Genomic DNA, 72,089 nt, shown 5'->3' on the forward strand with positions numbered 1-72,089 from the left:
GTCTTATGTAAGCATGATAAACTTGATTCTGTAATATTTGACTCCAAGATCTTAAAAGAAAAGGTGGTTATAAAGGAAATTAGTGGGTGCATATTTAATCAATAAAACACCAAGAAAAACTGCTGAACAGGAAGGAGAGGCAATATGTATCTGTTACAATAATAACAGTTTTAAGAAGGATTGCAAATAAAGCAAAGAGAAAGGCTAGAATGAACCTCATCTAGTTGAATTTATAGTAAGAAATCATGGGTGTTTAACAGACAATAGATGATATGGTAGATAGAAAGAAATGTGTGTATACATGGATTAGTATACATACATTTAATTCCTTTGTCTGCTGAAAGGACCTAGAATCAATGGCATCTCCAGAGCAATGAACACATCTAGTGACAGATCTTGGTTTCTAAATACCACTCTGAATAGAACAAACCAAGAGACACCAAAGAGGTGGTTGGTTCCAGGGCTGGGACAGGAAAAATACAATAAAATGTGCTGGAGCATCTTGCATGCAAAAAAGTAAGGAAGTGCTTGAAATAAGATGGGGTTTATTTAAAAGAACACCAGAGCTACTTCAGGGACCAACCAATACCAAAACTGAAACAATTTGAGCAATGAAAAAATAACAAAAGTACTGGATTATAACCCACAGAATAAAGCTGATACCTATGAATCTATACAGGCAAATACATAATTGAAGGGCTAAATATTAGCAAGAGAAGAGATAGGTCCTCCCTACAGAAGAATTCCAATTCAGTAAATGTAGAAAGAATGAGGAAGTAGGAAAAGCGCCATTTGAACATTATAGTCATTGTCACAGCCAGGAGCCACTAAAGGATGCTAATGTTATAAGAGGGATATTTGCATTGCCTCTAAGTATCTCCCCGAAGATATTATTAATTACAAAGGGAAAGAAAGAAACTTTAAAATGGAGCAACCCAGCAAACACCACTTTAACCAAGTGAACAAAATTAATACCAATAATAAGTCATAGTGACATAATGTGCCCTTGATGTGAAGCATGAGGGGACCGTAGCACATCTGACGTCTTCCCCCACACTGTATCACATCAGACAAACCCAATTTGGGTGGGCAACCTACAAAAATAACTAACTAGTGTTCTTCAAAACTGCCAAGATCGTGAAAGACATGAGGAACCCAGAAGTTGGAAGAGACTGAACAGACCAGGAGAGTGCAAGGTGGGATCTTGGATTGGAGTCTGGCATTTCTTGGAAAAGTGGGGAAGTAGTAATATAGAATGTAGTTTTACATTATATTCTATCAATGCTCATTCCTCAATCAGAGTTCTGATTACTGAATTCTGGTAACAGAGATGTTAACATGAAAGAAATTGCGTGAAAGATGTATGGAGATGTTCTGAGCTATTTTTGAAACTTTTCTGAGTCTTAAATTACTTCAGACCAGAATGTTTCTTTAAGGGGAGGTAGTTTTGTTGTAAAGAAATTTCTAGTAGGCAAAAGCTAATCACTGGGGTTTAGACTGCTGCTTAGAGCATGAATTTTGAATTTTTCCCTTCTTGCAGCTAGCCTGATAAGCTAAAGGACAGCTCCTTCTTGGAACTGGGGAACGACAGTGAGAAGTTATTACAACGAAAACTCACTGATATGGAATGAGTGAGAAAGCTATGGAACTGACAAAAGTCTCTCATTGTGGGTGTTCAAACTGAATATGAAAACGTGTGATGAAGTTTCTGGAAGTCCCACAACCTCAAATAGGCCTGGCAGTGAGTGGGAGGGAAGAATAAAGGAGGAAGAAAGGCTGAAGGATGTGATGGAAGATAGGAGACAGGAAGAGAAAAGAAAGAAAGAAGGAAGGAAGGAAGGAAGGAAGGAAGGGAGGGAGGGAGGGAGGGAGGGAAGGAGGGAGGGAGGGAGGGAGGGAGGAAGGGACAGAGAGAAAAGGGAAAGGAAAAGAAATAAGGGAGAGTAGTTTATTCAGGGGAGAGGAAGCCTACATCATTTTGAAAAAATAAAAAGGAGCTCTTCAAGTCTGGACATAAGGTAGGTGGGTAAAAGGATATGATGAGAAAATATGATTAAAGGAATCTGTTATTACTCAATTATAGGTGACAATGTGGGGTATTTTCAGGTTGCTGTTTATGTTTTAGTGTCCAAATCTTTTAAAGTACAACTCTAAATTGAAAATTACATTTTTACTTGACAGCATAAAATATTTGTTTATTGTCTTAAAGTTTTTCTTTTCAGTTGGTTTAAAAAAAATGAAGATTGATTCAAAAGTGTTCTAAGCTTAGCTAACTATATATTTGCTTTTGTGATGAGGTACCCTAGCCAATGTCTTCTCATCATCCATCAGATGGTGACTTACCCTAAAAGCAAGTGAAATTGCAGAAGCTGAGCAATTTCATACATATTGGTTTTGCAAACCTGCAACTATGACAAGAAGACGACAAATAATATAGAGCTGATGACTGAATGGAAAGAAGGAGGTTCTGCTTCACAAACTTACGTAATTTTGTTGGCTACTGTTGAAGGTCACAGAATCATGAGAAATGAAAGCAATGGGAAGTGCAGTCTCCTTTCGTCAGCATAGCAGCCTGGGAGGATAGAGCCTGGGAGGATAGAACTTTCCTACTTCATAGAGAACCTTTTGGACCAGGCTTTTCAAAACCCTGAAATCCTAGATAGCTAGTCCTTCTCTTAACTGCAGCCAGGAATGGACCCTCGTCATCTAGTGGAGAGGGCATTCCAAGAAAGAACAATCAAAGAACTCAAACCAAGACCACTGATTTGCAGAAATGACTTGTCTGTAACCTCTGGAATAAAATTGGTTATTCCATGAGTCCATGGGATACTGACAGGCTGCTGAAGGCTTTGGAAGAAATGTATCTGAGTTAGCTTTTTGTTGATGTGATAAAAGCACCCAACAAGAACAACTCTTAGAGAAAGGAAAGTTTATTTGGGGCTCACAGTTTCAAAAGTTCAGTCCATGGTCAGCTGACTCCATAGCTTTGACATTGTGGGAGGACATGGCAGAGGAAAGAAGCTCAGCTCATGGCACTGGGATGCAGAGAGTGAGTGAGTAAGAAGCCAGGGACAAAATATAATCCCTAAGAGCATGCCCCCAGTGACTTACTTCCTCCAGCTATGTCATACATACCTATAGTTACTCCCCAGTGATCAACTCAAATGATTAACTCCTCAAAGGCATTAAACCATTAATTAGGTTACTACTCTCTTAATCTAATCATTTCACTCTGAACATTCTGCATTAACTAACATATGAGCTTTTGGGGGGGAGATGCTTCATATCCAAACCATAATAGAATCTTATCTATAAAATCTTCTGTTGCCAGTATCTAAGCAATGCCTACAGCATGTCCACCACTAACGTAACAGCTATTCAAGAAGATAACTAGATGGTTAGTTTTTTCCACCAGAAATATTGAATAAGAATTACTTGGAGGAAAGTTTCCATTGCTAGGGAAGGCCTGCACAGCTCAGGGAGCTTCCATGATACAGCCAGCAGCCAAATCCAAAAGGTCCCCTCCCATAGGGGTGAGCCAGATGGTAAGACGGAAGAAAGTGGTGAGTGAACAGGGAAAGCATCACAGCAGTGAAAAATCATGGGATGTGAAAAGAGAGAGGCATAGTGATTGCCCTATTGTGGAACTTTGGAGGGAATAATGTGCAGAGAATATGCTGAGAAACTTTCTCTATGTACACTGTGCAATATTTTGTGGGGAGAGGGAGTAATCATTAAAAAAAAAAAAAACCTATAGCTTATTTCTCTATTCCTCAGGACTGATGTTCCTTTGGATTCCACTTCATGCAGATACTGAACCGGAAGGATCCTAGCAGTTTACAAGGGTTACAAGTGAAATGTTGTAAGGGTTCTTCCATGCTATAGTTTGAATCTGAAATGTCCTCCAAGGGCCCATGTGTTAAAGGCTTGGTTCCCCAGCACCTGGTGCTATCAGAAGATGGTAGAAGCTCCAAGAGGCGGGGCCAAGCTGTAGAAAGTTATATGATTGGGGATGTACCTATGAAGGGGATATTGGAATACTGGTCCTTTTTTCTGTCTTCATTTCTTGGCCATGCTGAGGCAAACAGGCCTCTTCCACCATGTGCAAACACCATGTTGTACTATGTCACCACAGTCTCAAAAACCATGGGACCAATTGACCATGAACTACAACCATGGGCTAAAATAAAATGTTCCTCCTTTTAAGTTGATTATGTCAAGTATTTTATCAATATAATGGAAAACTAACTAACACATTGCAGATCTAATATTCTATGATCATAGGCTTTCTCAACAGCAAACCTAGGACCATATGAGTAGATAAAATAAAGAATATTTATCTGAATATTTATCCCCCACATTCTGTTCTGGAAAGTAATGTCAAAAGGCAAGTTGAGCAAATTGAATATGAGAACAAAGAGTTTATTTGGGCCAAAGTTAGGATGGTTACCTGGGAAAACATGTATTTTAATTGTCAGAATAAGTGCTCCAAAATGGCATCCAAAGGTTCTGGTTTTACAGATAAAAAACAAAAGTGGTGTCATGGCAAACTGGGTATTATAATTGCATTGATGGATAAGAATAGCACATGCTCACAGAGCTATTCATTCCAGGCAATAATTATGATAAGCAGGAGTTGAGCATTCTCCAAGTTATTTGTTATTCTAATAGCATCAGTATGTTGATAAAGAACTAAGTTAGAGTGGTTAAAGATTAAAATTAACCATGTCACAAGATTCTGGAATCCAGAAAGGTATTACTCCTCTTCTACAACCCATGTCCACAGGCCCTGTAGGAATTTGAAGACCCCTTTCTCTTACTTATGTCTTCATGCCTGGTCTGAATTATACCAGCTGCCCATCACTGCACCATGACATCATCAATCTCCCACTTCATTGTTGTCTATTTCCATGAATAAACATTAATTTTCCTTTTGACTTGGACATTAGCAGGAATCAATGGAAACCTAAGAAATGAATCTTGAAGTCCTCCATCAATGTCTCCTAGAGAACCTAGATTTCTTCCCCCTCAGAGTCTCCCCACTCCACTGAATGTCTCAGTAGGTAACTAGGACCTCTATGCTGGGTCACCCATTCCTCTAGCATCTTCCTTCCCAGCCTTCATAAGACTCATGTTGCAAAGGAGCTTCTGTGAAGCCAGAGCAGGTCTCCATTACTTTACAAACCTCCTCAGTAATGTTTACCTAGCAATTCCAGAGATGAAATGTGATAAACCCTAAAAACATTTAAGTCCACAGAGCATTTAAGGTTTTCTCCAGGGTAGCCTCAATATACACTTTTAGGATTTGATTTCCCTCACTACTTATTCATTCTGTGAAGATATATTAAGCAAGTATGTGCTAGGCATTGAGTTACATACAGTGGAATAAACCCCATGCCTTCAAAAAGCTTATAGTCTATTGGAGAAATAAAAAATTAAATGTTAATTATGCAATCAATTTTGTTTGTGAAAAGTGCTATAAGAACTGTGATATAATAAAAATACGTACAATCTTTATCCCCAGTTCCTGGCAGAGTGCTTCAAAAACTCATTTTCCTAAGTGATATAAAGGTCTTTTTTATGTTAATGAAGTGACTACTGGGTCTCCCAGGTGTCCGAGGAGTGGAGGCTGGTCACCAGAAAGACCAAGCCATGATTATGGGATTGGAAGTTTTAGCTGCCCAAACTCCATGGAATGGATGGGTCTTGGACATTCAGTCACATGATCACTGGGTTATTATCAGGGTATCCGGTTGGGGTCCAAGGTCTGAGTCCTTGGTGTCCTCAACAAAGACAAGACACACACAAGTACCAGGCAAACTACAGACCTGTTGAAGGTGAACACAGCAGCTGTCCTCAAGTAGAGCAGAGTGGACCTAGTCAGAGAGGCTCAAGGGCTAATGTCTGGAAATGAGTGTCTCATATGCTAAGCTATGAGGTGTTCTCTTTCCCATACAGACCTGATTGAAGACCTTACCCCATTTGCCCCCATTGGTTACATTATGATACCTGATCAGAATATTGTCCAATTTTCCCCCATTGGTTACTTTAGAAAACCTAATTAGAATACTGTCTGTTTTATCCACATTGGTCATTTTAGAATACCAAAACTGTGGCGTGAGTTGTCATGGTTATAAGTCCTCAGTGGTGGGAGTTGTCATGAACTCCTACCTAACAAATGATTCAATCATGCCTGTGTGTGAAATCCCAATAAAAACTCTGGATACCAAGACTCAGTGGAACTTCCAGTTGTGAACATACGGACATTCTGGGAGGACAAAACACCCCAGTGTTCCAGAAAAGACTGTTCCATGGTGTGGGAACTGGCTGCAAGCTTTCAAATGACCAAAGAAAGAGGAAGACAGATCTAGCATTGCACAGAGTGCAATTTATTTGGGACTTACATACAGAAGAAGCATGTCTCAGATGGCAGCAAGAACAGTAGATTCCTGCAATCTGAGTCAGAGGAAGGGTGTTTATGTAGTAGTGAGGAAAAAGTGACTTCCTCCAGTTGGAATGTACCTGGCTTATCTCAACTGATATCAGAAATATCATGAACGTGCCTGACATCAACAGCACAAGGGTCCAGTGGTAAAGTGCCACATACTATTCTAAAGGCTCTGTTTATTTATCGTATGCTGGGAAACTTTGTGGGGAAAACTGACCCGGGTTACTCAGAAGCAGTTATGATGGTTACCACTCAAGATGGCTGTGGTCAGGTGGAGCTGAATCCCTACACCCAGACTCCCACAGGAGAGGGCTTGGAAGCTCTGCCTTCACTCAGCCCATCCATGGCCTATGTGTCTCTTCATTTGGGTGTTTCTCATCTGTATCTTTTATGATAAAATTGTCATTCTAAGTACAGTACTTTTCTGAATTCTGTGAATCATTCTAGAAAATTATCAAGTTGGAAAGTGTTGTAGGAACCCCTGAATTTGTAGCCAAGTCAGTCAGAAATGTGAGTGATCTGTGATCCCCAAAGTGCAGCTTGCATCTGAATTGGGGGCAGTTTTGTTGGAACTGTTCCCCTTAATTTGTGGGGTCTGTACTCACTTCGAGTAGACACAATCAGAATTGAATTGTAGAATACCCACTTGGTGGCAGAGAATAAGTGTCAGAGTATAACAGCACATAAAAAGGGGAATTGGCCTGACTGAGGGGCCAGGGGAGGCCTTGAGAGGTGACATTTAAGCTGAGACTCGTAGTTGAGTTGGTGGGGTGGGGGGACACACACACCTTTTATGCTTGCCATACCTCTTCATTCCTGGACTTGCACTTGAAATTGCTCTTGCCCCCAACCAGCTAACTCCTACCTATCCCTCCAGACCCAGCTTACACTCACACGTGCCTCTCTTGGCCTCCTCGAGCCCCAGGTTCCCAGCCTCACCTCTGCTACCATTTCCTGCCTGTGGGTTGTTCTTTTGCTCCTGTTTTTTTTTTTTTTTTTTTTTTAAAGGGTAATCAACTTGAATTCAAAGGGCGTTCCCCCCACACGGTAATAATAATTATATGTACAGTTAAACATATAGCTGATATGGACTGAGTGCTTAATTTGCACTGAGTCCTAGCCTGATAGTTTTCCATGGGTCACCTACTTTAATCCACACAATAAATCTGAGTAGACACGATATTCCCACTTCAGAGGCAAGGGAACTGAGGCCAGGAGATGCTAAATAACAGGACCAGGTTTCCAAGACTTCCTGATAGTGGTCTATTTGTCTTTGCTGAGAGATCTGTTCCAGTGCTCTGCATCTGAAAGCTGCAATAACTTATTTTTATCATCCCTGTGGCATTTTTTCTGGACGATGAAGGTTGCATGAAAGCAATCTACAAAACTCTAAAACTTTTCCAAAGTCCCTGTCCCAATACCAGAATCCTACTGGGTGCATCCCTGGGTGTGAGTCAGTGTTCACTGTGCCCCAGGGTCAGGGTGAGGCACCGCCAGCTAGGTGCTAAAGGCTTCCTCCCTCAAGCACTCCTCATTCCACAAATACGCAGAAAGTACCTTCTGGATGCTCCAGACTAGAAACAAGCTGAACAAACATCAGGGTCTCTCCCCTTAAGAAGCCAATAGTCTGAGGGGAAAAGGAGGCATGTTAAAAAAAAATGATCAAAACTTCAGAGACAATGTGGTAAAGACAGGGTGCTAATGCTGGAGGCCCTTTGGGAAGACCCAGAGCTTGACAAGCAGGACTTGAAGAATAAACAGGCAGTGACCCACGGCTGCAGAGGCAGGGCTGGCTCAGCCCTGCTGGGCCCTCAACTGCATGCCTTGGAGCAGGGCACTGGTCCAGCAGGAGCAGACCAACCAAAATAGGGCCCGGGAATCAGAGCTGTGCTCAAGTTCAGATGCTGCAACTTGGTGACCTTGAAGAATGCAAATTCACTAGTGAGTTCATTGTCCTCATCTAAATAAAAAAGAAATGGGTGATTGATGATGTCGAAGTTGTCCAATTCATAGGGTTACTTTGAGGATTAAATGAGAAAATGTTTGTAAAGCCCTTGACCCAGCGCACACTCTTCATAAACCCTAGTTCTTCTTGGTTCTAATAAGCTGAGATCTGAAGGACTGACTACACATGACGGATATCCAGAAGTGCAGAGCCAGAGTGAAAGGGGAGTCTGAATAGCTCAGCCAGGGGTCCTTCCTGTCCTGAGGGGTCAGCTGTCCACTCCTTGAACCTTGGTCCATGCTCTCCACGCGGTTCCTCCAGGAAGGGAGGGCCAGCCCGCTGTCTTGTCTCTCAAGGGCTGCTGTGAGCTGGGTTCATCTCCCTCCCAAGTCTCAGCATGGGGACCTTCCATGCGTTCCTACGGGCTGCCAAGACAGGGATTGAGCTCAGCTGAACTCCACTGGCAGGGACCAAAAAACAACCAGGCAGAGAGAACCCACTCCGACCCCCATTCGTCCTAGCATCCAAACGAGGAGTCATTACTTAATGGGCACAGAGTTTCAGTTTCCTCCAGCCTTGGGCCAGTAAGAACACCCTCCAGGCTCTGGCTGATGAGATATTTTCCTGAATTACAAGGACAGTGGGAAATTCCAATAATGTGTCTGCTGTGTGTGTGTGTGTGTGAGTGTGTGTGTGTGTGCGTGCACATGCATGAGCTCATGTGTGAGTATATGGGTATATTTTGGTGGGTTTTTTTTTTTGTGTGTGTGCATATCTGTGTGTCTGAGTATATGTGTGTGTCTATGGGTGCATATCTATGTGTGTAAGAGTCTGTACTTCTGGGTGTGTCTGACATTTGTGTGCAGTTCCTAGAGTCGGCAGACTTACAAAGAAAGTGGAATGGTGTTTGCCAGGGGTGGGGGCAGGGAAATGAGGAGTCATTATTGAATGGGCACAGAGTTTCAGTTTGGGAAGATGAAGATGGTTCGATAGATGGATGGGGATGTTTGCTGCACAACAATGTGAATGTACTTAGTGCCACTGAATTGTACACTTAAATATGGTTAAAACAGTAAATTTTATGTATCTGCGTATCCATAGGTGTAGATACACAGATGCATATTAACTTAGGAGGGGGTTACATCCTTCCCCAAAAACCCATTTTAAGTTGAAAATATCAGAAGAAAAAATGCATTTCCTGCACTTAACCTGCTGAGCATCTAGCATAACAACACAGTCACTCTAGATGGTCAGTTATTTTCCCTTCTGATCACAAGGCTGACTGGGCGCTGCTGCTGTTGTCCAGTGTGGCAAGGGGGACGTGCCTGCCTAGGAACACATGCAAATTCCAAGTCTGGTTCTACTGAGTTTATATCACCTTTGCTTCAAAAATATCCTCGGATGAACCATTGTATAAGGGTGGGGGAAGAATAGGAGTTTAATGGAGTAGACAAAGGGGAATGAAGGGAAGGGAGGGTGGATGGGAATAGGAAAGGCAATGGAATGAATCCGACATGACTTTCCTGTGTGCATATATGAATACACCACAGTGAATCTCACCATCATGTACATCCACAGGCTGGGGTCCTAATTAGAATAAGATATAGTGCATGCTTGTATAATTATATTAAAATTGATTCTACGGTCATGTATAACTAAAAGAGCTAATAAAAGAAGAAAAGATATATATTTTAATATGCATGTATTATGTATACATATTATATATGTATCTATGTATTTTTATAAAATACATTTATTGATATATTTTATACATTGTACACAGTTTATGTATATATATATATTTTATATTTAACATTATTTACATTTATGTATATGAATGTGTATATATATGTAAACATATTCGATTGCCGTTAGAATCAGTATGAAAGTGAGCTAGAAAGAACAAGAGATTGCTGCTAAAGGGTGGCATATTTCATTGAATTATTTTGGAGATCTCAGAGTTTCCAATGGGAGTCCAAGACCTGGCTTAGGAGTGGGTGTCTGAGGGCTAAAGACAACATCACTAGAGACAAGAGAGCAAGGAACTAAGATGACGGCGTTAGCATGCCTATGAATGAGGCAGGACATGGGGGTGATGGGGATACTGAGGGCCCTGGTGGACCACCAGGATGCTCTGTGGAGGAGAGCGAGCCTCAGAGATACTGGCATTTACACAGGAGAGAGCTTGTGACTGCACATGCTGTGCTCATGGTCTGCTGTAGGAAACAAGAAGCCTTCCTTGAAAGGGGTGCAAGGACTGTGGGGTCCTGGGAGTGAACCAGGAGGGGCATTGAGCAAGGGAAGGGCACAGAGGTGCCAGAGAAGCTGCTTGAAGCTGGGCTCCCTCTCCCTGACTCTGCCAATTTTCTGTTTCATGCACTCCACGCTGAGATGAGAATTTGTGCCAAAGTTATTCTTCATGACTACTAATGAGCACATTTCACCACAATGATCAAGAGGCAAAAACGGAAGAGATCTTGGCAGAGCTATCGTCAACGAAGTCAACACAGTCTGATCCCGAAGCCATATCCTGGGGACAGGGCCTGGCAATGTTTCTCCTCCTGGTCCGGAAAGTTTTATCAAAGTCGCTCTTGATACCTACCAAGAGTGCAGCTCTGGAGGCCAAGCACAGGTCAGGGCTGAATGAACCCCCCTACCCGGGCACACAGTGGGTCATTGAGAAGACAACAGGTCCTGCCTCTTGTGCCACAGGCTGTTCACACGGGCTCGTGTTTCACTGGTAAACCCACCGAGTGCACATGGTAATCCATCCGCTTGAATAATTAATCCAGCCCATGTGAATAATTAAGGCTCAGCTGAGACCTTTAGCTGAGAAATCCCATAGTTGTTAGGCTTTTTCCTGCTGTGCAAAGGAAGGCACCAATCATTCTTTGACAAGGATAGGTGACAGGGCGTAGAAAGTGCTCATCCAACCTAGTGGGTTCACCAGAAGCTTGCGGAGGCAATAGCTCTTACTGTGTGCTAATGGCAGGATCACATGTCCTCGTCATTTCCCAGACAGTGCTGGAGCTGACGATGCTTCCTGCTGGGAGGGGCTTCTGGCTGCCGAATCATCTAGATTTGAGAGCATTCACAAACCTTGTGAGGGGAGCAAAAAATGTGCTAGGGCCTTGCTAATAAGAATCAATAACGGATAGATTCAAACTAAAAAGCTTTCTCTCAGCAAAGGAAACTATCAGCAATGCGAAGAAAGAGCCTACAGAGTGGGAGAAAATCTTTGCCAATCATACTTCAGATAGAGCACTCATCTCCAGAATCTATAAAGAACTCAAAAAACTCTACACCAAGAATACAAATAATCCAATCGACAAATGGGCTAAGGAATTGAACAGACACTTCACAGAAGATGTATAAGCAATCAACAAACATATGGAAAAATGTTCAACATCTCTAGTAATAAGATAAATGCAAATCAAAACCACCCTAAAAGTCCATCTCACCCCAATTAGAATGGCAATTATCAAGAATACAAGCAACAACAGGTGTTGGCGAGGATGTGGGGAGAAAGGTACACTCATACATTGCTGGTGGGGCTGCAAATTAGTGCAGCCACTCTGGAAAGCAGTGTGGAGATTCCTTAGAAAACTTGGAATGGACCCACCATTTGACCCAGCTATCCCACTCCTTGGCCTATACCCAAAGGACTTAAAATCAGCATACTACAGAGATACAGCCACATCAATGTTCATAGCTGCTCAATTCACAATAGCCAGATTGTGGAACCAACCTAGATGTCCTTCAATTGATGAATGGATAAAGAAACTGTGGTGTATATATACAATGGAATATTATTCAACCATAAAGAATGATAAAATTATGGCATTTGCAGGCAAATGGATGAAAATGGAGAATATCATTGGCTAAGTGAGATAAGCCAATCTCAAAAAACCAAAGGACGAATGATATCGCTAATAAGTGGATGATGACGACACATAATGGGGGGAGGGAGGGGTTAGTGTTAGGGTTAGAGTTAGGGTTAGGGAGAATGGCAAGAATGAAGGAAGGAAGGACTGTATAGAGGGAAAAGAGGGGTGGGAGGGGTGGGGGGAAGGGGAAAAAACAGAATGAATCAAACAACATTACCCTATGTAAATTTATGATTACACAAATGGTATGCCTTTACGCCATGTACAAACAGAGAAACAACATATATCCCATTTGTTTACAATAAAAAAAGAAAAGAAGGTTTGTGTTTATAATCCTTGGAAAGAGAAGAGACCTACTATGTGCCCACACTGGACAAGGAATTCCACGCCATTTGCTTCCTTTACTTGTCCTTCTTGAACCAGCTTGGGAAGATGGTAGTAAACCAACATGTGCCCACTTAGAGTCAAGCTCTTTCTTGCCTTTTTTCATGCTATTCTTGCTCGAGGGCTGCTCTTCCCTACCACCCACCCCATCCCTTATCCTCTCCCCATACTTCAGTATAACGTTCACTCAGGAGAGCCCAGCCAGGCCCCCAACTGCACTGGCTTCCCCTCTTTCACATGCTCCTCCATGGACACATAGGTCAGTTTCCATTGGACACTGCATGGCATGTCACTCCAGCTAGAACCTAAGAGATGGTTCTTTATGCCACAAGTAGGTTTTAGCACCTTAGGGTAAAAGAAATGGTGTATTTGCAACTTTCACAGAGGCAAAAATAAGCTGAGCGGTCTTGATGGGAGAGTGCTTCCGTGTGCCAGGACGTAGGCGTGGGAGGACCTTGGACCAGACCACCGCTCAGGACTGGATTCCCAGGAAAACCCAGGGGACAGACAGAGGGGTGATGCCAGTGCTCCACAAGTTCCCACGTGGCAAAGGGCTTTCTTCCCGCGCTTTGAACAGAAACGAACAAAGGCCGGGTAAACCCAAACCAACTAGCCTTGCCTGCTGTCTTCACCGTTTCTCTCTGTCCTGTGCCTTGAGTGTATCCCTCTGGTACCTGCTGAGTGTTCTCATCTGAATTATCCAGGCAGATATAAAAAGCCTCACTCAGTCTGACCGACCATCCACCCAGCTCACTGTCACCAACATTGGGCACAGGGTGCCCAGGGAAGGATGCAGTTCGTTCTGACCTCAGAAATGAATTGTCCCTTGGGTGTACTCAGTTTCTCTTTGAAGACAGTCAAAGATGTGCACATGCTGAGTTGTTCTCACGCTCCTCACACTCATTTAGAAATATTAGTTTGTATTTTTAAATGTGAACCACTTTTTCTTTATCCACTCATCTGTTGAAGGAAGCCTAGGTTGGTTCCATAGCTTGGCTATTGTGAATTGAGCTGCTATGAACATTGATGTGGCTGTGTCACTGTAGTATGCTGATTTTAAGTCCTTTGGGTATAGGCCAAGGAGTGGGATAGCTGGGTCAAACGGTGGGTTCATTCCAAGTTTTCTGAGGAATCTCCATACTGTTTTCCATAATGGTTGCACCAATTTGCAGTCCCACCAGCAATTTATGACTGTACCTTTTTCCTCACATTGCTCGCCAACATTTATTGTTACTCGTAATCTTTTCTTTTTTAATTTTTTTTTAATTTTTATAGACTGCATTTTGGTTCATTGTACACAAATGGGGTACATTTTTCATTTCTATGGTTGTGCACGATGTAGATTCATACCATTCGTGTAATCATACATGTACATAGGGTAATGGTGTCTGTTTCATTCCACTGTTTTTCATACCCCTGCCCCATCCTCCCTCTCATTTCCCTCTGTAATCTAAAGTTCCTCCATTCTTCTCTCACCCTCCATCCCCCCACCCCCATTATATATCATCATCCACTTATCAGGGAAAACATTTGACCTTTGGTTTTTTGGGTTTGGCTTATTTAACTTAGCATGATATTCTCCAATTTGATTCATTTATCTGCAAATGCCATAATATTATTCTTCTTTATGGCTGAATAATATTCCGTTGTGTATATATACCACAGTTTCTTTATCCATTCATCTGTTGAAGGGCATCTAGGTTGGTTCCACAATCTAGCTATTGTGAATTGAGTTGCTATAAACATTGATGTGGCTGCATCACTATAGTATGCTCATGTTAAGTCCTTTGGGTATAAACCGAGGAGTGGGATAGCTGGGTCAAATGGTGGGTTCATTCCAAATTTTCTGAGGAATCTCCATACTGCTTTCCATAGGGATTGCACAAATTTGCAGTCCCACCAGCAATGTATGAGTTTACCTTTTCCCCCACATCCACACCAACATTTATTATTGTTTGTGCTCTTGATAATAGCTATTCTAATTGGAGTAAGATGAAATCTTAGAGTTGTTTTAATTTGCATTTCTCTAATTACAAGTCTTTATAATTGCATTCTGACTGGAGTGAGATGAAATATCAGTGTAGTTTTGATTTGCATTTTCTCTAATTGATGTTGAGCATTTTTTCATATATTTTTTGACCATATTTCTTCTTCTGTGAAGTGATTCTTCAGTTTCTTTGCCAATTTATCAACTGGGTTATGTAGTATTTTGGTGTTAAGCTTTTTGAGTTCTTTGACAATGGAATGTTTCTCAACCATAAAGAAGAATGAAATTATGGAATTTGTTGGTAAATGGTTGGAATTGGTGAATATCATGCTAAGTGAAACAAACTCAGAAATCCAAAGGCCAGATGATCTCTCTGATATGTGGATGCTAACCCACAAAAAGGTAGGGGCTGAGGGGAAGAATAGAAGTCCATTGGATTCGACAAAGGGGAAAGAATAAAGGGAAGGAAGGAGGGAGGGGTATAGGAAAGACAGTAGAATTTATCAGACATAACTTCCTAGCCTTGTACAAGAACACACAACCAAGGTAACTCCATATCATGTACAACCACAAGAACGGGATCCTAATTACAATAAGTTATACCCCATGCATGTATAAGATGCCAAAATACACTCTACTGCCATGTGTATCTAAAAAGAACAAATAATTTTTAAAAATATGAAGCACTTGCTTCATTTTTAAGGAAACAAAAATAAGTTGTTCCAGACCAAACTCTGACACAAATTGCTGAAAATAGAAGCCTAGTAACAGAATCTATCATTTATCAACCACACTTTCTAGACATTGTGCTGAGTTTCCACCCCTTATTTAAGTGTCACAACCACACTGATTGGAGGTTATGGATACCAGTTTTCAGTTGAGTAAACCGAGACCATGTGACTGGCTCAGAGAGGTCATATGACTGACTCAGAGAAATCATGTGAATGACTCAGAGAGCTTCTTAGTGGTATAGTCAGGATTTGAACCCAGGTCATTTGAATTCCAAAGACTATTTAACCTCTGTGCTCTACGGCTCCCTAGGAGATTTACAACAGTGACTGTGAGATTTACAACAGCAAATGTGAAATTTATTTAATTTATAAAAATTACAGTAATAATTATTTCACTACTAAGTGTATAATAATAATCAAGAATAGTAAGTAGCAATTAAATAGCACCTGAACCTATGCTGGTTAAGATAATCAGAAATGAAAGTAAAAATAAATCATTTCCAAGGGTGGTCTTCAAAACTCTATGTATGAGAAGGGGAAAAGCCAGACTCAAGAAAATGGCGGACATCCCTGGACCCACTCCACTGGACCAACAAGTCCTAAGTCCTGGGCAATGTCAGTGTTCCCAACTGATTACTACTGTAGTGAAGTACATGACGCAGTCTAATCAAGCCTGTTAGATGTTCATAAAAGATTTGTGAACTAGAACGTCTTGGTGATGCTCCCGTCACTTCGTCTCCAGAACTGGCGTCTACTTGGCAGTGAGAGAGTTGGCCACACTGACTGGCTCAGGTGGGCTCGGAGCTGTGTGTTTAAGAGGAGCAGACAGATAGACATGGGGGAGGTACAGTAAACAAAACACACAAAGCAGTAGATCTACTGCAGACCGGGAGCCCCTCGCAGCCAGGCAGTGTGCTGAGTTGGTGGATGACAGAGCCATGGCTGTGCAGGCCCTGGGGTTGGACACAGCCAAGAGCCTCAGCAGGGGTGATGGGCCCTGGGTGCCTGGCAGGTGAAAGGTGGGGCTCCACACAGAACAAGGTGTATTCAGGAAAGGCCCTTCCCATCAGACTCCTGGATGCCCCAGCAAACCCACCCTGAAGTCTGCCTCCCCACGGAGCCCATGTGACAGGAGTTAGAGAAAAGCCAGCCAGGTCCATGTGGCTCCTGGCACCCCAGTCACCTGACCTGCCGGGGACTGGGGAGGAGCTCCTTTCATGGGAGTGCCACCTTCTGGCCAAGCTGGGACCTTCCCACCCTCAAGGGCTCCCATGATACTGAGGTGGCATCCCTAATGGCGTTCCTTTAAACAGCTAAGCCAGACCTGGAGAACAGGCCACAGACACGTCCCCATTCTTCTGTTTGATTATCTTTCTGGGGAGTGAGAAGAGAAATTCTTTCTGTCAAGGGAAAGGCCCAAACTTCCCCCAGGGACTACTAAAGATCAAGTTGAACCTGATTTCCAGAAATAAAAATGAAGAGTCCCTGGGGACAGCTCTGGCACTTGGGAAGAGGAATTGACCTGTTCCGGCCCCATGGCTGGCTGGCTCAGTGATTGTCTAGCGCCTCCCACACACGAGGCATCTTCCCAGAGGCTGTAATGAGACTGGCGGGCGAGACACACTAAGTCTCTGATTTCACTTAATCCAATCCAAGGGACCCTGGAGGAGTTCTGGGACTGTCAAACTGCTCAGTTCTTGTGTGGGTGCCCATCACACACCAGAGGAGTTTGGGTCTACTGAAAGGAGCTTATGCCTCACTGGACACCCAAGTCCGAGCTGGGAGTGCAGGCTAGGTGCAAGGTGAAGTCCACACAGGCTGGAGAACGTTGCCCCTACTATAAGATCACCCCCCACTTAGGTGCCAACATGGTGCTGGCCAAGCTTCTCTTCCTAATTTTACTCCTCATAACTTCTTGCGGTGGCGTGAACTCGCACCCAATTGGCGCTTGACACCCTACCCAGACTCCTAGCAACAAGGCTCACCCAATCACTGACCTTCTCCCGCAGCACCCAATCAGTGCTTGACACCTCGCCCAGCAACAAGGCTCACCCAATCAACTCTCACCCCATTTCGTGCCCCAACCAATCAGCCTCTTCCTGGCCCTATATAAGTGTGTGCATTTTTAAAATAAAACGGAACTTCTCCAGTGATTAGCTTTGTACTATGGCTCCCTGCACTTCTCTCACCTACAATCAGGAATGCACTAAAGGCTCAAGCTCTCTACCAGCTGACGGCTCTCTTGAGGCTGATCGGAGACTGAAATAGTCCAGGACTTTTCCCTGCGATGATTAAAGAGAACCTTCAAATGCTCCACCAGGGAGCTGTCCTTAGCACACCTTCTCCCTTCTCACTGTCCTTATTTTATTCTGATTACTTTATTTCTTCTCCTTGGCCCTCTTCCCTGTGTCCTCTGCCCTCATCTCTCCCTCCTTCATACTACGTTTGAGTGGGTTTTTTTGGTTTTTGTTTTTTTTTTTTTTTCATGGTAACCGATGTCCGTTCAGGACTGAAACAGCATCTCACATATCTCTGTACCTTCAGTATCTTTCACAGTGCTTGGGATACTGTAGGTGCTTAATAAAAGTCCCCTCTCTTTCTCCCCCTCTTTCTGCTCCCTGTCAAGGACCTTCCTTGGTTTCCAGGCTTGGATATGGATGACAATTGTCACGTCACAGCACCAGTAATGCCTCAGGGGCTCCGAGGTCATTGTTACTATCTGCCTAAATAATAATTTCATGGACTGTATATTATACAGCAGACTCAAGGGCTGACTCAGTCAAGTCAACTCTGCTCAAGAAATAAAAATCACACATTGGATGAGGGAGAAAAGTAAAGAAGACTGTTTTTAATGAGTCAAAATTTCAAGTCACTGGGGAAGTTTTCAGTCCAGTCACCCAACTGTTCCAGTGCATTTTCAAAAACCTTGTCTTGATGTTCTCTGTTTCCACCAAGATACATTAGCAGCCTAAATCAGCAAAGATCAAACCTGCCCTTGCTGGGCTGTGTGGAATGCCAAAGGGATACCTGGTCATTAGGTTCCTTTTGAACGGAGAAAAGTAAACTGCTTTAGAATATAAAAATCTACTTTCCAAACTATGAATGTCAAGTATATCCCTTATTTTGCTGTAGTCCTGCCCCTGGTTCTCCCAGACTGTCAGTATCACGAGGGCTGTCTATCTTTACAAGAAAAAAAGCTTCATAGACAGAGACTCACATTCTAGAACTGAAACTCAGTTGCTTGGAGGATCTTTGCCAATCCTAGCACAATGCCTAGCTTTATTAATAAAGGGGTTGAGAATAATAACTCAAAATACGTGAAACAGTGGGTTAAGATTGAGATTTTATGGGCTGTTTTGGATTGATTGATTCCAACAATGACTCCAACTCCCTCATGCCGCCTGAGTTCATGCTCCTGGGTAAGTCAAAATACACTGACTCTGGACATGGTCATGTGACTTGCTCAAGCAAAATGGTTACAAGTGGGTTGCAAACAGACTTGGAAAGCACTTGCATATTGAAGTTTGCCTTCTAACTGCTCTTGGAACCATGAGTTACCACGTGGGAAAAAAACAAAAAAACAAAAAACTAGCCTAACCGGATGGTGAATGCGAGATTACATGGAGCAGAAAGGATAAGTCATTCCAATGGAGTTCTCGTATGCTAGCTGATCTCCATGGACCCCACCAAGATCAGCCAAGCCTGGCCCCAAATAGCAGAACCACCGGTTAAGTTCAATCCACATTATGGGCTCACAAAGTGGAGAGCTAAAGAAGTAGCTAATTAGCCACCATGTTTGGAGCTTCATATGCCACAAAAGCTGACTAATACAAGGTATCATTTCCTTACTATACAAAGAACTCCTACTTATCTTTCTCATGCAAAAACTCTCTAAAAGTCAATAAAGAACTTTATTCTACAAATGCATTCTTGTTCCTGGGAAAGTTTGTATATCCAAGTGCTTTGCTTCATACTTTGCAATAGAAAAATATATGAAACGATCTCACTTTCAGTCAATGGAGGCCTAACAATATTCACATACATTGCATACATTCATATGCAAACTAGAATGACCCCCTATGGATGGAATTTTGTCAAGATTCCCAAATTATAAATTAATCTACCCTCTGACACAGAAATTCACGTTGGGGGAAATTGTCCTATAGATATACCTACATGTGTGCTGTGAAAGGCAATTCACTGAAGTACTGTTTGAGCAATCAAATACTAATTACATAACATTGGGGTGTTGCACACATGTCCGTCAACAGGGTACCAGTCATAAGATAATGACAATGAAGCATTGTGCAGAAAAACAGAGAATGAGGAAACTTTTAAGATAAGGATCCTCAGGTTATCCTAGAGAAAAACATCAGGGTATAGAGGAGTGTGTACAGTATGCGTAGATGTTAAAAAATGAAGAATAAGAATGCATATTTTCATGTAGCAATATCTGCATAAAATTCTTGATCTATGGATAATAAATAAATAAAATTGCTTATTTAGGTGGGGGTAGAGGGTTCTCAGAAAATGGGAAGATGGTTTACAGGAGTGGGAAGAATTTTTATTGTATACTTTCTATCCAATCATGTCTTTGTCCTCATCATTGCACTAAAACTGTCCTGGTTAAGGTTGACGGCAACTTCCACTGTGCTCAGATCCAGTGATCTTTCCTCCATCTTCACTATATGTGATTATCAGCAGCAACTGACCCGCTAACTTCTCTGCTCTTTCAAACTCCTTCATTGGCTTCCAGGCTGCTATTTCCCTTCGTCTTCACTATATGTGACTATCAGCAGCAACTGACCCACTGATTTCTCTGCTCTTTCAAACTCTTTCATTGGCTTCCAGGTTGCTATTTCCCTTGGCTTTGCTTTTACTCCCTGCCTGTCTCAAGCTACGTTGTGAGAATCAGTAAAGGAATCCATAAAGTTCCTTGTGAATTCATAGTGGTTCTCTGTAGGAGTTCTTTGTGTACGAGTCAGCTTCTGCTGTGTAACATAAGTCCACAAGCTTCTCGCCCTCCATTGCAGGTATCTGCTGCCATTGGAGAGCCCCAGGGCTCAGACCTCAACTTTTTTCTATCTCAACCCTCTGTCTTGGTGTTCAAGTCCAGTCTCACGGTTTACATATCTTGTATTTATTATGACACCTTCCAAATCTCTACCTCTACATCTATTCTCCTGTCTGAACTCCAAACTCCAAATTACTAGTCACCTCAAATTTAAAATATCTAAAACAGAATTTCTGATCTTCCTTTCAAAAACTTCTCTGCCATTGCAGTTGGGGTAAACTGAATGATCTTGGGCTCATACCCTACATCTTGTTGTCACCCTGAGGCCACCCGTTTCATGCCCATGGCAATCCTACAACTTACTATTCACAAAGGTACCACCACGGTCTGCTTTCTTCTCCTACCTGGACAACAGTCTCCTAACTAGTTGCTGTGGTCTAAGTGTTGGTGTTTCCCCCAAAATTCTCATGTTGAAACCCTAGTGCAATGAAGAGGTGGGGGCTTTCGGAGGTAGTTAGGTCACATGGGTGGAGCCCCCATGAACAAGATTAGCTCCCTTATAAAACAGGTCAGAGAGAGCCTGTGTGTGCCTTCTGCCTTGTGAAGGCACATAAAAGGTGCCATTTATCAGAAAAGGGACTCTCACTAGACATCAAATGTATCAGTGCCTTGATCTTGGGCTTCCTGGCCTTTAAAACTCAGAGAAAAGCTTCTGTTGTTCATAACTTACCCAGTTTGAGTCATTCTGTTATAGTAGCCCCAAACAAATTAAGGCACTAGTCTCCCTGTTTCCACTCTTGCCTCTCCAATCTGCTGTCCACTCAGCAACCAGAATAATCCTTAACTGTGGCCTATTCCATCTCTCTTCTGCCCATACCCTCCAGTGGTTGCCTTCTCACTCAAGTAAAGCCAGAAGCTTACAGTGGCTTCAAGGTCTCTGAGGCCACTCCAGATACCCATGTGACTTGCTCCCTCACCCCCTCTCAGTTCTTATTCAAAATTCACCTTCTCAGATGAACCAGTCTCATCACCTTATCTAAAATTATAGTCACTGCCTCAAACTCTTCATTCCTGCTTGTTTTCCTTCAGAGCCTCAAGTTTACCTTCAAAGCTCTACATATATAATTTCCTTGTTTGTTTATTATTGCTTCCCCTTTCTAGATATAAGTCATTGCTCATTGCTATGTCCCTAGCACATGGATCATCATCTGGCATGCTGTGGGGACTCAAAGTATTTTATAAGTGAATAGTGAGTCAATGGGCCAAAAGTTTGAAATATTTGCATGGTCTACCTATTTCAAAAATTAAATTAAAATAGTAAAAGAAACAGAGAAGGTCTATGGGGAAACTAAAATAAAAAATTTTAAAAAATGTAAAAGTAGCTTAGATTAAAAAAATGTACATAAGTAAAAAGAATGAGATAGCTTTATGAATAATCCCCAACTAAATCATTAAGTGAGAAATCCAGGTGCATGAAAGTGTCTTCTACCTTTAAAAAAAAAAAAAACAAAACTGTATGCTTATGAAGTGTTACCCAGGAAACTGATAGTAATGGCTGTCCCTTAATACAGGAATTGGGTGACTGGGGACAGGGATGGGCAGAAACAAGTTTTTCAATGAGCAACTCTTTTTACTTTTAAATTTTGTATCATGTGCAAATAATATCTAATCAGAAAATAAAATAAAACCATAATAAAAGATTACATTTGTAGGTTATACTCTAAAATTAACACTCCATTGGAAAAGAGCTGTGCAAATTCTCTTTGAATTGGAAGAATGAATCCCAAAACATTAATGTAAAACCTGTATGAATGTATTAAGCATCTAGGAAAGAATGTGCTGAAGAAGGGCAGTCAGCCATAGCAGCTTTGCAGAGGCAAGTCTGTTCAATACCTATCAAGCATCAGCTAATAGAGACGAGATCTTGACCAAGCCAACCACCTTTTAGTGTCTGATCCTGCAGTTGGCCCCAGTGACTCCATCTAAGATGACATGGGTAAAGCCCCAAGACAGAAGTTCCCATTCTCCCACCAACACGCTCCTGGAAAGGCATTTCCCTGGAGAGCAACAAGAAGCGCATCCTCCCTCCCCATTCTCATCTGGACAATTCAGTCACAGCTGCCTATAAGTAAAGCCACCCTGATTCAGGAGATGATAAAGTTTGATTTCCATTGGCGAAGTCATCCCTATTGTCTCTCTGTTCAACTCAGGAATTTCCAATAAATCCATTCCCTGTGTCAAATTTTCATTTGCCCACAGAAAAATAAGAAAAGCACAGTTCTGAGATGTGAAAATCCCTTCCATGAAAACTCTAAAACCTTGATATCAGTGATATTTCCAGTGGTGTTAATCTAATTAATGTCCTCTGTTTCAATTTCTATATTGATGAAGCCAGCTTCAGATCATTGTTTGACTTCCCAGTTGTAGGGAATAGTGAATGCACTGGCCAGCCATAATTTCTACATATTCTGATTTCTGAGTGAGTTGTTCCTATTGTAAAATAAATAAATGGGCAGCCATTATGGCATTTGGACATCTGCCTCAAGATCATTTAAGGTGTGTGTGTCCACAGGAGAGGGATTTGCTCTTAAGTTTACTACCTCCAGGACCCTAAACTGTAGCAAACTCCCAACCTCTCCCACATTCTCTCCTCCACCCCCAAAAGATGGGAGCAAATAACAGAAAATCTAGCTTCATCTAGAACCCTAGCAAAATTAAGCATATCTGATATGTTATGCTCCACATTAGTCAAGCCCTTAAACCTTTCACATTTTTTGATTAGAAGCAAAATTCCTCAAATCTGAACAGGTTACTTATTTCTGAAGTGCATGTAGAGAACTTCAAGACATATGGTTATTGACCACAGATGCTGAATTACATAGACTCCAGAGGAATTCATTCAGTTATTGTTTGAAAAGCATTTGGTCATGCTTATTTGGTGTTTGCATGTATACAAAAATATAAAAATATTAGAAACACATCAGTGTTGGTGTTGGTGGGAGCTACCATGGGACAGAAATGGGAGTGGTACTTGCTGTTGAGAATCTTTTACTTCATCCTATTTATTTGGACCATGGGAATATCACTCATTCAAATAAGGAAAAGCAGAGTTTAGGTATCTATATGGAACTTTGTTTCCTGTTGGAAAATTTTATTGCATGAAGTACTCAGACATGCCACATTTGGGGTGTTCTCTGTGCTCCCAGAAGGGGATAAAATCAGATCTCTTCATAGGCCAGGGGTCCATCATGTAAGCATGTGTAATAATGACAATGCTTTCTGGTTTCTGTATTTGATGCTTTGGCATGCTGATCCTGGTCTTCCCTTCCCAGAGTTATCTAATTCTTTTTTTAAATTTTTTTAAATTTGTTCTAATTACTTGTACATGACAGTAGAATGCATTCATACATTTTGATAGATCATCCATAATGGAGTATAATTTCTCATTTTTCTGATCATATATATTGTAGGATCACATCAGTCATGCAGTCATATATGTACATGAGGTAATAATGTCTGTTTCTCTCTAGTATCCTTCCTACCCCCATACCCCTTCCCCTCCTTTCATTCCCTTTACCTAATATAAGGTAACTCTGTTCTTTCCTATCCTCCCCCCAACCGTCCCACTTATTGTGATTTAGCAACTGCATATCAGAGAAAACATTCAACTTTTGTTTTTTTGGGTTTGGCTTATTTCGCTTAGAATGATATTTTCCAACTCCATCCATTTACCAGCAAATGCCATCATTTCATTCTTCTTTAAAGCTGAGTAGTATTCCATTGTGTGTGTGTGTGTGTGTGTGTGTGTATACACATACATTTTATATGTATGTGTATATATACATTTTCCTTATATATGTGTGTGTATATATAAATGTGTGTATACATATATACATATATATACACATATATATATGTGTGTGTGTGTATATATATATATATATATACACACACATTTTCCTTATTCATTCATCTGTTGAAGGACATCTAGGTTGGTTCCATATTTTAACTATTGTGAATTGAGCTGCTGTAAACATTGATGTGGCTATGTCACTGTAGTATGCTGATTTTAAGTCCTTTGAGTATACACTGAGGAGTGGAATAATTGGGTCAAATGGTGGTTCCATTCCAAGTTTTCTCCACACTGTTTTCTATAATGGTTGCACCATTTTGCATTCCCACCAGCAATGTATTGTGTACCTTTTCCCCCAAATCCTTGCCAACATTTATTGTTGCTTGTATTCTTGATTGCCTTTCTGATTGGAGCGAGATGAAATCTTAGAAGTTTTGATTTGCATTTTTCTAATTGCTAGAGATGTTGAACATTTTTTTCATATATTTGTTGATCAATTGTATATCTTCTTCTGTGAAGTATCTCTTCAATTCCTTAACCTATTTATTGATTGGGTTATTTTTTTTTTGTATATGTGTTAAGTTTTTTGAGTTCTTTATATATGGTAGAGATTAATGCTTTATCTGAGGTGTATGTGGTAAAGATTTTCTCCCAATCTGTAGGCTCTCTCTTCACATTCTTGATTGTTTCTTTTGCTGAAAAGAAGCTTTTTAGTTTAAATCCATCCCATTTATTGATTCTTGATTTAACTTCTTGAATTAGGGTTCTTATTAAGGAGGTCAGATCCTAGGCCAACATGGTGAAGATTTGGGCTGACTTTTTCTTCTATTAGTTGCAGGGTCTCTGTTCTATGCCTAAATCTTTGATCGACTTTGAGTTGAGTTTCGTGCAGGGTGAGAGATAAAGGTTTAATTTCATTTTGTTATATGTGGCTTTCTGTATTTCCCAGCACCATTTGTTCAATAAGCTACCTTTTCTCCAGTGAATGTTTTTGGCACCTTTGTCTAATATGAGATACCTGTATTTATGTGGGTTTGTCTCTGTGTCTTCTATTCTGTACCATTGGTCTACATGTCTGTTTTGGTGCCAATACCATGCAGTTTTTGTTACTATAGTTCTGTAGTATAGTTTGAAGTCTAGTATTGTGATGCCTCCTGCTTCACATTTCTTGCTAAGGATTGCTTTGGCTATTCTGGGTCTCTTATTTTCCAAAAGAATTTCATGATTGCGTTTTCTAGTTCTATGAAGAATGTCAATAGGATTTTAATAGGAATTGCATTAAATTTGTATAACACTTTTGATAGTATGGCCATTTTGACAATTTAATTCTGATTATCCAGCAGGATGGGAGGTCTCTTCATCTTCTAAAGTCTCCTTCAATTTCTTTCTTTAGTGTTCTGTAATTTTCATCGTAGAGGTCCTTCACCTCTTTTGTTAGATTATTGATTCCCAAGTTTGTTTTTTTTTTTTTTTTTTTTTTTTTTTTTGAGGCTTTTCTGAATGGGGTATATTTTAAACTTCTCTTTTGGTGGATTCATTACCGATGTATAGTAATGCATTTGATTTATTGATATCGATACATCCTGCTACTTTGCTGAATTCATTTATTAGTTCTACAAGTTTTTTTCATGGAATTTTTTGGATCCTCTAAATATAGAATCATGTTATCAGCAACTAGTGATAATCTGAGTTCTTCTTTACCTATTTGTAGACCTTTCATTTCTTTTGTCTAATTGTTTTGGCTAGAGTTTCAAGGACAATGTAGAATAAAATTGGTGAAAGAGGACATCCTTGTCTTATTCCAGTTTTTAGAGGGAATGCTTTCAATTTTCTTTGTTTAGAATTATGTTGGCCTTGGGTTTAGCATATATGGCTTTTACAATGTTGAGGTATGTTTCTACCATCCCTAGTTTTTCCAGTGTTTTGAACATGGAGGGGTGCTGTATTTTGTTAAAATGCTTTTTCTGCATCTATTGAGATGGTCATATGACTCTTGTTTTTATGTCTTTTGATATGATGAATTATATTTATTGTTTTCCAAGTATGTTGAACCAACCTCGTAACCCTGGGATGAGCCCCACTTGATCATGATGCACTATCTTTCTAATATGTTTTTGTATGTGATTTTCCAGAATTTTATTGAGAAGTTTTGCCTCTATGTTCATCAGGGATATTGGTCTGAAATTTTCTTTCCTTTATGTGTCTTTATTTGGTTTTGTTATCAGAGTGATAATAATCTCATAGAATGAATTTGGAAGGGTTCCCTCCTTTTCTATTTCATGGAATAATTTGAGGAGTGTTAATTCTCTCTGAAGGTCTTTTAGAACTTGGCTGAGAAACAGTCTGGTCCTGGACTTTTCTTAATTGGTACGTTTTTTTTTTTTTGGTAGGCTTTTGATGGTGTTTTCTATTTCATTATTTGAAATTGTTCTGTTTAAATCATGTGTGACCTCCTGATTCAGTTTAGGTAGGTCATATGTCTCTAGAAATTTGTCAATGTCTTCAGTATTTTCTGTCTTATTGGAGTATAAATTCTCAAAATAGTTTCTAATTATCTTCTATATTTCAGTTGTGTCCATTGTGATATTTCCTTTTTTCTCACGTATTTTAGTAATTTGGATTTTCTCTCTTTTTCTCTTTGTTAGTGTGGCTAGGGATTTATCAATTTTATTGATTTGCTTTCAAAGAACCAACTTTTAATTTTGTCAATTTTTCAATTATTTCTTTTGTTTCAATTTCATTGATTTCAGATCTGATTTTAATGATTTCCTGTGAGTTGCCTAATTCTTAAGAGATAATAATCACCTGCTAGCAAGACTTTCACCTGGAAACCAACCAATACATAGCCCACACCCCCAGTGACCTTCTTTACTGAGCTCAGTACTCTGGTACACTATCTACCTGATCAAAACTGTCAGCCCACGGCCTATGCACCAGAGAGCACTGTTCAAACTGGCCAGTGCTAAACCAGTCTGCCTCACCCAGTTACTTCCCAGAGAAACTACCATACAGTTTCATGCTGCATTTTCCCTCTGCCCTCTGACCTACTCTGGTAACTTCCCTGCATGATTTCCCATGGCATGGCATGCCCTCTCCTCCTGGATTCTGCAAGGATAACAAATCATTTTTTTCAATGGCAGTCACTTCCCGATCTGTTGACCTGGCCATAATCAAATAATAATAAAATTTACATTTTAAAACAGAATGAACCTAGAATAGAATACTGGTCTGCAAGAGTATATTAGTACCACGAATGTGGGACAGAAATTGCATTTGCAATAAAAAAAAAAAAAAGATGCTTGTGATTTGACAGAATGTCTCTTAAATGAAAGCCAAGAATGTATTCTATCCCCAGGAGTTGGTGCTGGTTAGGACACATCACTCAGGATGATTTGGCTGCCAACACTTCTGCATATATTTCTATTAGTAATGTTATAGCCATGAGAACTGTATGTTTATTAATGAGCCCACAGTCTGCTCCATTACTAGGTGACTTGTGCTTGTCTGCTGTTCCACAATGAGGGCATGTATTACAGTGTGTCCATTCTGCAGAAATCATCAGAGGGTGGGCCTAATTCATGTTCACATTGTGCATTTTTCTAAGCAAGGCTATGTGAAAACCAGCATTGATTTGCAAAACAAAGAGGAGATGATTCCTCAGCCTATAAATAGCATTTGCCAAATGCTCTTTTTGAACAAGAAAATTAAGTAACTTGAGTAATTTGGTTTGCCAGAAAGAATTTAATTGCACATTACTTTGCAGGAGGATGTCTAATGTAGTAAGCATGGCTCAGGACAGTAGCTGTCACACAATTGTCAGTAATAAATGGCATGCCCTGGCTACTGCGGCCTAGAGATTCTTGGTTGCCAGAGTAGCATGAGGGATGTGGTCACAAAGCAAAGAAAGGAGAGGAACATGTCTCTGGAAGAAGGTACGGGCAAGAGTGCACAATTCACACTCCAACCCGAGTTCCTCTGGTATTAATCTCTGAACTGATGGTTCAGAGGCTGGAAATTGATGACTCTCTTACTTGGCTGAGTTTCTTGTTATTGTTTTATTGTTATTTTTTCCCCAACACTTCAAAGGTGGGATTTGCACATAGATCTGACTTTTAGCTTCTTTTGAAAAACCAGGAGATCTGGCTACACAGGGTCCACACTTCTGATCAGCTAAACTGAGGAGCAGTAGCTGCTCTCCTTGTGCAGTGTGGGAGTTCTCTATTTGCTGCAGATGGTCCTCACATGGCGAGGCTGAGTACTAACCATGTTTCATTGCACTAACATATTTATCTCTACTCTGGCTCTTTCCAAGGTGGGAACATAAAGAATAGCTTAGGAGGACAAAGTTCTTCAAAAAAAAAAAAAATGGAGGCTAGAGGATGCTGTAGCATTGCTTTGACAGGTCAATAAACATCCAAACATCTGATCCCTACATTAGAGCCTTCTGTGTGCACCAATTGTAAACAGTGATGCTTTCTCAATGAAGCTGAGGAAGGCTTGAGGAGCCAAACTCAGCTGTTAACAGATAAATACAGAAATACCGAAAAGGTGGGTGAGCTGAGGAAGACACAATCTCAGGAGCCAAGTGGCATCTTGTGGAACATGGGTGATTAGCATAATCCATGGATCAAGTTTTGAAAGCTGCCTTGGGATTAACTGAACATGTTGATCAATTCACTTTAAGTGGAGGGCAAAAAGTTCTATCCTTGCATAGAACTGAACTCAACTCTATTTTTTTTTAAATTTATTTTTATTGTAAACAAATGGGATACATGTTATTTCTCAACTCTATTAAGAGAGAAAAACAAAAAAGAGAGAACTGGTCAACCCCAGACAGCCCCCTAAAGGTGTACTGAAAATCAGATTGCATGAAACTGAACAAGGCTGGAAGGCAGAAGGGAAACACAAAATTCAGGGAAATACCGTATGTTTTATAGCTGGGTCACCAGAGAGGTTTCCTGTGGCTGCCAAAGAGGAAAATGGAGAAGGGAAAAAGGAAAAAAAAAAAAAAAAATAACAAAAAAGTAAAAACTACTGAGCTTGTTTGTTCATTTTTGAGCTTGGAAAGGTCACTCTCCAGGGTGAGAACATAACACATTTCCTAAATGACACTGTGATAAGGGGAGAGCTCAGAGCCAGGCACGAGGGGTCAGCCTTTGGTTTCCATCCTGTCCCTGGGAAGGGGACAAAATGAACCACACCTTTCTACACAAACATATTAAAGTAGAGTAATAGATTTTATTTAATTAAAATAGATTAAAAACAGACTGTGTAAAAGAATTAGAATTCTCAATAATTTACTATTATTTACATTAGCAAATGCTGGTCGTTAGTAGACACTGTGGGGGGAGAAGCTCACAGAATCCAGACCCTCTCCTGTGGGCACGGAGCCCAGAGCTTTCCTCCCAAGTCCACCCTTTCAGGTTTGTGATGACAACAATGTCACTGAAACGATGTCACTGAGGGTACGAGAGAGGAACGTCAGCTGCCTGCAGGTGGTGGTGACAGCATCGCACCCCATGGAAGAGCTAAGAGGAGCTGGTGGGCCGAGAGGGCTTCCTTTGCTCTTGAGAAGCATCCTTAACTCTCAGGCCAGGTTCAGACATGCACCTGGTCGTCAGAGATTTCACCTTTCTGAGGCCATAACACCCATGTGTGCTTGACCTTCTGTAAACGCTCCCAGAACCTGGTTTCCAGAGAGATGAAACACAAAAACAAAAGCCATACATCCTGGTTCCCAGGGAAATCTGGATACTAAACATCCCCTTCTTACGTCATCCAGAACTTGGCAATTTGTCAAAATCTCCCTTGATGCCTCCTGCTTCTTGACATATGAAGGTGGTGCGGAGTCAAGGTAGCCAGGCAGCCTGAGGCCATCTGACCAAGAGAAATGCCCCTCCCAGAGAAGCAGTAACAATGAGAGGGAGGCCAGACAAGCCTGCACCCCTGCCCTGGCAGAGGGCACGCCCTGCAGGCACTGAGCGTAGGCAGTGAGTCCCGGGAGTGAAGAGGCAGGCTGGTGTGTCAAGTGGAGAAAGAGAAGACCTCGCGCAAGTGCCAGCTGCTTTGCCTCTGTACAAGATCCCTGGTTGCTGGAGACCTACAATCAGCCCACAGCCACCAGGAGGCCCTGCAGCTCCACTCACAGGACACCCAGGCTTCACCAGGGATGAGGTCTAGGACCCTGGGAAATCCAGAGCTGAGTGGCAGCTTTGGACAGCATCAAAACATGCAGTCAAGGGCTGAGGTGGGGGAGTCCCGATGGAGAGGCTCAGTCCAAAATGTCCGTCTCGAAGGGGACCAGGTGGTAATAGGACAGATTGGTGACATAAGCTGCTGGGTCGTCGCCATTCTCCAGCTCTGTGGTAAACTCCCCGCCATTCTCAAACCTGAAACAGGAGAAAACAGAGGTGAGACTGTCTTGTGGAGTCCCAGCTGGGGTGGAGAGAAAGGGCAGAAGGTGGTCTGTGGGAAGGGTCAACCCTCTGCAAGGGGCCAAGGGACCAATGGGGTGGGTCTTTCCAATGTACTCAGGATTCAACACATGCAAAGAACCATGGTTACAAATTAATTGGGTGAAACAGATCCCATTCTAAACCCATCTCGGCCTCTGGCTTCCCTGTGTGACTGCTATCCGTGCTGGTTTAGCCAATGGTCAGTGAGGCCCTCACTCACTCCCCTCATTTTTCTCATTTGGTGCCAGGCACGTCATCACTTCTGGGGGACAAGGCAGGTAGGACCTGTCCTCAGAAGGCAGGAGTCTGCTAAGGAGACCACAGAGGGGCAGGAGACCCAGGAGCCCAGGGACGTTGTGGAAAGGGTACTTGTAGTGGGGAAGCCTTCGTGTGGGTTGGTACTGACTCAGGCTCTGAAGCACAAGGCCTACTGAATGTGGAAGGCTGATGTGGGGTGAGAAGAACTAAGTACTCCAAACATAAAGAAATATAAAGTCAAGTAAGTACTCTCCTGCTGGTTTTCCCCATGAACTGAAACTGTTTCTGCCACTTGTCCAACCCAGATGTGACCTCCTGAGCCAGAAAGACTCCAATTTTTAAAAAATGCATAACAAAGAAAGAAGCGTGATTGCTATGATTTGCGTGTGTCCCCCCAAACTCCTGTGCTGGGCACTTAATCCTCAGTGCATCAGTGTCAAGAGGTTCCTCTGAGAGCTGTCTAGGTCACCAGGGCCCTGCCCAGTGCATGGAGTAATGGAATCCTGGGAGTGGGCTTGTTACAAAAGCCTGTTCACTCCTACACTGCCCTCTCCCTTGCTCGCTCTCTGTTTCCGTCTCTCTCTCTCTCTCTCTCAGCCTCTCTGACCCTCCATTACGTTCCAGTGCAGTAACAAGGCCCTAGTCAGACATCTGCACCTTGAACCTGGGCTTCCATCTCCAGAACTGTGAGAAAGAGATTCCTTCTCTTCAGAAATGACCTGGTCTGCAGTGTTCTGTGATGACCACACACACTGGGCACCTCACCAGGGAGGGAACAGGTCCTGCTTGTGCTGCCTCCACCTCCCTAGCCTGAGGAGGAGGGGGAAGGGGCAGGAGGGCAGGAAAGGACTTTTGGGGTTCACTTCTCATGCTGAGTCCCTGGGTTGGTTCCCACCACTGGAAGATGCCACTGACCACTGGACAGGGGTGAGAACATGATTCTACCAGGAAGTCCATGAATTGTCCAGATGGCAGGGTCACCACCATCGATGTGAACATGCTGGAACACAATGCAATGGGCCCGAAGAGGTGGGCCTCCCTGCAAGCTGAGTACACTACTGTGTGGAACCCAGCTGACCTCGGACAATGGGGCTTCCTGGCAGGCTTCCTCTAAGTTGCAAATTAAGTAATTTGTGGTTAAAAAAAAAAAAAAAATGGAGAGGAGGAGATGATAGCTTTAAAATGTCAGAATAGGAAGGACCGCAGAGGGGGTTTTCCTTTAACTCTGGTGAGGCATGAGAAAGACAAGCGGAGCGCCCCCATGCCTGCGCCCAGCTGGGGAAGGATGCAGGGCCCAGGTCCTGTTTCTGGCTCCTCCCTGTGGCCAAGGAGGAGCTCAAGGTGCCCTGTGAAGAGTTTCTGCTGTGGACAGAGTATCTCATGGAGATAAAACCAGCTCTCCAACTTCACCTTAGGGCGTTAAATCCCCCCAAACCAGCCCGGGGCAGGGTCTTTGCAACTGCCGGCAGCTCCCCATGGCCCACTATGCTCTCATCACCTCAGAACAGAGGAGGACCCAAGCCCAGGAGGAAGGAAGGGGAAGCTGGGAGGCTAGAGCAAAAGGAACCAGGGGGCTGAGGTCCAGCCCTCAGCGGAACTGCCAAAAGCCCCAGCCCTGGGTGTCCGCCCAGGGGACTGGCAATCCCTCAGCCTGCCAGGATCATCACTGGCAGAAGCCCTGCTGTCCCCAGGGGTCCCCCAGCTCTCGGACTGCAGCTGATCTCTAGTTCTCGGCACTGGTGCCCACCCTCCCCTGGGCCAGAGTTGGGGGGCTGTCTGTAGAGACTCTACCATGAGGGCCCTGATGGGAGGTGGGTGGCAGGAATTCTGAGACTGCGGCCACACACTGAGCCTTGAGTGCCACCTGCCTGACGGTCACTGGAGTGTTCAAGCAAATTGCTCCCAGGAGGCCAACTGCAGCCAGACCACCAGCTGGGCCACAGTGTCCCAGATCAGGCAAAGAGCAATGCTGGGCAAACGAGGCAGACATTCCCTCTAAGTGCTCCCCTGAGCCTCCGCAAGGCTTCCCTGGGGACACTGAGCTTCTTCTCTGCTCCCACTCTCCCTGCCAGATGGGTGTCCTGGAGCAGGCAGCCCCCATTCCAACATCTGTCCTTCCTATCCATGCAGAGTGCTGGCCAGCTGGGGGAGCCCCACTTCCCACCGGTTTTCTTTTCTCTGTTTCTTCTAAGCTCAAAACTGCTCACAGTGGAAATTACTTGGATCTGGCGTTGTGGGTTGGGGGCGTGGCTTAGTGGTAGAGCACAGGCTTGGCACATGCTTGGCACACGTGAGGCCCAGGGTTCCAACAGCACGGGGGAAAACCCTGACCCTGTTCCAGGGTGCTTCTGGAGACAGAGAGATGTCCCCCTAGGCATACTGGGGAGTCAGAGCTCGGACCCCACAGTAAGACAGTCTCTGACCACAAGGCTAAAGGACTCTTTCCCTTCCCTCACTGGTCCACATCAATGGTGCACAGTCAGCACAGAGGCCCCCAGTGAATTGGCAAGTTACAGAGGGTGTCCTGGCAAGGCATGCCAAGCAATGGAGAAGACCTTGCCAGCAGTACCATTTCTCATGCCAGCATCTTCTGACACATCCCTGTGAAGGATCCTAGCATCCAACACCCAAGAGACACCTGAAAAACTGGAGGGAGGAGGCTGCAGGATGGTGCCAGTCCCACAGGCCTGACAGGGGCCCCTCAGGGAACAGGAGTGCAGCACAGGAGGCTTGGGCCACCTTCAAGAGCCCGGACTCAACGTAGGTCACAGTGTCTCCCGCAGCTGACTGGTCCAGGTGTGTCACTGGGGTGCCTGGCCTTATCCTAGGTTGTTTTATTTATTTATTTTTCCTTCTGCCTTTGAGGGCTACCAAGTGGTTGGGGCTGGACATGAGCATTCCAGTTACCACCTGTCCCCCTGCTGTGCCACTCATGGGGCCTCAGGGAGACTGCAGCCCGGGCTTCCTCTTCAGGGGCCCCCGAGCTGGACAGTTTATGCTTGTCATCTGCAGTCTTCAGAGAGCCACCCATGACAGAGCAGAATGGTCCCCCTGAAGATAAGGAAAGCAGAGGAGGCTAAATAATTTCCTGAGCTCACCCAAACAAGAACCTGGACCTGACCTAGAGGTAAACAGAATCAAGGTGCAACTCCCGTCCTGCTGTCTGGGGAAGCCGCTGCCCCACAATCCACCAAGGAGCTGACAGCAGGATCCGGCAGAAAGGCAGCCGCGCCTCGGCGCCCAGGTGTTCGCGCTTTCCGGAGCACATATTATGGTCAAGGGTTCTATTTTCAGAGGTGGAAAGAAAGGAGGAGACAGTGGTGTGCTTGTCCCTTGAGCCCACAGTGATGGACACGTCCTCCATCTCAAAACAGGGCTGATGGCCAGTCTCCACCTGTGAGCCACTGAGGTGAGGCCAACACGGGGGCTACCTCCCCAGTTTCAGGAGATTGGCTCATTTTCAGCACGAAGATGTGTGGCCCTCTCAGACCTGGACCCTGGGCCTAAGATAGGGTCCTCCCCAGCACAGCACAAAGCAGACCCTGAGGCTCTGCAATGCCTCCTGAACATCCTCTCAGAGTCGATGACTCAGCCTTCCTACAAGATGGGTGAATTAAGGTCTCACCAAACTCTGTCAAAGGGCAAATTTTTAAAATAAGTATCCAAATGGCAGAGTCTGCTGCTGGATATCTCTGGCCACTTTCATTCCTTCCGACTGAGCCTGTTTGGGCCACGAACCCCAGCCTCCAGCATGGCTGGCAACCTGGGGACCCCTCTATAAAACCACATTCAAGAGACAGTACTTACAAATGCTCTGTGGGATCCACGCCCAGGTGCTGGTCTTTTCCATTGGGTATACTGTGGTCAATAACTATCGTTTCTGTGTTCGCTAAACAAAATCCATTGGACCTCATGATTTCTGCAAACCAAAGCAACCAAGTAAGTATTTGAGAGGGACAGAGTTTGAGGCTTTGAAGTTGAGGGATTACACCAATTTCCCTACTGTCCCCGCCACCTACTGTGTCCCTTTTCCTCCCACACTTCACCATGGAGGTTCATTCTTACGCTCTCCCAGACACCAGCCCCTGTGGGGACCATGTGGGCTGACCCTGCGTCAGCTGTCAGCCACGGTGTGTCTCCAGAGAGATGCTCTGGTTCTGTGGCCACTTCCCCCACGCCCCTCCCATGGGCTTAAAGTGACATGCAACATCACACAGGTTACCCAGCCTTTCTGAGCTCTCCCCTGTGGCTAAGGCAGGGCTGACAAAAGCCACTACCGGGGCTTATTGTAAGGATCAAATGAAATCGATGTGCATTTTGAATCGAACAGCAGACTTTCACTTTTAGTCTTTATATAGTTCTTTTGAAACATTGATTTTTTTCCCCCAATAAGCACGGATGTTGCTAATTCAGAAGAGCTAACAGAGAAAAATGACTTCCTGTGTTTATATTGGCTGTACGGCATTAGTTTGCAAAGGTAGAGGTCTGGGGCTTGTCCAGGGCTAGGAAAGCTGGAATGAAGGCTGTGGGACCAGCCCGGGGCGGGGGCTGGGACACTGCAGCTCAGCCTGACAGTGAGCTCAACTGGAGTTTCAAAATTGTATTAGATAATCTTTGAGGATCCTTCTAACTCTGAAGTCTCATTATGGGATATGATTCACCATGTTGTCTTGTCATTTAAGTACAGTGGTCCATGCAGGGTTGGTTCCAGGACCTCCGAGGATACCTGAATCCAAGGCTGTTCAAGTCCCACATGTGACATGGCTGAGCACCTCATGAGACCTGCACGTATCCTCCTGTATGCTTTGTATCAGCTCCAGAAGATTTAAACTACCAAGTACAGTCCTTAAGTAGTTGTTATTCTGCATTATTGAGGGAACAATGACAAGGAAGAGTTTGCAACTGTCTAGGTTCTTTTCTGATACTCTTGTCCTGCGTTTGACTGAATCCATGCATCCTGAGGGTCCACTGTGTAAGAGCCAGGTGTGGCTTGACTCTCTCCTGCTGTAGTCTTTATTTTTATTCCCCAAGGGTCTGCTTTCATCCCTTCCCTCAGTAGAGGAACAGATCTGGTGTCCATTAATGGTCCTTGGCCTTGAAGTCCTCCCCTCCCTGCAAGGCTGGCTTCCCTACCCTCCTCGGCTCCACACTCAGGACCACCTCATCTGTCCTATCGAATCAGGCTAACCTCGTGGTAAAAGACATGCTTACACTACACTTCAAAGTCCTGGTGCATTCTCAAACCCAGGAAATCACCATTCCACCAGGGGGAGCCAAGTATGTGCTCCCACACTGCGCCCGATCAGCCTTCCCATGATCGTTGCCCGCCATACCGGAACCACAGCATCAGCCGTGGCCCACAGTGTTGATGGAAATCGGATCCCTTTGTTGTCTGGAGAACTGTGTTCTGTTATTTTTTTTCCTGTCCCTTACCATAGTTTAGACTAATTTCTTCCAAAGGATGGAGTTGCTTTTTTCTAACCAAAATTGTCACTTCCTGTATAGCTTTAATCTTTCTAGGCATTCAGTTCTCAGTTCTTTGAACTTTGCTCCATACGAAGAGAATTAGGGAAACAACACAATAATGATGAAAGAAAAAGAGATTTTTCTCCCCATAGGATCAAAATGACAAGTCATCAATCAGATGAGTCAAGTTCTTGCTAGGATTGATGCCTCACTTTCTGGAGAGGGGGCCATTCATGCTCCATGGGTCTCCCGTGACACTTATTACACCCCACAGGGCATCCACTGGTGGCCTGTTCCGGCACTCCTACCTGCCCCACTCTAGTGAGGACTTTGGTCCTAAAAGAGGCTCTGTACACTTATGAGGAATCGGTCTGGGAACTCTGGGGTCAACTACATTTCTAGGTGTGAAAAGGGCAAAAAGAAGATTCTTAGCTAAATCTGGCTGAGCAGGCAGACTCTGAAAATTACTAAACCTTAATAAGGTAGGTTCAGATTCCCTTGCCTCTCAATTTAAAAGGTGCGGCAGGAAAGAGCCACTTTCTTTATTGTTTTTATTATCTTTGACCCAAATCTGTCTATCTGAGGAAGCACATAAAACCTGGGAGCAGCCTCCATACAGAGAGCTGACAGCCCTCATCCTCCTTTCTCCCCACCCCTCTGCCAAGGGAATTTGGGGCGGGGGGACCCTGCAAGTTCAAACAGATGTCACTGCTGCAAATCATTTCTGAACAAAACTCTGAAGTTATCTTATGTACCTAATAGTTCTTAAATGTGAACTCTGGAGTTCTAGAAAATGGAATCTTTACCAATCACTTCCAAAAATATTTGTAACAAATCATTTCTTAATTGTCTGTTACCAAAAAAAAAAAAAAGCCTTTGTGCACATAAATGTTGCTTAATTGTCTGCAAGGCCAGCTGGACCCCACCAGACACTGAGGCTTGGCAGTGCTTAAAGCCGCAGACCCAGCCCCACAAAGGGACCTGGCTCAAACTGTGGGCCTTCCTCAAAAGAGGGCCCCTGAGAAGCTCTGGTTCCCACCTGGATCCCATCTCCACTCTGTCTGGAATAACGTAGGGGCAAACCAGGCTGCAGAGCTCGTGGGTTTGCGACAACTCTAGGGACATACCTTCCAAACTCTGGTTTGGAAAGGAATGGCTTACTGAAAGCAAATGATCTTTTAATATGTAAACAAGTATCAGACCATTGAGCCTCAAAGTCTAGGAAGCATAGGTGGTTTTTGTATGCCTGTCCTCGTTGAAAATGGAGCACAGATTCTGTGACAGTTTGTATTTTTATTTATGCCATCACTTGGGGAAAGTCGTAAGAAGAGCTGTACAAATTAGTAGTTGTCCAAAGTTGAGAGAGAAAGTGGTTTAGCTGTAAGAAAGTTCTAGCAGGGACCACCAGTTTAAGCAGCTCCTCTTTGCTAACAACCCAGGAGCTCTGCCTTTTCCTACCTGCAGACAAATAGGATAGCAAATGCTTGAACAGGAGTCACCCTGGTAGGTCAATTTTCACAGGAGAGTGGCATGGACAGGGGACTCAGACCTTCAAGCAAAAGGTTTCCTTGAGATTCGTGGTTATGTAACAAGGCCCTCCCGTTAATATGCCTTTAATACAGAATCAGCAAGTGTGGAAGGCCTGCCGCTTGGAAGATTGGGCCCTCTGGGGTCTGTGGCATGTGGATGTGGAAAGCACAAAGACTGTGAACTCGGGTAGGGCTGGTTCAAAGCTCAGACCTCCTCCTCATGGTTAGCAAGCTTAGTTTCCTCATCTGTAAAATGGGAATATCAGTATCCATCCTACAGGGCACACACTCAGATTAGCGATGACACATGTAAAGAATCTAACAAAAGTTGGGAGCTCAAATACATTTAATGATTACCCTCACTGTTGATAATGTCTTCTTGCCTGTCATGACAAGTGGAAAAAAAAAAAAAAAAAAGAGAGAGAGACCTGAAGGAAATGTTATGATTAAAGAAAAATTATAGCACCTGAAGCCTATCTTCAAACACACTGAAAATGTGAATTTCTTAGATGTCAATTTAGCACCTACAACAAAAATCATTGGCCAATTTAATTACTTTGATCATATATATGACTGACTCCATAAAATACTTCATTTTCATTTCAAGCTTTTTTTTTTTTGCATTCATATCTTCACATGAAGAAGAGTCCTGCTTTAGCATGTCTTTTTTTTTTTTACAACTTTTAATTTTGAGCTAATTTTAGAAATACGGAAAAGATGCCAAGATAGGAAGCAGAGAGGGTTCTCACATTTCCCTCAGCAGCTTCTCTGATGTCAGCATTTTACACACGGATGGTACACTGATCACATCCAGGGATTACCATGTGGACAATACTGTTGACTAAGACCTCCTTTACTCAAGTTTCACCTGTTTTCCCACTAATGTCCCTTTTTTTCTGTTTCAGCTCCAATCCCGAACACTGTTCCATCGGGCTGTTGAGTCTTGGTTTCCTGCAACCTGAAGATTCTCTGTCTTTTCTTGTCTCTAATATCTATAACTCTTGCAGGGAGGGTGAGTGATCTATTGTATGGAATGGCCCTCCACTTGGGTTTCTGAGCCATTAGATAGAGGTGACACACCTTTGGCCCAGATCCCACAAGTAATGCTGTGTTCTCCTCAGTGCAGCACTCTGTGTGTGTGTGTGTGTGTGTGTGTGTGTGTGTGTGTGCGCGCACGCTGTTCACAGGCCCTAGTACCTGTGATGTTGGTAGGGATTACTTGAGAAAGGAGTGTTCTGCCGTTTGTCTCCAAAGTAAGTTTACTTCCTTTTCCTATGAAGTTAATAAATATCTCAGAGGACCAGGTCTCGAAAGCAAGAAAGTCCTGTTTCTCCTCAAACTTTCACGCACTAATCTCAGCCTGGATCTGTCCGTAGATCTATTTTGCAACAACTACCACTGTGCATATTGTGCTGATGGTGAACTTTTTTTTTTTTTAACTGCTCTAAGTTTTCATATGCCCCCTTATGCCACCACCCTGTCACTTCACTGACACTTCTATACCTGGTATTCAGCAGACACTAAGTCTCAGAAGCATTCATTATATAGCTTTCCTTGCTTGCAAATCCTCTCTTCCATTATATTTTCCACATATTCCAGCAACAGGACAAAAAAACAAAGCAATGCTTTTCTATTAATTTGGCTACCTGGGCTAAAATTAAATTTACCTGTGTAAATTACCTGTGTAGTAAAAATTAAGGCTGTGATTGTACAGATGCCAGAATAATGAAAATTAACATTATGTTTCATTTCCAAGTCTCTCAAAACTGCATGATGAGGGGCTGGGGAGATAGCTCAGTTGGTAGAGTGCTTGCCTTGCAAGCAGAAGGCCCTGAGTTCAATCCCCAGCACCGCAAAAAAAACAAAAAACAAAAAAAACCAAAAAAAACTGCGTGATGAGGTTTTGTGGCTGAAATCCCTCTGTCCAACTAGCCATAGCAGACGAAGGCTGAGAAGTACATTTTCTTTTATGCAGCAAAGCCACAGCCAGCACAGAACACTAGAGTTTTGCTTCTTTAGATCTGATGGGCATTTAGATTAACATGGGGCCAAGAAGGCTTCAGGCTGCACAGGCTGTCCCTGCTGTGGTCCCAGGAAATCGGCAGGTTTCTCACCACAACTAGTGCCTGGCGCCATCTAGTGGAGAGCCCTGACCACTAAGCGGTCTTGCCATTTGAAAAGCCAGGGCATTCAGAGTCTGGGTGCTGTCTAGATTATGATGGTAAAGAGAGGGTCAGTGCCCTACCTGTGGCACCTCCTCCCTGAATGACACATTGGCACAAGAAGGCCTCAAGAAATTTGGGGCAGGGGAAGAAGCATAGGTGTAGGTCTCAGCCATGAAGGGTGATTTCCCAATGAGTGGAATTTACCAGAATAGCAGTGGATGGGAGGCTTCGCCTGAAGGACCCTGTAGGGTCACAGGGCAAGCAGCAGCTGGTCAGAGTCCAGACTCTGACACATCCAGGATGGCCAAGAGACAAGGCTTTTTCCTGAGGGTGAGGTTTTGATGAAATAATGAACCCTGAGAGTTAGTTTGGGAGGCCTCGCATCAGCACTCGGGGTACATTTCTGAAGAAAGAGGAAAGCGGCAGGGAATGCCAGCTACGTAGTTTCCCGTGAAGCCAGCACACTCTGGACCCTGAGCCTCCACCTGGGGATCCAAGAGTCCACCCCAGAGACTGATGACCTGGTATGTCCATATGGCAGCTATATTCTCAGAGATGTTGTTGCTACTGAGATAGTAGTTTCATTAGAAAGCATTCGGAAGCTGCCATAGGTCATTACCAAGGTTATTTCCTCATTCAATGAGTAACGAAGCACTTCCTGCACCCAGTGGGTGGGGGCGCCAAGGGGCATGCACTGATCTGTAAGGAAGCCCTTGCTCAGTTGGGGGCCAGACCATGAGGGCAGGCTGCTCTAGAAGCCAAGCCGGAGGGTTGGGAGAGTTCATGGAGAGAACCCCCAGGAAGGGCAGGAAACATCCAGAGGGGTTGAGGACACTTCCCCCTGGAAGGAGGCTGTCCTCAGCCTGCTGCCTCATGTAGCAAGGCCCTGATGGCTTCCTGAAGCCCCCAGTCTCAGCACTGAGCTTTAGGCTGCAGGCCACATACACTCCCTGGTTGCTAGCCAGTATTCTGTGCTGAACCAAAGTCAGCAGCACTTATTCCCACCTGCTGGCCCCACCGCAGTGGGGGCCTGCCAACACCAGAGGCACATCCTCTTCCTTCCAATCGCTCTTTTCCATTTCTTCCCACTCTTCTAACCCATCCCCTCCCCAGAATCTCTTCTCTGGATGTGATGACTGTTTTGCAATGATTCCAGGGCTGGATATGACATCCCACATGGCCTGGGGTCTCAACTTGCACTAGAAGGTCAATACCCCTACCTTCCTAGACCTAGATGCTGGGCCCGAGGCATGCAGGAAGGCCACAGGGAGGCTCCAGGAGGCTCACATATGGCAGTGGGCTGAAACCTGTTCTTAGTCCTTGCAAAAAGACACAAAGAACATACTTAAAGCCCCATTGTGGGACTCCATGTTTATCCCTTTTAATTTCATCTCATTACTTTCAGTCCTTTAGGAAAGACATGGACCATGTGTCAACCACAATGCTGATAAAAATAGGACAGAAGGACAGGATTTAAGGGGCATTGCAGGTTGTTGCTCCCAAGGAGTTATTCCCCAAGAAGCAGCTCCACACAGCTCCAGTCTGTCCCCTCAACTCTGGAGTCTCTGGGTCATTCCAAAACAACAGCCCAGTTCCTCCCATGACACAAGGTTCTATGAGAATTCTGCTATTCTTCTTTCTCATTTGCCTAAAACAGAACAAAACAGAGCAAAGCACAGACACTAAGATTCAGTGCAAGAACCCATCCCACCCAGACTAAAGAACAGAAGCTTCCCTATGCTCTAAGCTATGAACTATGAAGCCCCACATGGCCAATGGGGACTCCAGAGCTCTCTGTTATCCCGCAAAATGAGGGTCTGGATAAACAACACAGCCATTTAATTTTGCTGTGAAGAAAGTTCTGGAGACCAGGTGCCAGCAAGGAGGGTCCTTCTACTGCCTGCTCCTCTAAGAACACTCAAAAAGTTACCATGGGAAGGTGTCAAAAGTGCGAGACAGGGTCAAATCTGGATGTACCACCTCCCTGCACTCTAGTCGTATCTGCACAGAGCTCTTCCACTCCAGGCCCCAGAACTGCCCACCCACCTAGTTCACCCCCACACACAGCTGTGAACTCATCCCTGGGTGACCTGCAGCTTCATGAGGACCCTACACCTGGACATCATCACTCTGTCCCTGAGTCCTCTCTCCCCGATTCCTCTCCGGTAGACACCTCTGGGCTCAGATCTTCCTCAGCTTCCCACTGAGTCACCCTTCTCTTCATCCCACCTTCTCCTGCATTCAGAAATGCAAAGATGGTGCAGAATCCCTTCTTCCTACAGGTCAAGACGTCATGCAGAATCCCACCCTGAGGGAAGCAGTGTCTCCTCTCGTAACCACCTTCCCTTCTCCCACTGGGTAAACTCCAGCAAGATCTTCCTCCAATGTCACCTTAAGAGGTCACAAGGTGACTGCCCTTTACCGAGGGAAACCCAGCCTTGCGAACTCCCAGGACAGGACTCTTTGTTTTGTTTTCTATAAAATTCTCTTCAGCAGCCTTCATGGAAACAGCACTGCAAAAAAACTGTTCTCATGACACGTGCCACCCAGTCCAGGAGGTTACCAATGGTGCTCCTTCCCCACCATCCAGCAGAGCTTCTCCTGTGGGCGACCCCACCTTACCCTGCCTGACTTTACTGATCTTTACTGCCACAAAGCACAGTCCCATGTCCACACTAACTGTACCCAAGCTTTCTACTTCCCTTGTGCTGGCTGCCCTAAAACCAAGAACCAAGTTCAGCACCAACAGTAACTACCTGACTAGAGCAGGTTGGACTACTGACTCGAGCAGTTCCCTTCAAAGTGTCTTGCTAATATTTTTGTCATTATTTTGTCATTATTTGCTAATATTTTGTCATTATTTTACTAGTTCTTCAATAAGTTCAAATTTAAATGCAAAATAAATTCCTCTGGAGGTTGGGAGAAGTGAACTGCCGGGCAACAGGTAGAAAACACACAGCTTAATAAAAATCAGTAACAGTCTCTTAACCACTATTTTCTTTCTGGAGCCCAGAAAGGTGTACCCAACCACAAAGACACAACCTCAAAGGGCTTCCAGAACACCATGGCCAACAACAGTGGTACCTCCCCTCCACTCCTTCACTGTGGCTCTTACCTGATATTTTGACCGGACTTTGAAAGCTGGGTTGAATCTTATGTACGTTATCATTTTTTAACACCTGATCCAGTGGAGATCTTTCAAAGAAGGTGAGCACAACTTCAGACCTAGAATACTGGGAAGAAACACAGTAACTACCCAAACTGGAAAGTTCCTGTAAGTTGGCCTCATACACTTGCCTGGGAGAGGATGCTGCTCCTGGGAGAGGGGGCTCCTGCCTGATGCTGTACAACTACAATGTGCCAATTAAAAAATATGGAAAGAAAAAAAGAAGTTTATAGTTCTGCCTGACTCTCAAGTCCAGGTACTTAATCAATACTCCATCCAAAGCTCATAAATCACTTAACAAGAGCCAAGTCCCAGTAATGTCACCTGCCAATGTGGGGGTGCTAGCACTGGCCTCTGTGTGCATGTTGTAAATCCCCTGAGCAAGAACATGTTCCGAGCCAAGGTAGGAAAGCAAAGACCCCTGCAGTTGAAGGGGGCCCCTTCCTGCTCCACCCCTCCTGGGGTGCTTTGTTTTCCCTTTGTCCCAGGGACAGAAAAAAAAGGAGTAGGGAGCCCACAAAAGTCTTCCTCTCCCTGATTAATCTGCCTGCTTCCCTAGCACCTGGTACTCCCAGGAAGGGAACAAAATGCCCAGCAAAGTCCAGCACACAGGCCAGCTGCCTGTGAGGGTGGATGTCCTAGAAATATGGAAGACGACAGGCCATCTCCTGCCCTCCTGCCCCATCCAGACCCAGCTGGGCTTACTTTACAGGGCATGCTGATGATAGTCTTGAGCAACTTCTCCACCTCGTTGAGCCTGGTCTCTATGTCCTGTGCATCCTTTATGGCAACCAGTCCTGGAATAGAGATGGACATGCCCGAAGTCAGAAAATCAGACCAGGACACACACGCTCCTAATGAAATACACAATAGGAGCCCCAAGACAGGAACAGCACCCCCTGGTGTCATCCTCTGCAATAAGATGTCTGGGAATACAGAGTCCCCCACTATCTGAGGGAGATATGTCCTAAGAACCCCAGTGGATGCCTGAAATTATGGATATTGGCAAACCCTATAATTTAATGTCTTTTCCATCTTAACTGAGCATGTATCCCACACTGTGCCTGTAATTTTTGCAGTTTGAGGGAAGACAGCAAAATTAACAGAAATTTCAGAGATTCCCTCTTACTGTAATTTTTAGTAACCTCAGCATATGATTTTTTCCCCCTTTTCTTATTAAGTCGAGAACGTTCATCTTTTCATGGATAGGAAGCACTTTACAGTTTCTCTTTAAAAAGATATCTGAACATCACTACTCTGTGCTTTGAAGCCATTATTAAGTTAAATCATAGTTACTTGAACACAAGCACTTCAGTATCACAGTAGGTCTGACTGAAATCGTTACTGAGTGACTAAACAGAGGGTAGCATATACAGCATGGAAACACTGGATAAAAGGAAGATTTGCATCCTGGGTGGGATAGAATATGATGGCTCAAGATTTTATGGTGTTACTCAGAAGGGGACACGATTTAGATTTACAAATTGTTTACTTCTAGAATTTTCCATCTCATATTTTGAGACTGTGGTTGATCAGAAGTAAAACAACAGAAAGTAAAACCTCAAAGGAGGAAGGCCTACGGCACTCACTCTGTCACATGTATGGGAAGCCCTATTTTTGAAGTTCTGCTCTGAACTTCATTTCAGGTTTTATCAACCCAATGAATGGTTTATGGCTCTGCTGGGATTGATACTGTAAATCCAAAGAGAGACTAGTGAAATGAAAAGCAGGGGCATGAAAGATAACCGCGTGTGAGACATCCTGGGATCACTCTGCAAACACCCTGGACATGGCCAGAACTTGACCCAGGACCACTCTGGCTCTACCAGCATGGTGGCTGCAGCAAGGGACAGCTGGCCCAGGATCTGTCACCCCCAACAACACAGGAAAGGACTCACTCTGTTGGTCACAGCTGCCCAGACCACAGGGCCCATGTAAACGGAGCCCATATTTAGACAAGTCATGTAAAAGCTGTATTTGGAAGGAAAGAAGTCAGATTTTTGCCCAGAGAAAACCAAAGTGGTCATGACTCATGGCACTTTCCAGGAATCTGAGTGTGGATGCTTATTACAGTCACCAGAGGCTGTGACTGGCTCCTGGGCTGCACAGTATTTTATTTTTAAAATACCATGGCTCCAGGACATTCTTAGGAGACATGGGGTGCTTTTCAGTCTCCCCATAAGCAATGCAAATGTAAGATTCCCCGTTACAATTTCTATTCATCGAATTCCTAAGGGCGGGAATTAGATTCCCAAGGACACTGGCTTTTCTCTGCGTTTTGCACGATCTAGGATATTCCTGTCCTGTCCCTGTGAACTATAAGCAAACCACAGAAGCCTGAATCCCAGAACTATGATCAGTCACTGAAAAGTTCTTCAGAAGTTTTTGTTTAAAGAATGGGCAACTCATTGCCTGAATCTACAAAAGAGATAGAAATAAAATTTTTAAATGGTCTGATTGAAAGTAAGAGGCCTTAGTAGGCTGGGTGTGGTAGCGCACACCTGTAATCCCAGCGGCTCAGGAGGCTGAGGTAGGAGTTCAAAGCCCGCCTCAGCAATTTAACGAGGCCCTAAGCATCTTAGAGAGTCCCTGTCTCAAAATAAAAAATGAAAAGAGCTGGGGATGTGGCTCAGTGGTTGAGCACCCCTGGGTTCAATCCCTGATACCCCCCCCAAAAAAAGGTCCCAGCACTCCAGCCCTTGAGAACTTCCACCAGAGACTCCCTAGACATAGCAGGGTGCATTCCTGAAAGCCAGGGCCTTAGCAGGAGGATCCCTCACAACTGGATCAAGGTCAGAAGTTGTGCTTCTACTTCCCAAAGCACAAGCTAGGACACCCGTCGCCTGGCCCACCAGAGAGCACGGGTCTGAGAAACAGCAGGGCAAGCTCCTTCCGACCACTCTGCTTTGTTGGAAGGAGCAGGAAGGAGAGTGAAAAATAGAAAATCCCAGAGTGCCATATTCTATGGATGACTCTGCCCAAGCTCGAATGCCTTGCACAGAATTTCAAATAGATATGGATCTCGGTTTTCACATATATACCATCATGTGCCACATAACGATGTTTTGATCAACGGTGTTGCATACATGAGTGGTTCCATACAGTATATCACCTAGTGATGTCGTAGCTGGCTTAGTCTATGTAAATAGACTCTAGGGTGTTGGCACAATGACAAAACCACCTTATGACATATTTCTCAAAACAACCCTGTCCTTAAGCAAAGCATGACTGCCTGTTCATGCAGGCTTGTGTGTATGTGTGTGTGTGTAAATGCTGCTCTTTGCACCCAAATGCTTGGATCTCCTTCTTGCTATGCAGAAGTCTACAGAGGAAAAGAGAGTCAATTCAAAATTCTCTGAAAGATTGTTTTTAAAGAGAAGACAATTATATAACTCCTTTCCACAAAGTGCTTCTTTGTTCTGAGACAAGCTACTGCTATCCTGTGGCTCTTAGAATACTAGCTTTGAACCCAGCAAATTGATGACACAGTAGTCGTACTTTTATGTTCTGAAGATTATCCTCTTGTACAGTCAATGCATCTGGCGTGTTTACACCCACTTTATACGATGTACAGCATTGCATGACAATTCTACAACACTGCAGGATTTTATAGTTTTTGCATTCTTGCTTTGATGACATATTTCCGGCTACCTCTTTGATTTTCTTGGGTGGGTTTCCAGCCTCCATGGACAACTCTTAGTGAGATTAATACATCCCACTCCAGATTCATCTTTTAGGGTAGCCAGATTTCACAAACAAAATATAGGACGCCTAGTTAAATTTGCATTTCACATAAACAACACGTAATGCAATAGTAAGGCCTGGCACGCTAAAAGCGTATTTATTGTTTGATGTTCAAAGTGAGCTGTGTGCCCTATATTCTGTCATCTCTGTGACCCATTTTCTAGATCGAAGCAGAGAAAGGCAAGAGTGCCCCATCCAGCCTCTGGAAACAGCATCAGTATTTTGGGTGGGCCGGCAGACCCTCCTGGACTTGACCCCAGGCCACTTTACCAGTTCTGTGCCCTGCAATTCCCTCACACCCTCAAGGCAACACCAAGGAACAGGTCCCCACTGGCCAACACGACCCCCACAATTGCACAGTGCTCCTCAAGGAGATCCATCCTCAGGAGCAAGCCGCTGAGGGCAAAGCAACATTAAGAAGACTTGGCCGGTCTGCTTTGGTTGTATTTGTGGAAATGTACAGAAGCACAGTGCTTCCTTTTGCCTGTTTTTATGTTTCTGAATGGAATCCAAGTGTCACTCCTTAGAAATGCAAACGTGCTTGAAAACTAAAAGGAAGGAAGCTGAGCACATTCAAATGGGGAAGGGGAAGAAGCTGGACCCTGACATGCAAGCACAGAAATGGCAGGTGATTCTTCCTGAAGCTCTGGCTTTTAGGGGCATGTGAATCATTTAGTTCCCCCTCCTTGCTCCAGGGTGACAATCAGGCTAGTAATCCAGATCAGCTTTCTCAAGGGGTTGTCTTCCTTTCTCCAAGGAACCCTCCCTCCTGATTCTGTAGATTCTGTTGAATTTACCGAAACCCACCTAATGCACAGCACTGCACCTGGGCTACCATTGCTTCAGCTGTCACCAGCATAGCTGCAGAGCAGTGATCAGAAAGTGGGCAGGAACCAGCAGGACTGGCCCTCGGCCCAGGCAGGCTGTGCGGCCCTGCACAGCACAGGCCCCACCCCAGGCATGGAGGAGTCACCACTGGCCACGTGGCTTCTGACAGCTCCAAACACCAAAGTTCACAGCGCCCTCCTCCTAGGCCTTGGACGTTACTCCCCTTCAATTGTTTTAACAAAGTTTTCCATGGATGTATTTAATGTGAAAGGAAAACACTTAGGACAAAGAAACTGTACTCTGGAGCCAAGTGCAGAAATAAATTAAGTCTTTTGAAATGTCTAATTGCTTCATATTCCCTGGGGTTTCTGGTTTCACAGCTGGTGGGAACCTCAACACCTGTTGCGCAGGCCCCAAATTGTCATAAACTCTCAGAGTGACCACACTGAAAGATGGCGTTCTGAGGAATCCGCGTGTGAGACACTGTTTTATTTTTTTTTCAAGAACAGAGGACAAGAGCTATGAGTCCAGTAAGGACTGCTAATGCCAAACACACTACTTATGTGCCTTTGTGCCTTGGTATCCTCCCTGTTGTACTGTCCCTTTGTGCCTCAGGTCCTCTGGTTCTTTATGGCAAGTGCGGCTATTCCAAATGTTGCTCATTTATCATAAGAAACACTTTTAAAAATTACTTTCTAAAACTGTGCTTAAATACAATAATTCAGTATAATCTAAACCTTTTGTTTTTGTATTGTAAATACTACTGAAGGCATTAAAATTTTTGAGGTCTTTGTCTAACATAATTTTTACTATGTTGGATCATAATAATAAAAACTGCATATGGGTGGGATGGCTGTGAATTTGCACAGTTGAAAATTAAAGGAAATCAACCCTCTTGATTAGGAGGGTGTTGTTCCAGGACGGGTCAGCAGGGGGCGCAAGCACTCTGTGGAAGCTGCAGGGTTTGGTTCAGGGATCCTCACCACAGGAAGGGACAACTGTCCACTACCAACATTTAGGTTAGCTGGCCCAGAAGACGTCACAGCCTATGGAAATTTTTCTAATTTCTGATGAAAGTATATTCAGTAATATAATCTCAACCTTAAAAATCTCACCTCACACAATTTGTGATAGATTTTTATCCAGGTTTATCCAAGCAGTTAAGAATTTGAAACTGAAAAATTATTAACACTATGACATATAAATTTCAGTGAGTCAACTGCACTTACACTTAGGGGTTAAATATCAGTCTGAAGCAGCACTGGTTGCCCTTTCTTCCTACATGACTTGGGCCTTGAAAATTGAGAACACAAAGTGTGGTTTCTGTCAGTTTTAGTATTAGCCACTTTGAGCAAATGCAAATAACAGGTTTATTCCTGGAACCAAAACTGAATAAAGATCTATCAGCAGAAGTGAACATAAACAAATGCAGTTTCCTAATCTCAAACCAGGGTGCAAAGTCCTCCCCCAACTGCTTTCGAGACTTTGGGGGCTCCAGGCTTCTGACAACCGCCTCAGGCTTCCTGGGTGGAGGACTCGGGCAGTTCTAACCCGAGTGCTTGTGTGGCTGAAGCCTGGAAAGAAAGGAGAGATGCCACGTGGGTCAACGGAGAAGAGCACACATTAAGGAACGTCCCAGGCCCAAAGCGAGCCTCTCTTATGAGAAGAGAGGAAGCTTTATGATGGGGACACAATGGACAGCCCAGGGGAAGCTTTCTACCCGGGGAACTTTCAAACGGAGTCAAACAGCAAATTGCATTCAAATCATTTCTTTTCCATTTAACAAATGTGTCCATGGATGTACTGTGCTCAGAAGCACACTGCTCGGGTCAAATGCTGAACGATGTCATTGAGAACACATATACATGGAGATGTGTATGTGTATATATGTATGTAAGTATAGGTATTCTTGGGGCTGAGGGTGTAGTTCAGGGATAGAGCACATGGTTAATCAATCCCCAAAAAGAATATATATCTCTACATCTCTTTTTTCTTTTTTTGCAGTTCTAGAGGTCAAACCCAGGGTCTCATACATGCCAGGCAAGCACTCTAGCTCAAAGCTACACCCTCTGGATATATATACCCTTGAGAGGCTGAGTGTAATACAAATTTTGGAAACATGATGTTTTAATTTTTTAGGAAAACCTTCAATACTTCCTAAGTATCTTTCTTTCCTTTTCTTTTGCGGGGAGGGTAGTGCTAGTGCTGGGGATCAAACCCAGGGCCTCAGGTACACTAGGCGAGGACTCGCTCTACCACTGAGCTATAGCCCCAACCCCCAATTTTTTGAGCAGGTAATTAATACTGAAGAAGTAGGAGTAAGGAACGGCTAGCTCCTTGTCTGCATGACTGAGGTGTCCCAGTGGAGGTTCTAGCATCCTGGGGCTGCTCTTCAGTATGGTCCCACCCGCGTCTCCTGCGGTGTCACAGTGTGTAACTGCAGGGCAAGAGCGGTGCACCTGGCAGCATTGACAAAGACAGGACACACTGTTCCCCCTCCTCACGTGCAAGGGGACACTGGCTGGCTGGTTCACCCCTCCTCTGTGGCTCCCCTTGCGCACGCAGTGCTGGGGAACGGGGTGGATGGTCGATTCTGCTCAAGAATCGTCCCAAGAATGAAAAGTTGGGCAGAGAATGCAGGGCAAAGAGACAGAAGAGGCGGAGGCAAAAGGCGTAAGAAAACTTCCAGCGAACCCTAGAAGAGGAAGCTGTGCTTCCTTCCTCTCCAGGACAGCTTCCTGCTCTGGGGAGGGGCCTCTTTGAGTAAGTCAATTCATGAAATTCATGAAATGACTTCACTTTTCTGGTTTTTACTATGCTCTCCCCTTCTTTCTTACTCACTGGGCCTCTTCATTGTTCTCCCCACCTAAAGCAAAATTCCACCCTACACTTCAGACTTTTGTGTTGAAAAGCCACTCAGTTGGCCAGTCTGTCTTAAGACCTGAAAAACACCAGAAGGTACCAGCCCATCCTCGGTTCCCCACAGGAAGGAAGCACTGGCTCACTCAGGCATCCCAAAGCACCAACCTGTGGGGCTCACGGGTCAGGCACCCCCGCCACCAAGACAGGCGCCAAATTCTAATTTTTGAACCAACAAAGCCATGGGCCAGTCCATGAGGGTCCCACCAAGGTAGGGTGGTGATCCCCCTTTGTGGGCGCTCCCCTCAGTCCAGGCAGGGCTACCTTGAAGGATGGGGCAGCCACAGCTGCAGGGGGTTTGGTGGGGAGCAGTAGGCAGGCACATGGGTGTGTCAGTCCTGCAGGACACTGTGCTCCCTCACTCTCCTTGTAAGAGGCTGTCATCAGGGACACTGCCTGTGCCAGGGCAAAGGACAGACAGCCCAAGTTCAAGGCCAGCTACTCACAAGGGTCCAGCCGGGTGCTGGGCACTCTGTGGCCATCACTGCTTAGTAGGACTCCCGTAATGCAGGTACCATTATTGCTATTGTATCCACAGTGCACAGAGTCTTGGAGACCTGAGCAATCTGCTGAAGTCACACAGCAAGGAGCTGGTGGCAGAGCCAGGGTCTGCGACCAAAGCCAGCACTTTCAACCAGAGCCCGATCATCACTTGGCTGCATTCCCAGGCGGGTGCCCCCCAAGCCTGACTTCTTCCACAGTCACCAGGCTGTCACCCTGGTTTGCCACTTAACCTCACAGGGCCTGGATTTGCTTACACAGGAGGCAGGAAAGGTGACTGCTGGGACTAAGAGACACTGTGTGTTGAAGTGCCTTCCTCCCCCACCCCTCTCCCCTCTCTGTCCAGGTGCAGCTCTTCGTGTTTTCCCAACTTGATTCTAAATTACATGTCAGCAAAGGATAATTAAGACTTTTGTTCTTAAAATGAATGGGGAGAAACCCCTGCAAGTGTGAGTTAGCAAAAGAGGAACGATGTTCTGTCCACCATCACCACCCAGCTTGGGGGTGGAATAAGAAGAGGGCAGGGCAGAGGGCTCTGTGTGGAGAACGGTCACCAGCACGTGGGTACGGCATCATGTAACATTTGACATGGCACAGACCCCCGGGCCTCACACTCCCTCCTGCCCCTCACATCCCCAGGGAGAGAGTTCACATCAAGGCACTAGGGGCTTCTCAGGCCTGTTATGTGAGAAAGGAACAATATTATTAGGTGAAACAACCAAAAACAGTCACTGGATACCTTCTGTGAACAAGAACACCAACCAAAGGGGCTGGGAGTACAGCTCAGTGGTAAAGCAAGTGCTCAGCCTGCATAAGACCCTGAGTTCAATTCTCAGCACTGCTAAATAAATAAATGAGAATAAAAGTCTTTCTATGGGATGGTAATGCCAACAACTGATAGCAGATAGCAACGTACCCTCCTATCCACAGTCTCCAGCCTGTAGCTGCTGCAGAAAAAAAAAAAAAAAAGTCACAGCTCTGACGACTTCTGTTATTGAGGCCCCTCAGGGACAATGTGCCTTGGGTTCAGGTTTGCAGCCTCTCAGGCCCCACCCCTGAGCATGGCCTGCATGCTAAGCTCCTGCAAAGGTGCCAAACTCAACAGGTGTTTGACAATCTGCTTGGTACAATCAGTGCTCACTGGAACTTCGACTCTGCCCTGATTTTAACTATTCACAATGCAGGAACATCTTTTGACTCTGGGAAAATGTCCGTCAAAACAGCACAACCGCACATAGCGGTACACGCCAATAATCACAGTTATTTGGGAGCCTGAGGCAGGAGGAGCCCAAGTTCAAGTCAGCCTGATCAGTTTAGTGAGACTGTGTCTTAAAATTAATTTTTTTTTTAAAGGGTTGGGGATGTAGCTCCATGGTAGAGCAGCCCTGGGTTTAATCCCCAGCACCACAATAAAAGAGAAGAAAAAGCAAAAACAAAAAGACAGCAGAGAAATATCCAGCCCAGACTTTCTTAAAGCATAGGGTGCCCATGTCCCTGGGGGACATGGTGCAAGGGGAGCCCGGATGCTGCCAGCGGGTTCACAGTGGCTTCTGATGAAGAAGTAGAAGCGAGTTTCTGCCTTGAGATCTGGTGGGAAGTGAGGACCTGGCAGCGAGCTCAGAACCGTCCATGGAAGTCCCTGGCTGGCTCTTCCACGACTGGCAAGGTAACGCATGTGTCACTTGGGGCAGTATGAGATCTGTCAGCATGAAATAAGGGGACCAGAAACCAAACCCAGCCAAGTGGTCACTTACAGAGAAAGGAGTAAGGAAATCAGAGTGGAGCCTGGCCTGAGCAGCGGGGTGTGGGCTGGGGAACAGAAGCAGGAACGGGAGTGTGGAGGTGGGTGGTCCCTTCAGGGGTCCAGCAGGCCACCCAGCACAGGACTGGGATGGACAGTGGCTCAGGTCAAGAGAGTCAAAAATAGGTCTGTGAGTTAGAAAAGATGCTGAGTTTCCTGAGAAGGGAAAACTGACCACTGAGGAGGGACAGGATGCCCAAGGATGGAGCTCTGTAAGGAGGGGGGCTCCGGCAAAGCCCACCAGGGCCAGACAGAGAGGGTATTTCTGTGCCCTCCACTGCTGCTCAGGACCTAAGTGGCCACTGTCTCTTTTCAGTCACTTTCACTAAGACAGGAATCTCTGCAGCTCTGCAGCTGGTGCCCTCCAGGAGGGCCCTCTCCCTATATTTCAGGGTAACACAGCACTTCTCCCCTGACTGTCCCTGTGAGCACAGAGTGGGCATGGTCAGGTCTGGGAACAGAGCCCACATTGTCCTAGAACTGCCAGGGCAGTCCCATCAGCCTCCAGCCCATTCTGGTACCATCTGGGATGCCACGGTCCCTGTGATGTAGTTCTCGAGTCTGAGCAGACAGCTACCAGCATGCAGGTAGATACCATCGTCCAGGAGGAGGGGCACAGAGAGGAGAGAGCACCACACACCAGCGCGCTACAGAGCTTACTGGAGAACATGCTAAATGCCACGTTCCAAGCCAAGCTCCTGAGCCACCTCCTGCCCGCACCAGCTCATGGCAGTTCCCCGACCCACAGTGAACACTCTGGGCCCATCCTGAGGCTGCTCACACCTGGCCTCTGTCCCTCAGTGTCTCCTGTGGCTCTCCCTAAACCAATCAGTTCAACACCTTCAACACCCGCCCTGCCACACCTGGCCCCAGGCTCAGTACCTCTCACCGGTCTCCCTGTCTCCCCCTTGTCTTGCTCGGGGTCTTTCTCAGCACAGCAGTCTGAGTTCAACTCAGATCAAATCAGACCTCTGTTCAGAGCCCTCCAGCGATGATGACCGCCTCTGAAAAGATGCCCACGTCCAGCTGCAAGCTTCCTCACTCCTGACCCATGCTCTCTACTGCAGCTGCAGTGGCCTCTTCACTACTCAAACCCAGCAGGCACACATGGGCCTCAGGGCCTTTGCACTGGTTCTCACTCTACCTGGGTGCCCTTCCCAGACATCCACTCGCTTGCTCCCTACTTTCCTTCAAGTGTCTACTCCAAGGTTATTAGTCCTCAGACCATCCTTTCCAATGATTGAGCCCCTCCCCTTCCCCTAAAGTTATAGCCCCTTTCTTGGCTTATTTATTTTCCTTCTGAACGTTTATCACTATCTGACATTATTTTATCCACTTGTTGATCTTGTTTATTATTGGATTTCTCCCAACCAGAATATAAGAATCATGAGGACCGGGTTTTTTTTTGTTTTTTTTTTTTTTCTTTTTTTCCTGTCCATTCATTTCATTCTCCCCAGCACCTGTGCCTGACACAGGATAGGCACTCAGCAGATATTTGATTGATTGAATGAATGTAAAATCAAAATGTTGATGGTATAGTCCCCAAGTATCCAAGATTGCCCAACTACTTAGGATCTGCCCCAGCAGATGTGACCAGGCCAGCTCAGATATGACAGGCCTGAAACAGGTGCTATTTAAAAAGGACCAAAATAGTTAAAAAGACTCAATGAGGAAATATTATATGTTTATATTTTAAATCCCAAATTTTCCTAGATGTGAGAGATGTTAAAAAGGTAAGAGGCTTTGGTCATGCTCCAGGGAGGAAACCCTGAACCATGTTAGGTATTGCATAGAGGGGATTGAAATCCAAGGCGTGGCCCCACTGGTGTTAGAGTGCAGAAGAATTGAGAAGGGAACACCTTGTTAACCCAGAGATAAGTAGCTACCTCCCTCCCCTAGGGCTAGGAGACTAGAAAGGAAGAGGTGGATGTATCAGACTCGGGTCAAGAAGAGGGTTAGGATCTAATGAGAGGCTCAGATTCCAAGAGGACACAGGACAGAAGCAAGACAAGACCCTAGGTCTTGGCCGGAAGGGAACATGGTGAGCACTGCACCTCTATCCCATACTAGGGTTAATACCCAGCAGATGTGTCACCAAGACACACACGAGGCCCATGGACCGCCACCAACCATGACTCCAGAGTGTGCAAAGGACAAAGAGTGTAATTTTCTCCAAATGCACACTCTCCCCGCATTGAAATATCTCAGGGACCAAGAAAAGGGGCTCTGCGTCATTTTAATTGCACACAGACAAAGCGGGGGACCAAAGCTTCCACACCCTCTGGGAATGTGCAGCCAAACACTGATGAGAGCCATCAGCTTGCTGCCAGCAAAGCTCAGAACTCAGATTTCCTCTCCAAGCTTTTTCATGAAACCAGAGAGTGCAAATTTAACACAGCCCAAAATTTTCAACAAATACAGACCGAAGAATCTAACAGGGAAATTATAGTGAGAAAAGCTGGCATAGCCAATACAATACACACATCTGGTTCCCTTTGGTGTTTATAGTTTGCAAATTCAGATAATCTTTGTATGCAAATAATAAATCTGCATGAGGAAAAGGAAGAAACTCCTTTTCTATTTCTATGATATACTTTGCTTAGCAAACAATTTCCCTGGACTTAGAATCCAAGAAAGTAAAGGGACTTCCCTGGTGTGGCACAACAAAATTCCGGTGGCACTGGGGCAGGACCAGCTTGCCTCTAAGCAGGGACCAAGAACGGGAAGAGAGGCTGAAGGTTGCCCCTCCAGGGGGCACTGGGCTGGTCCTTGCAAGAGGCCCCCACCCAACAGGTCACCACCAGCCACCACAACAGCTTCAACAGTTACATGGCAGATTGTCAGAAAGTCCTTTGTCCTCTAACTGCCCTCTGCCAGCTCTACCACCTTTGCCTCTAACCCCTATTTCGGATTTTTGTTGCCTTTTTAAAAGTTAAAGGCATCGTATACTTTCTTCTTTTTCTTCATGATAATCAAACACTTCCTGAATATTTATTTAGTCACTCTGCCGAGACACTCCAGTCCAGGAATTGACCCCAGCACAAGTTACATGAGTGGCAGTGCTGGGGCACGTGCATGACAAGGCAAATTGTCCCCACTCCCCTTCCTTTTGCTCTGGGGAAGGTGTTTTCATCCGGGCCTCCACAATGAAGCCACACCCCTTTCCCCACCACCTGGAGCAGCCAACTAGCCAGAAGCAGCTGATGCTGAAAGGAATGAAAACAACTGGTATTTATCAGGGGTTTACTATGGTCAGACACTTTATCATGCATTTTAATCTCTGCAAAAGACTCGGGGCAATCCTACTATGTCACAGGTGAAGAGCTGGATTCCCACCAGTCTGCCTGGGGTCACAGCTGAGCTCAGACACCTGGCCAGAGTGAGTTAGACTCAGGAAGTCCAATTTGTTTATGGTCTGCCTTGTTTCAGAAAAAGTCACTAAATAAACTGCTGTTCCTTCATCATGCTTTACAGATTTGGCCATTCATCTGTTAAATTACAAATATTATTATAACAAAAACAACAAATCCCAAAGAAAACTGTCTCCATACTTGAAATAATACTCTAATTCAAAAACAGCTATACATTTAAGAATCTGGGGAGCAAAGAGAAGTGGAGAGGCAGGCTTTCTCACTCAGGGCCTCCAAACTTGCTGACTTTGGGAGCCTTTCCAAGTGATGTGTCTGCCAGAGGACTTGTCATGAGAACTGAGCTAATTATCCACATAATTCACACATGGGGTGGGGCCTATTGCCAGGGGAAAATAGAGGTTATCTCAAGACCTCAGCCAGACAGGCAGCCAAGGAGACTTGTGCTGGCTTCCCAGCTCAGGTAACTTCATCTCAAACTGCCAGGGGTCTCTGCTTAGAGGACGACTGCAAGTGACCACACAACTCCCCAGCCTACTCACCCCACATTCTTCCCCTTTCAACTTCAGCCCCTCTCCCTTCTAACTCCCTTCTTCCAGCTCCCTCTCAGGCGGTAGGAAAAGGGAAGCCACCACAGTTTCTGAAAACAAGAGTCTTGGCCAACCCAGACCAGTCACAAGGCCAGGGAGGAGGCGGCCGCAGCTAATCAAACCCGAATGTGGATTCAGCCCTGGGGTGGGGACCCTGGGCTGTCCATGCAGCCACAGGCGGGGCGGCCCCCTCCTGAGCAGGAGCGAGAGGGCTGCTGCGTGGCACCTCACTCTGGAGCTCAGCTGTCTGGGGCGCGGGGGGGAGGAGGCGAGGTCTCCCCAGGGAACAACTCAAGGGCAGCTGCCAACCCCACTGAGATCCCCTATTCGGACTCGCGTTAACTGTTTCCAAACACTTCCCCAATCCTCCTCCTGCCACCGGCTGCCTCTTCCGAGGATGGAGGTATGGGGCCACCGCTCCAGCCTAGGGCTGGGGCTGAGTACTGATGAGCCCTGGGCGTCCCCTTCTGAGACGGTGACTTTCTCAGAAGCGACTCGTCCTTGGAGGCGGTCAGGGGGCGCGTCTGCCTGCCTCAGCTCCTTTCCCATCTGGTCTCATTTCTCCGTCAGGATTGAGTGCCTCCAGGATCCAGGGCCGGAACCAGGTCTGCGTCCTTCTTTTAGAAGCTCCAAGTCTAAGTGCCCTCTGTCCCGCGCCGGGACCGGGGCAGAAAGACGCACTCTCAGCATTAACTTATTCTTCCCTGCTTCCTTCACCGATCACCTCGCCACGACGCCCCCTCCCCATCTCCCGGTCCTCCCTGCCCAGCCCCCGCCCGGTGCCCCGCGACCCCACACCTTGCCGCAGCGGCCCGCGCGCCAGCTCGGGCCGGTCCTCGGGGAAGGCGTCGCGGAGGCGCTGCCAGAGGCGGCCGAGGTCGGCGAAGCTGCGGTGCAGGTAGAGCACGCTGCGGTCCGACCACTCCGTGCGGATCTCGAAGAACTCCTCCTCGTCGCCGCGCCGGCTGACGATGAGCCTGCGGATGCCGTTCACCCAGCAGCCGCGCACGAACATGTTCACAAGCGACGTGCCCTCAAACACCGCCGAGGCCATTCCGCGGGCCGTGCATGCCCTTGCCGCCGGGGGCGCCCTCGGCCCCTGCCCGCCCGCCCGCCGGCAGGAGGCGCGCCCGCGCCGGGGGTCTGTTTGGAGCTGGGGTCCGGCCGGGGGTGCCTACGCTGGAGGGCGTCAAGGGCAGGGATCCGTCCAGGACCCGCGACAGAGCGAGCCTGGACTCGACCGGAGTCGGTCCCCAGCCGGGTCCTACTGGGGTCCGAGGTCCGTCCTGGGTCTGCGGAGCCGCCGGGGTCTGTCCCGCGCCTGCCTGGCCTCCGCGCGCACTCCCGGGAGACTGCGCGGGCTGCCCGCGATCCCGGCGCCGCCGCGACACAAGTCGGTCGGTCCGGCCGGGCGGCGGCTTTATAAGACACTTCCCATCGCGGGCGGCGCGGTCGTCGACGTCCAGTCCAGGTCGCGTCCGCCTCCCTCCCGCCTCCCGCTGAACAGCCGCCGCGGGCCGCGCGCGGAGGGGGTGGCCTGGCCCGCCTTGCCCCACGCCCCGCGCTGCCTCCGCGGAGCCCGCGCCTCTGCGGCCGCGGGGACCCGAGCGCTCGTCCCCGCCTCCGGGCCGCGCCGCCGCTTCCTCCCTCCGCGGCCCCACAGCCGCCGGTCGGTGACTGGACGAGAAGCTGAAGGGGAGGGCGGGGCGGGCCCTGCGCTCACGGGGGCGCTTGGTGGAGACTTTTTTCTTTTTCCGTTTTTTCGATCCTCAGGACTTCTCCGTTCTGGGAGCTGCGGGCCCCGCCCGGCCCGCGAGGGGATGGAAACGGCGCGTCGCCGGGCTCGCGGGCCGGCGTCCAGAGGCCGGCCAGCGCATGTCGCCGTGCGGGGCGAGGGAGTCCGGACGGTTGGCGTTGCCTGGGTCTCCGCGCAGTCCCGGGTCCACTTGGGCCCCCTGTCCCCTTGCTGCCAGGCGTCCCCGCCCCGCGTCCTCCCGCGCATTCCGGTCGTGCCTAAGCCAGGCCACGGCCCGGGACGCTGCGGGACGGAAAGACCAAAAGCGTGGGTGGAGGGGCCCTAGGAGCTCAGTCAGCTAGCCCAGGGGCTGTGCTCTAAAAAGGGAGGTGGGACAAAAAGGTAGTGGGGAAAGGGGTCCCCTCGGAAAGAGCGTCTGGGGGTGATCCCAACGCCTTTTGAGAGCCCGAGGGTTTTCGGAAGCCGAACTGGGAGATTTGCCCAGACTAAGTAGGCTTTCACAGCCGAGCTTTCCTTAGGCGGTCCCTTATTGGCAGATAAAGTCTAAGGGTAGTTTAAGTGCTGGAAGTTGGGTTCCTAAGTGACTTGAGTGACGACACATTGCCTTGGGCTGGGTGGGAGACCACGAGAAGCCCCACAGCCTTTACACAGTTCTAGGAAATCCACAGCACCCAAATGCAGAGTAGAAACGTCAGAGGCTGGAGACAGGTGTCCTTCCTCTGGCCCCAGTCTGGACCCAGATGTCTGCTCGCCCGTCTTTTTCAGAATGCTCCAGTGACTTGTGAATATATATCTTCACAGTTCTGTATCAGGGTTTGTCTTTACCCCTCCCCCCCCCCCGTTGGTCTGCCTCCCCCTTTACCATGTAAACCTGGAGAAGGTGTTTCCACAATCTAGAACTACCCCCAAACCTCTCCCCCCGCCGGAGGGCAATCAGTGTTTAGTGACTGATAACTGGCCAGAGGAAGGGGCCTGAAGACAGAAGCACTCAGGGAGCTTCCAGCTTCAAAGCCCTGTGGAGGCACTCCTGTCTCCCCATCCTCCCTGGATACACACCTGCTTTCTCTCAATGCCCTCCCTTCCCCCAGTAGCATCTCCAGGACTTGCAGGATTATGGTGCTTTTATGAATCCCTTGCTGTGTGCTGTCTTTGCTAGGAACAATCTTGTGGTCATTTCCCTGTTGCCTTAAGAGGCCTAATTTTGTGAGTCTACCCTTCAGTTTGTACCAGGCATTCCTGTCACCAAAAAAAAAAAAAAAGTGTTTTCATGTTAGTGACACGTGTTTGTTTAAAGAAACCTGAAACTCGAGAACCACTAGATGGCCAAATAAAAAGAGCAAGTACTGAAAAGTTGCTCAGATTGAAACACCATGAGTTGCCATCCGATTGGTGCATTTTATTTAAATAAGAGAAAGTATCCAAATTCTGGAAATAAGATGAAAAGGTTTTCAATGTCCTGTTGAAGCATTGTTTAAAAGCCCAAAGATTACTTAATTTCTTAGGATAATATACCATTCTTTTATTTTGCAATGTATTATTAACAAAGTGCTAAGACTCTTTGAAGCCATCTTAATTTGTAGATTTGTGCCCAATAGAGATGCAAATAATTTTTGTCCAGAAAAAAAATAAAGTTTATCTTAAAGATTATCTTTCATTGCCCTCCCTGTAGGACATTAACTGTTTTTTTTTTTTTTTAATCTAGCCAGTGAGCTTATTTTATTTTTTTTTAAATAAGGATTATATAAATGTAGGCCCTCAAATGGTCTTTGAATCAGCTTTATCGTGTTACAAATTCTCATTAACAAGTAGACTACTTGTTTACACTTATTTGTCAAACCATTTGAGTCATATTTTAACCTGTAAAATATTTGCGTATCCAAGTTTGACAAGAGCAAGTGCTTTGCCAGGGTGTGGAGGACAAGGACTTTTATAGCCTAATATTGGTGCATCAGTTGGAACAGGCTCTTTGGAAGGCAGGTTTGCAGTATTTGTTAAATCGAAATATGTGTTTCACTTGTGTCCCAACAATTCTCTGTTCTATGATTTGATCCTGGAGAAACATTTTCACCTATGTCCTACGAGAAACACACAAGAACATTCATTGTTGCACCAAAAGTGAGAAGTTTACCAAAGTGAGAAACTGGAAGTGATTTAAATGTTTATTGAAAGGGAAATGAATAAATTATTGACACATAAGCATGATGGTCTACTACACAGCCGCAAAAATGAATCAGTTATAAAAGCATGGACTGCTCTCAGTTACAGAATGTCAGTGGAAATGGATGATGGATAATAAAGCTACACATGACCAAACCATAGTAAATTTGGAAAGGGACCTACCAAATCAGTAAAAGTGCTTCAGAGGTGGTGAACAAGCCCAGATGGGAGGGTTTCAAGAGCATTTTTGCTTTTTCTATAATGTTCTTATATACATTTTTAATGTACCTATTGTGTAATTTTTAATAGGGAATGGGGAGACTGGATGTACACAGCCAAAATACTAGTAGTACTTGACTCTAGATGGTGGAAATAAGTGCTATTAATATTTTCCTCTTAGTATTTTTCTGTTTTTTAAATATTTTCTGAGGATGATGAAGAAAAAGAAGAAAGAATCCCTGAAAAAAGTACAACCCCTTATCCCTTATCCCAAATGCTTGGAACTAGAAATATTTTAGATCTCAGAGTTTTTTTGTTTTGTTTTGTTAATTTTAGAGTGTTTTCATGGGCTTTACCAGGTTGAACATCCCTAATCTGAAAATCTGAATTCTTCAAAATCTCTTAACTTTTTGAGTGCAATCTCGAATTAAGTTGGGAATTTAAAACCAAAATTTATAAGTCTTCAGCTGTTGTTAAGAACAATAAAAAAGTTTATGGCAGAAAGTGTGCTGTAAACACCTTTGAGGACCTGTGTTATATAAATGTCAGGAAGCAAACAGGAGGAGCTGGAGTGGTTTCGGGTTATAAATCAAGCTGATTAGCTAGTTCAGTGCCTGGGGCTACAGAATAGAAGATGAAATGGAGAACAAACAGGAGCTCTCTGGGTCACCTGTCCCAGGGCCAAGCCCAGTTTAAAATTACAAAGGTGTATCCAAGGAGGAGCCCTCGTCCTAGGTAAGAGCCTTGGAAACCGGACACTTCGGTTCAATTAATAAGAGTAAATAATGGGAATAAAAGTCTTCACAAAATTCACGGCCTTCACTTTGGAAGGGATGTGTGAATGTTAGGTTGATTATTTTCCTCTGGAGTTGTTTTCTCTTGGTTTAGTTGTTTGGGGTTTTTATTTTGTTTTTGTTTGTTTGTTTTGACCCTCTATCCTTTCTCCCCAGCTTTCAATGTGGAGAAAGATGACACAAAAGTTGACAGTCATTCCTCCAGTTCACCCTTCGTGACCCATTCCTCTGGCATCTAACACAATAGCAGCTCAGTGCTGCTCGAGTCTGCAAAATAAGATTGAATGCTCTGCCCAAAGTCTAGAGCTAGGAGGTAAGATTAGGAGAGGAGAGGAGAGGCCGGCCCCAGAGGGACCCACATTCATAGGTTCCACCATTTGTAACCAGCCCCACTCCCACTTCACTCTGCCTCCCTCCATGTACAAAGCCTGAGCTAAAGATAGTCTTTCTTCGTGACTACCTGTGCTTGGGGTGAGTTGGAGACTCACAGGATTGATAAGATATTCATAGGCGCACCATGATTTCCATTTCGATGTTTGTCTCTCTGGTTGTTCTAGGAGCAGTGAAATAATTCAGTAAGCATCCCTCAAAGTGCAGCTAGTCTCTGTGTGTGGGGGGGCGGGGAGTGTGGTGTGTTTCTTCAAAACAATAGGGATAGGATCTCACAGTTGTGAACAGTTTTTCAAACACACTGATGTGATCCTTACAGCAGCCCAAAGGGACAGGGAGGAGATCATTGTTCCTTGGCAGATGTGGAAACTGAAGGTTCCTAAGGGGTCCGGAGTGGTTCTGAACAGAGGACTTGCCCCATACCAAGGACTTCCAAGGCTCTGCTTGATGCATACTCTACCACTGTCTCTTGGCCTTGATCCCAGTCCCTCAGTCTTCCTTTACTGTCCCAAAGCACAAAGCACCTTCTTACCCAAAGTCACAAATAGGCCTGGCAGGCCCTCAGTCTCGAATGGCCTTCCTCCCCGATGCCTGGATGGTTGATTCCCACTCATCCTTCTGACCAGTGCTTCTCAAACTCTAAAATACCTGAGAATTCCCTGTGACCTATTAGGCAGATTGTGATGCAGAAGGTCTGGGTGGGGGCCTGAGTTTCTTCATTTCTAATGTAATACAAGAGCACGTCCTTCTGCAATTTGCTGAAAGTAGCACGGCTAATCCTGGTATAAACCTCATTTTGTCTAGAAGGCATCAGAGATGTTGTGGTGCAATCTCATAGTACCCTGCATAGGTTCATAATGATCGTGAAATATCCATCAGGTTTTCCTGGCCAGAATGTAATCTCCAGGTGAGCAAGGATGATCACTGTCTCATTCATATTTGTTTTCACAAGGCACAATGGCTGGCGCCCAGTGTGCTCACTAAATATCTGTTCTATAAATAAGTGAATGACATACCTGAATGAATGAACCAGAGAGATCAAACTGTCCTTGTCATAGAAACAAAGCCATCCCTTGATTTCCAATAGTGAAAATTTCAGAAAGTTTCAGAAATGATCATCAACTCCAGATTTTCCCAGAGACCCAAACCCCGGACAATGAACCATCTTAAAAGGGACAAACACAAATGTTCATGGTGATTATCTCTCAAGAATGTGTTTATAGACTTTTATCTTTCTTTGTGCACTTTCTGTGTCTTCCAAATGCAATGCAGTGATTGAGTATTTTGAGATAATGGAAAAGGATTTGAAAGTTCATCCAAACATATTCTGTGATTTACATGGTCACTTCTCTTGCATCATTGCTGTTGGTGAACTAGCTGTAAGGGCCACAGTCTATCACTTGTGCTTAATCTGTCTCAGTTTCCTCAACTACTATGTTAGCTTCTGATGCTGTGACAAAATACCTGAGAAAAAGGGGTGAAGTGTTATTTGGGTTCACAGTTTCAGGGCTCCCTTAGCCGTGTTGCTTTGGGCCTGGGGCAAGGCAGCACATCATGATGGAAACGCGTGGCAGAGGAGGTCTGTTCATCTCATGACAGCCAGAAAGCCAAGAGGGAAAGGAAGGGGCTAGGGTCTCAGTATCCCTTCAAAGGGCACACCCCCAGTGACCTAACTTCCTCCCACTAGGCCCCACCTCCTAAAGATTCCACCACCTCCCAATAGTGCTACAGGCTGAAAGCCAAGTCTTTAGCACACAGGCCTTCAGGGGGCATTGAAGATCCAAACCATAACAACTCTGAAGTGAAACTAGGCCACAGATGACCACCAAGATTCTCCCCGGTGTGAATTCCCTATGAACTTGTCTTTTTATGTCTTCTCATCCTTCTCAGCCTCGCTACTCCAAGGCAAGGCAATCCAGCCCCATTCCTGACTGCCTCCTTTCTGCATGCTCCGCCAAACAGACTTGTGATTCGTGCCGTCCCTTTTCTGAGAATGGAATCTCTGATTTAAGGCCTAAATAACAGACTTCACCCTTAGCTGCCTCAGAGGTGTTTGCATGAATTTAAATCCTTTTTTATTTTTCTTATTTCAAAACTTCTATTTATACATGGTAGGATAAATCAATTAAGAAGTTATGCCAATAAGTCAAGACTTTCTGTGAAAGATAAATATAAAATCAAAGAACTAAAATCACAAGTTTGAATTGTTGATTAGCATGAAATAATTATTCCCATTTCTGTTTTTAAAATAATCACTACAGTTATCCCTCAGTATTTTTGAGGGGGAGTGATTTTAGGAACCCCCAAATCCTAAGATGTTCAAGTCCCTTCTATAAAATGGTGTAGTATTTGCAAATAACCTATATACATCCTACTGGATATTTTAAATCCTCTCTAGAGTACTTATAACACCTGATATAAGGTAAACGCTGTATGAATAGTTGCTGTATTGTATTGTCTAGGGGATGGTGACAAGAAAAAAGCCTGTTCATGTTCAGTACAAATGCAATATATTTTTAATACTTTGGATCTGCAGTTAGCTGAATTTGTGAACATGGAAGGCCAACTGTATTGTCTAGCTTTGTTCATTGAAAGGCTTAGACACAACATAAGTCACCATTCTTGAACATCAAGACTCCTAAAAATCAATGAAAACCTGAGAATGTTTAAGACTATCAGCACTAGTCACAGTGTTAAATAATCCCATTGGGAAGAGCTGCTGGAGTTTTACACTTTTCCTATACTGGCATTCCAATAAACAATCTTAAAGTAAACATGTAATCCATGAGGTTATTCTGCAAACAGCTTTTGGACCGACAAAACTTTTGTACCTCCCCCACTCCCTATAGATCCTAAAGGCAGGAATGCATGAATGTATTAAATGATCAGCATTATTTTTTGGTTTGAAGCTAAGCTTTCTCCCCACCTTTTAGCTCACTGAAACATCTGTTCAACCTACATGCCATAAGTTGCCAGGAGGAGAGTGGAAACTATGGAGGAAGAATAAAGTCTAAAGTTTAATTTTGAAATATTTGTGGATCAACGTTGTGACTTAAGACATAGGGACATAGTGCTTGCCCATGATATTTGTACTAGGATTGTCTGTTATATTAGGACAAACATTGTGTCTCTTTGCATGGTTAAATAAGAGATCGTTGTTACTGCTAGATTCTGCATTTCCTTATATTCTGAATAGAAATAAAACTTCCATGCCTGAATTTCATTCTTACCTGTTTTGAGATAACATAGTGCCACATATTAAACACTAATATTAAAACAAAGAATACAAATTATTACCACATAGTTAAATTGATAAAGAACAGGGGCATATGTATAGAGATAGAGATAGGTCTTGTTTGATTACACAAAGAATTAAGAGAGAGGATTCAAGAAGGGGAGGTATTGAGAGACACGGACTAAAATAGAGCCACGGGGTGAGTCTCCCCCACCTGGTGAAGCTGGGCCTGGGCAGCAGGCCCGGATAGGGGCGGCTTATCAGAGTAGGGCAGGGCAGCTAGAATCTTCCCCACACAGCCCTGCGCACTCCAGCGGTGGGCTCCTCCCACAAGGCCAGCTTCTCGGAGCAAGCCCCCCAGTGAGAGCCTTTCCACACAGAACCAGCTCCAAGCCCTGGAACCAGTAGCGGGCGAGGGGCAGTTTTCTTTGGAAGAACTGCATTATCAAGTTCCTCCAAGACTTCAGGCTACTGAAGGCTGGGAGGTGATACACTGGAAATCTACAGGGACAATATAAGTCAATAGAGGAAATCTGCAATATCTCAGAGTCCCACTGATATCTGACCAATATGAGAAAACAAGGGAAGAAAATGTCCCAAACAAACCTAGATACTTTATCAATGACAGCACAATAAAACCCAATGACAGCACAGCAGAAGAAGTGTCAGAAAGGGAGTTCAGAATGTACATAATTAAAACAATCAGGGAAGCAAACGAGGAGATGAAAGAGCAAATACAGGCATTGAAGGAAGAGACGAAAGAGCAAATGCAGGCATTAAATGCTCGCACCAATCAACAGTTAAAAGAGCAAATACAGGAAGCAAGAGATCATTTTAGTAGAGTTAGAGATACTGAAAAAAAAAAAACAAAACAAAACAGAAATCCTTAAAATGAAGGAAACAATAAACCAAGTTAAAAACTCCATAGAAAGCATAACCAATAGGATAGAACACCTGGAAGATAGAACCTCAGACATTGAAGACACAATATTTAATCTTGAAAACAAAGTTGACCAAACAGAGATGGTAAGAAATCATGAACAGAATCTACAAGAATTATGGGATATCATTAAAAGGCCAAATTTAAGAATTATTGTGCTTGAGGAAGGCTTAGAGAAACAAACCAAAAGAATGAACAATCTATTCAATGAAATAATATAGAAAATTTCCCAAATCTGAAGAATGAAATGGAAAACCAAGTACAAGAGGCTTATAGAACTCGAAATATACAAAATTACAACAGACCCACACCAAGGCACATTATAATGAAAATACCTAACATACAAAATAAAGACAGAATTTTAAAGGCCATGAGAGAAAAGAATCAAATTACATTCAGGGGGAAACCAATAAGAATATCAGCAGATTTTTCAATCCAGACCCTAAAAGCTAGAAGGGCCTGGAACAAATTTTACCAAGCCCTGAAAGAAAACGGATGCCAACCAAGAATCTTATACCCAGCAAAACTTACTTTCAGATTTGACGATGAGATAAGATCCTTCCATGATAAATGAAAGCTAAAGGAATTTACAAAAAGAAAGCCAGCATTACAGAACATTCTCAGCAAAATATTCCATGAGGAAGAGATGAAAAACAAAGATGCAAATCAGCAATGGGGGAACTAGCCTAAAAGAATAGCCAAATAAAGGAGAAACCAAATCATGTCAAAAAACAAAAATGAGTCAAATGACTGGGAACACAAATCATATCACAATAATAACCCTGAATGTTAATGGCCTGCACTCATCAATCAAAAGACATAGACTGGCAGACTGGATTAAAAAGAAAACTCCAACAATATGCTGCCTGAAAGAGACTCATCTCATAGAAAGAGATACCCATAGACTAACGGTGAAAGGATAGGAAAAAACATACCATGCACATGGACACAGCAAAAAAGCTGGAGTATCCATCCTCATTTCAGATAATGTGAACTTCAAGCCAAAACAAGTCAGAAGGGATAAAGAAGGACATTACATACTGCTTAAGGGAAGCATAAATCAGCAAGACATAACAATCATAAATATCTATGCCTGAACATTGGCTCATCCATGCACGTCAAACAAATCCTTCTCAATTCCAGAAATCAAATACACCACAACACAATAATACTAGGCGACTTTAACATACCTCTCTCACCACTGGATGGATCGTCCAAACAAAAATTGAATAAAGAAACCATAGATCTCAATAACACAATCAACAATTTAGACTTAACCGACATATATAGAATATACCATCCAACAAAGAACGAATACACTTTCTTCTCAACAGCACCTGGATCCTTCTCTAAAATAGACCATGTTTTATGCCACAAAGCTACTGTTAGCAAATACAAGAAGATAGAGATACTACTTTGTATTCTATCAGATCATAATGGATTGAAATTAGAAATAAATGACAGAATAAAAAACAGAAACTTCTCCAATACTTGAAGATTAAATAATACACTATTATATGATGAATGGATAACAGAAGACATCAGGAGGGAAATTAAAAAAATTCTTAGAAGTAAACAAGAACAAAGACAAATCATATCAAAATCTCTGGGACACTACGAAAGCAGTACTTAGAAGAAGATTAATTTCATGGGGCACATTCAACAAAAGAAGTAGAAATCAACAAATAAACATTTTAACACTACAGCTCAAAGCCCTAGAAAAAGAAGAGCAGACCAACACCAAAAGTAGTAGAAAACAGGAAATAGTTAAAATCAGAGCAGAAATCAACAAAATTGAAACAAAAGAAACAATTGGAAAAATTAACAAAATATATAGCTGGTTCTTTGAAAAAATAAACAAAATTGATAAACCCTTAACCACACTAACAAAGAGAAAGAGGGAGAAAACTCAAATTACTAAAATTTGGAATGAACAAGGAAATATCACAACAGACACAAGTGAAATACAAAACATAATTAGAAGCTATTTTGAAAATCTATACTCCAATGAAACAGAAAACCTCAAAGACATCAACAAGTTTCTAGAGACATATGAATTACCTAAACTGAACGAGGAGGACATACACAACTTAAATAAATCAATTTCAAGCAATGAAATAGAAGAGGTCATCAAAAGCCTACCAACAAAGAAAAGTCCGGGACCAGGTGGGTTCTCAGCCGAGTTCTACAAAACCTTTAAAGAAGAGCTCATTCCAATACTCCTCGAAGTATTCCATAAAATAGAAGAGGAGGGAACCCTCCCAAACTCATTCTACGAAGCTAATATCACCCTGATACCTAAACCAGACAGAGACACATCGAGGAAAGAAAATTTCAGACCAACATCCTTAATGAACATCATCGCAAAAATTCTCAACAAAATTTTAGCAAATTGCATACAAAAATATATTAAAAAGATAGTGCACCACGATCAAGTGGGTTTTATCCCAGGGATGCAAGGTTGGTTCAACATCCAGAAACCAATAAATGTCATTCACCAGAACAACAGACTTAAAGTTAGGAATCACATGATTATTTCAATAGATGCAGAAAAAGCATTCAATAAAATACAGCATCCCTTCATGCTCAAAACACTAGAAAAAATTGGGGTAGTGGGAACATTCCTTAACATTGTAAAGGCCATCTACACTAAGCCCATGGCCAATCTCATTCTAAATGGTGAAAAACTGAAAGCATTCCCCCTAAAAACTGGAAAAAGGCAGGGATGCCCTCTTTCACCACTTCTATTCAACATCATCCTTGAGACTCTAGCCAGAGCAATTAGACAAACCAAAGAAATTAAAGGGATATGAATTGGAAAAGAAGAACTCAAACTATCCCTGTTCGCTGATGACATGATTATATATTTAGAGGATCCTGGAAATTCCACCAGAAAACTCTTAGAACTCATAAGTGAATTCAGTAAAGTAGCAGGTTACAAAATCAATGCTCATAAATCCAATGCATTTTTATACATGTGATGAATCTTCAGAAAGAGAAATTAGGAAAACTACCCCATTCACAATAACATCGAAAAAAATAAAATACTTGGGAATCAATCTCACAAAAGAGGTGAAAGACCTCTACAATGAGAACTACAGAACACTAAAGAAAGAAATTAAAGAACACCTTAGAAGATGGAAAGATCTTCCATGTTCTTGGATAGGAAGAATTAACATTGTCAAAATGGCCATACTACCTAAAGTGCTATACAGATTCAATGCAATTCCAATTAAAATCCCAATGATATACCTTACAGAAATAGAGCAAGCAATTATGAAATTCATCTGGAAGAATAAAAAACCCATAATAGCTAAAGCAATCCTCAGTAGAAAGAGCGAAGCAGGGGGCATCGCAATACCAGATCTTCAACTATACTACAAAGCAATAGTAACAAAAATGGCATGGTATTGGTACCAAAATAGACAGATAGATCAATGGTACAGAATAGAGGACATGGACACAAACCCAAATAAATACAATTTTCTCATACTAGACAAAGGTGCCAAAAACATGCAATGGAGAAAAGATAGCCTCTTCAACAAATGGTGCTGGGAAAACTGGAAAACCATATGCAACAGAATGAAATTAAACCCCTATCTCTCACCCTGCACAAAACTCAACTCAAAATGGGTCAAGGACCTCGGAATCAGACCAGAGACCCTGTATGTTATAGAAGAAAAAGTAGGTCCAAATCTTCAACTTGTTGGCTTAGGATCAGACTTCCTTCACGGGACTCCCATAGCACAAGAAATAAAAGCAAGAATCAACAACTGGGATAGATTCAAACTAAAAAGCTTTCTCTCAGCAAAGGAAACTATCAGTAATGTGAAGAGAGAGCCTACAGAGTGGGAGAATATCTTTGCCACTCATACTTCAGATAGACGGCTAATCTCCAGAATCTATAAAGAACTCAAAGAACTCTACACCAAGAATACAAATAATCCAATCAACAAATGGGCTAAGGAAATGAACAAACACTTCACAGAAGAAGATCTACGAGCAGTCAACAGATACATGAAAAAACGTTCAACATCTCTAGTAATAAGAGAAATGCAAATCAAAACTACCCTAAGATTCCATCTCACCCCAATCAGAATGGCGATTATCAAGAACACAAGCAACAGTAGGTGTTGGAGAGGATGTGGGGAAAAAGGTACACTCATACATTGCTGGTGGGGTTGCAAATTAGTGCAGTCACTCTGGAAAGCAGTATGGAAATTCCTCAGAAAGCTTGGAATGGAACCACCATTTGACCCAGCTATCCCACTCCTTGGCCTATACCCAAAGGACTTAAAATCAGCATCCTACAGAGATACAGCCACATCAATGTTCATAGTTGCTCAATTCACCATAACCAGATTGTGGAACCAACCTAGATGCCCTTCAGTTGATGAATGGATAAAGAAACTGTGGCATATATATACAATGGAATATTACTCCGCCATGAAGAAAGATAAAATTATGGCATTTGCAGGCAAATGGATGAAATTGGAGAATATCATGCTAAGTGAGATAAGCCAATCTCAAAAAACTAAAGGACAAATGATCTCACTGATAAGCGGATGAGGACATATAATGGGGGGTAGGAGGGGTTAGCCTTAGGGTTAGGGTTATGTTTAGGGTTAGGGATAAGGAGGGTGGCAAGAATGGAGGAAGGAAGGACTGTATAGAGGGAAAAGAGGGGTGGGAGGGGTGGGGGGAAGGGAAAAAATAACAGAATGAATCAAACAACATTGCCCTATGTAAATTTATGATTACACAAATGGTATACCTTGACTCCATGTACAAATAGAGAAATAACATGCATCCCATTTGTTTAAATAAAAAAAGAAAAGAATTAAGAGAACTTGCCAAGACATATATACAATAAAAAGTACATAAATCAGAATATAAGCTCTAGAGAAATGTCAAAAAATAAGGAAATACCCAGCATGGTGGCACAGCCTGTAATCCTAGTGGCTTGGGAGGTTGAGGCAGGAGGATTGCAAGTTCAAAGCCAGCCTTAGCAACTTAGTAAGCCCTAAGTCACTTAGTGAGACCCTGTCTTGAAGTAAAAAGAAAATAAAAATGGCTGAGGATGTGGCTCAGTGGTTAAGCACCTCTGGGTTCATTCCCTGGCAATAAAGAAAGAAAGAAAAGAGAAAAAGAAAAAGAAAAGATAAATAAGGAGTTGAGGAAAATTAGTTCATGCATAACAAGCCATTGAATTACTAAATATGATTTTCAAATGACTTCCTTCCAGTGACTTTCTATATCAGAGTTAAACACCAGAATGTTAGCTTAGCCTACAAGACTTCCCTGTGACTGCATCTGACCTTTCTGTCTCCATGTTCCCTGACACACTCACATTCTTAGTCTGCTCCTCAGTTATGCCAGAAAGGCCTCACCTCAGTGTCCTGCAGTTACTGTTGTATCCAGCTAACACTCTGCCTTGTGTCCTCCTGGATTTCTCTCTCCCAGATCTCTGCTTAAATCTACCACCTTATCAGAAGTCATCCTTGACCTCCTTCCTGAAGGGGCATGTTCCTGTTCAGCACTCTTTCTTTGCTGTGTGTC

At 44.4% G+C, this 72,089-nt stretch overlaps 1 protein-coding gene and 1 long non-coding RNA gene across 2 annotated transcripts; both read right to left on the minus strand.

The window, feature by feature from the left end:
• Positions 1-29,473: 29,473 nt before the first annotated feature.
• PXDC1 (PX domain containing 1) lies at positions 29,474-58,247 on the minus strand. Its single transcript, XM_079148146.1, has 5 exons — positions 57,838-58,247; positions 43,994-44,085; positions 43,238-43,355; positions 34,770-34,881; positions 29,474-30,638 (listed from the first exon to the last, which is right to left on the minus strand). Exons 1-5 carry the CDS (start codon positions 58,091-58,093, stop codon positions 30,521-30,523), a joined length of 696 nt encoding a protein of 231 aa, XP_079004272.1. The 5' UTR covers positions 58,094-58,247; the 3' UTR covers positions 29,474-30,520.
• On the minus strand, positions 38,622-41,334 carry LOC306666207. Its single transcript, XR_013765232.1, has 2 exons — positions 39,837-41,334; positions 38,622-39,714 (listed from the first exon to the last, which is right to left on the minus strand). It is a non-coding gene; the product is annotated as an uncharacterized lncRNA (long non-coding RNA).
• Positions 58,248-72,089: the final 13,842 nt, after the last annotated feature.

The sequence above is a fragment of the Sciurus vulgaris genome (assembly GCF_902686455.1).
Source record: "Sciurus vulgaris genome assembly, chromosome: 7".
NCBI classification, from domain to species: Eukaryota; Metazoa; Chordata; class Mammalia; order Rodentia; family Sciuridae; genus Sciurus; species Sciurus vulgaris.

Coding starts and splice junctions, on each gene's coding strand:
- PXDC1 (XM_079148146.1), bottom strand. CDS start 58,093: ATGGCCTCGGCGGTGTTTGAGGGCACGTCGCTTGTGAACATGTTCGTG. Junction 43,356..43,993: donor TCATCAGCATGCCCTGTAAA/GTAAGCCCAGCT, acceptor GTTTCTTCCCAG/TATTCTAGGTCTGAAGTTGT. Junction 30,639..34,769: donor GTGGATCCCACAGAGCATTT/GTAAGTACTGTC, acceptor CTCCTGTTTCAG/GTTTGAGAATGGCGGGGAGT.